This window comes from Oncorhynchus kisutch, linkage group LG27 (genome assembly GCF_002021735.2).
Source record: "Oncorhynchus kisutch isolate 150728-3 linkage group LG27, Okis_V2, whole genome shotgun sequence".
In the NCBI taxonomy this organism is placed as follows: Eukaryota; Metazoa; Chordata; class Actinopteri; order Salmoniformes; family Salmonidae; genus Oncorhynchus; species Oncorhynchus kisutch.
Genome location: NC_034200.2, coordinates 30,551,314 through 30,623,402, shown reverse-complemented (window position 1 = coordinate 30,623,402; position 72,089 = coordinate 30,551,314). Strand labels below are relative to the sequence as shown.

At 42.6% G+C, this 72,089-nt stretch overlaps 3 protein-coding genes and 1 pseudogene across 7 annotated transcripts; all 4 read left to right on the top strand.

Annotated features, from left to right (window-relative positions):
• Positions 1-17,335: 17,335 nt before the first annotated feature.
• On the top strand, positions 17,336-26,901 carry nmnat3 (nicotinamide nucleotide adenylyltransferase 3). Of its 4 annotated transcripts, none has more exons than XM_020462732.2 (5): positions 17,336-17,411; positions 18,756-18,901; positions 19,887-20,070; positions 22,399-22,484; positions 24,711-26,901. In XM_020462732.2, the coding sequence occupies exons 2-5, from the start codon at positions 18,793-18,795 to the stop codon at positions 25,124-25,126; spliced, it is 795 nt and encodes a 264-aa protein (XP_020318321.1). In that variant the 5' UTR covers positions 17,336-17,411; positions 18,756-18,792; the 3' UTR covers positions 25,127-26,901. The 4 variants fall into 4 exon arrangements, with proteins under 4 accessions (XP_020318321.1, XP_031662557.1, XP_020318320.1 ...); XM_031806696.1 differs by lacking the exon at positions 17,336-17,411 and adding an exon at positions 17,645-17,845; XM_031806697.1 differs by having other exon boundaries at positions 17,350-17,411; positions 18,756-20,070.
• A 4,024-nt stretch (positions 26,902-30,925) lies between these two features.
• LOC109871748 (retinol-binding protein 1-like) lies at positions 30,926-34,043 on the top strand (annotated as a pseudogene).
• Positions 33,989-52,218, top strand: LOC109871749 (retinol-binding protein 1-like). Of its 2 annotated transcripts, none has more exons than XM_031806698.1 (4): positions 33,989-34,210; positions 46,179-46,357; positions 48,801-48,902; positions 49,734-52,218. In XM_031806698.1, the coding sequence occupies exons 1-4, from the start codon at positions 34,069-34,071 to the stop codon at positions 49,782-49,784; spliced, it is 474 nt and encodes a 157-aa protein (XP_031662558.1). In that variant the 5' UTR covers positions 33,989-34,068; the 3' UTR covers positions 49,785-52,218. The 2 variants fall into 2 exon arrangements, with proteins under 2 accessions (XP_031662558.1, XP_020318322.1); XM_020462733.2 differs by lacking the exon at positions 33,989-34,210 and adding an exon at positions 41,668-45,677.
• A 5,158-nt stretch (positions 52,219-57,376) lies between these two features.
• On the top strand, positions 57,377-71,725 carry copb2 (COPI coat complex subunit beta 2). Its single transcript, XM_020462724.2, has 21 exons — positions 57,377-57,508; positions 60,563-60,700; positions 60,819-60,905; positions 61,061-61,187; positions 61,316-61,464; positions 61,594-61,740; positions 62,107-62,206; positions 62,374-62,516; positions 62,751-62,950; positions 63,273-63,383; positions 63,554-63,642; positions 63,860-63,966; positions 64,189-64,332; positions 64,452-64,582; positions 66,698-66,905; positions 67,143-67,253; positions 67,597-67,811; positions 70,158-70,434; positions 70,627-70,710; positions 70,987-71,151; positions 71,310-71,725. Exons 1-21 carry the CDS (start codon positions 57,506-57,508, stop codon positions 71,403-71,405), a joined length of 2,832 nt encoding a protein of 943 aa, XP_020318313.1. The 5' UTR covers positions 57,377-57,505; the 3' UTR covers positions 71,406-71,725.
• The last annotated feature ends 364 nt before the right edge of the window (positions 71,726-72,089 follow it).

The window sequence follows — 72,089 nt, the reverse complement described above, 5'->3', positions numbered from 1 at the left end:
GAAAACCTGGGGAATAAAGCCTCTTCCTCACAGCTGTCCATGTCCCTTAGTGTTGATGATGTGGTTGTTACTGACAAGGAGCACATGGCTGAGCTCTTTAATCACCACTTCATTAAGTCAGGATTCCTATTTGACTCTGCCATGACTCCTTGCCCGTCCAACATTTCCTCATCTCCCAGCCCTTCTAATGCGACTATCCCCGATGATCCTCCCTCTATTTCCCATGCGGTTCCCATTGCTTGGAAGGCAGCCACGGTACATCCTTTATTTAAAGGGGGAGATCAAGCTGATCCTAACTGGTATAGGCCAATTCCTATTTTGCCCTGTTTATCAAAAGTTTTGGAAAAACTTGTCAATAATCAACTGACTGGCTTTCTTGATGCCTATAGTATTCTCTCGGGTGTGCGATCTGGTTTCCATTCAGGTTATGGATGCGTCACTTTAACCTTAAAGGTTTTAAATAAAGTCACCATTGCCCTTGATTCTAAGCAATGTTGTGCTGCTATTTTTATTGACTAAAGCTTTTGATACGGTAGACTATTACATTTTTGTGGGCCAGCTAAGGAGTATTGGTGTCTCTGATGGATCTTTGGCCTGGTTTGCCAACTACCTCTCTCAAAGAGTGCAGTGAATTAAGTCAGAACATCTGTGGTCTCAGCCACTGCCTGTCACCAAGGGAGTATCCCAAGGCTCGATCATAGGCCCCACACTTCTCAATTTACATAAACAACATAGCTCAAGCAATAGGAAGCTCTCGCATCCATTTATATGCAGATGATACAGTCTTATACTCAGCTGGCCCCTCCCTGTATTTTGTGTTAAACGCTCTACAACAAAGCTTTCTTAGTGTCCTGTTGTTAGCTTTCTCTGCCTTAACCTTCTTCTGAACACCTCCAAAATTAAGGTCATGTGGTTTGGTAAGAAGAATCACCCTCACCCTACCTCTGAGGGTTTAGAGCTTGAGGTAGTCACCTCATACAAGTACTTGGGAGTATGGCTAGATGGTACACTGTCCTTCTCTCAGCACATATCAAAGCTACAGGCTAAGGTTAAATCTAGACTTGGGTTTCTCTATCATAATCGCTCCTCTTTCACCCACACTGCCAAACTAACCCTGATTCAGATGACAATCCTACCCAGGCTAGATTACGAAGATGTCATTTATAGATCGGCAGGTACGGTTGCTCTCGAGCAGCTAGATGTTCTTTACCATTCGGCCATCATATTTTCCACAAATTATCCTTATAGGACACGTCACCGCACACTATACTATTCTGTAAACTGGTCATCTCTGTATACCCGTCGCAAAACCCACTGGTTGATGCTTATTCATAAAACCCTCTTAGTATCATGGCTGGCTGAAGGACTGGACCAAGGTGCAGCACGGTAAAAGTACATTTTCTCTTTATTAAAAATGACGCCGACAAAACAAAGAACAAAACCAAACCGTGAAGCTTTGGGCTATGTGCCCTGAAAAAAGTCCAAGTTAACTTCCCACAAAACAGGTGGGAGAAAAGTGTACCTAAGTATGGTTCTCAATCAGAGACAACGATAGACAGCTGCCTCTGATTGAGAACCACACCCGGCCAAACACATAGAAATAGAAAATCATAGAACATAGACTGCACACCCAAATCACACCCTGACCAAACCAAAATAGAGACATAAAATGCTCTCTACGGTCAGGGCGTGACACTTAGGCCTCACTCCCCCCTATCTGAGAAACCTACTGCAGCCTTCATCCTCCACATACAACACCCATTCTGCCAGTCACATTCTGTTAAAAGTCCCCAGAGCACACACATCCCTGGGTCGCTCCTCTTTTTCTTATGCTGCAGCTAGCGACTGGAACGAGCTGCAACAAACACTCAAACTGGACAGTTTTATCTCAGTCTCTTCATTCAAAGACTCAATCATGGACAAGCTTACTGACAGTTATAGCTGCTTCGCATGATGTATTGTTGTCTCTACCTACTTGCCCTTTGTGCTGTTATCTGTGCCTAGTAATGTTTGTACTGTGTTTTGTGCTGCTACCATGTTGTGCTGCTACCATGTTGTGCTGCTACCATGTTGTGTTGCTACCATACTGTGTTTTCATGTGTTTCTGCCATGCTATGTTGTTGTCTTAGGTCTCTCTTTATGTAGTGTTGTGTTATCTCTCTTGTCAGGATGTGTGTTTTGTCCTATAATTGTAATTTTTTATTTATCACCCATCCCTGCAGGAGGCCTTTTGCCTTTTGGTAGGCGTCATTGAAAATAAGAATTTGTTCTTAATTGACTTGCTTAGTTAAATAAAGGTTAAATATTTCTTGTTTTTTAAAACCCACCTGGACAAAATGAATACCTATGTAAGAATGCTGTTCATTGACTACAGCTCAGCATTCAACACCAAGCTCCCTGGGACTGAACACCTCCTTCTGCAACTGGATCCTGGACTTCCTGATGGGGCACACTAGGCGGTGAGAGTAGACAGCAACACATCTCCACGCTGACCAGGGGTGTGTACTTAGTCCCCTCCTGTACCCTAGGCGGTGAAAGTAGACAGCAACACATCTCCACGCTGACCAGGGGTGTGTACTTAGTCCCCTCCTGTACTCCCTGTTCTCCCATGATAGCGTGGCCGTGCACGACTCCAACACCATCATCAAGTTCTCTGACGACCCGACAGTGGTAGGACTGATCACCAATGACGAAGAGGCAGCGTATAGGAAGAAGGTCAGAGACCTGGCAGTGTGTTGCCAGGACAATAACCACTCCCTCAACGTCAACAAAACAAAGGAGCTGATCAAGGACTACAGAAAACGGAGGGGCGAGCACCTCCCCCATCCACATCAATGGGGCTGTAGTGGAGCGGGTCGAGAGCTTCAAGTTCCTCGGTGTCCACATCACTAAGGAATGAATATGGTCCACACAGTTGTGAAGAGGGCACGACAGCGCCTCTTCCCCCTCAGGGGGCTGAAAAGATTTGGCATGGGCCCTCAGATCCTCAAAAAGTTCTACAGCTGCACCACTGAGAGCATCTTGACTGGCTGCATCACTGCCTGGTATGGCAACTGAAAGGCACCCAAGCACATCACTGGGCCCGAGCTCCTTGCCTTCCAGGACCTCTATACCAGGTAGTGTCAGAGGAAGGCCCAAAAAAATAATCAAAGACTCCATCCACCCAAGCCATAGACTGTGCTATGGCAAGAGGTACCAGTGCACCAAGTCTGGAACCAGCAGGACCCTGAACAACTTCTACCCCCAAGCCATAAGACTGATAAACAAAACTGATGAATAGCTAATCCAATGGCTACACAGACTACCTGCATTGACCCTTTTTTTAACTATCTCTCTTGCATTGACTCTACACACACACACACTAGGCTCCACCCACAAACTCACACATACTAATCATTCAATCAATCAAGTGTATTCATCAAGCCCTTCTTACATCAGCTGATGTCACAAAGTGCTGTACAGAAACCCAGCCTAAAACCCCCAAACAGCAAGCAATGCAGGTGTAGAAGCACGGTGGGAAAACTCCCTAGAAAGGCCAGAACCTACAAAGAAACCTAGAGAGGAACCAGGCTATGAGGGGTGGCCAGTCCTCTTCTGGCTGTGTCGGGTGGAGATTATAACAGAACATGGCCAAGATATTCAAATGTTCATAGATGACCAGCAGGGTCAAATAATAATAATCACAGTGAATGTCGAGGGTGCAACAGGTCAGCACCTCAGGAGTAAATGTCAGTTGGCTTTTCATAGCCGATCATTCAGGGTATCTCTACCGCTCCTGCTGTCTCTAGAGAGTTGAAAACAGCATGTCTGGGACAGGTAGCACATCCAGTGAATAGGTCAGGGATCCATAGCTGCAGGCAGAACAGTTGAAACTGGAGCAGCAGCATGACCAGGTGGACTGGGGACAGCAAGGAGTCTTCAGGCCAGGTAGTCCTGAGGCATGGTCCTAGGGCTCAGGTCCTACGAGAGAGAGAAATAAAGAAAGAATGAGAGAAAAAGAGAGAAAAAGTGAAAGAGAATTAGAGAGAGCACACTTAAATTCACACAGGACAACGGATAAGACAATACTCCAGATATAACAGACTGCCCCTAGCCCGAGGGACAAAAAAACTAGCGCAGCATAAATATTGGAGGCTGAGACAGGAGGGGTCGGGAGACACTGTGGCCCAGTCTGACGATACTCCCAGACAGAGCCAAACAGGCAGGATATAACCCCACCCACTTTGCCAAAGCACAGCCCCCACACCACTAGAGGGATATATTCAACCACCAACTTACTATCCTGAGACAAGGCCGAGTATAGCCCACAAAGATCTCCCCCACGGCACAACCCAAGGGGGGGCATCAACCTGGACAGGAAGATCATGTCAGAGACTCAACCCACTCAAGTGACACACCCCTCCTAGGGATGGCATGGAAGAGCACCAGTAAGCCAGTGACTCAGCCCCTGTAATAGGGTTAGAGGCAGAGAATCCCAGTGGAGAGAGGGGAACCGGCCAGGCAGAGACAGCAAGGGCGGGTCGTTGCTCCAGTGCCTTTCCGTTCACCTTCACACTCCTACTGGGAGTACTGGTACTCCCTGTATATAGCCATGTCATCTTCTACTCCCTGTATATAGCCGTGTCTTGTACCTCAGGAGAAAGGACTTAAAGATAGCCGTTTTTAAAGGCCAGCTTTACTAAGCGCTCATACTAGTATGCATCTGTCTTTTTCAGAAGGGAAATTTTAAACGCTCTCCTTAAACTGATTTAACTCCCTCTCTTTTCATTTATTCAAGCCCTTTTTCAGCTACCTTCTGTTTTATTCCCCCTACAGATGCAAATATTGCACTAATGCAAATGCCCATTCTGGTGCACCATGGACAGCTGCCGTTTGGATTCAAATCACAATACTGTACTTTCACCTGTTAATATCAGTAGACATGTATACCTCTTTAAAAGGATTATGTAACTGTAACCTGAACATTTAATACATATAATATGGCAGTAACTGTTTTCCCTGCTTTTTGTTCTTTATCTTTTACTACCATCAAATGCAAAGGCCCTTGTCTTTCATCCCCATAGTCCCATGTGGTTGCCCCATTGGTCATTCTCCAAGGTGGCATAGCAGTTCAGACGTCTTTTGTCCTCGTCTTGTCGTGTCCTGTATATATATATATATTTACAACTTTTTCACATACATTTTATTTTTATTTTCCATCAACTCATCTTCAAAACACTCTCCTGCAACCCGCCTCACCAATGTATATTTATAAAAAAGTATTATTTACCTCAGATCTGTAATCCTCCAAGAAGCTAGCCAGAAACTCCAAGAAGCTAGCCTGAAACTAGCCAGAAGCTAATCCAGAAGCTAGTTCAGAAGCTAGTTGGCTCCTTTACTGGTAAGTCGTTGGTGTTCAGCTAACCACGGTTTGTGGTCATCGGCTATCCTTTGGCTCGAAAGTCTATCGCCAGTTCTGTACGGCGCAGCGCGGCTCGGAGCGGAGCATACCGGACCAATTTTTCTCTCCATGTCCCTGGATTTCGACTGCTCTCTGGACATTCATGCCCGGATCTCACAGCTAGCTAGCTGCTATCCGTGTGACTATCGGCCTTCGTCGATTCCGGAGCAAACATCAATTGTTCCGGAGCTAGCAAGCTCCGTCAATCACTCCTGAGTTCCATCAATCGCACCTGGGCTGCAGTCGCCTATCCGGACCCGTTTTGCTGCCTTCGCGGAGCCCCACCGGGCCTTCACAACTGGACTGCCGACGTTATCTACCCGAAGGGGTTATTCGGCTGGCTCCTCCGTCGCGACGTTACCTGAACGCCCATCTGCGGCCTGCTAACCGTTAGCTGTCTTACCGGCTGCTATCTGAATAGACAATCGGACAATTTTTTTTATTTTTTATTATTATTATTATGTTTTCTTCTTGGGCCTCTATAACTATATCTATTGTTTTTATTTTTGTTGTTGTTGTGTGATTTGGATTGATCCCCTCTACCACACGGAACCCCACTAATCTACTGACGGAGCGCAGGAGGTGGCTAACAACAGACCTCCATCCTATGCTAGCTTGCTACCGATGCCCTGGCTAGCTGTCTAAATCACCAACCAACCTCTTCACTCACCGGACCCTTTTGATCACTCGACTAAGCATGCCTCTCCTTAATGTCAATATGTCTTGTCCATTTCTGTTCTGGTTAGTGTTTATTGGCTTATTTCACTGTAGAGCCTCTAGTCCTGCTCACTATACCTTATCCAACCTATTAGTTCCACCACCCACACATGCAATGACATCTCCTGGTTTCAACGATGTTTCTAGAGACAATATCTCTCTCTTCATCACTCAATACCTAGGTTTACCTCCACTGTATTCACATCCTACCATACATTTGTCTGTACATTATACCTTGATGCTATTTTATCGCCCCCAGAAACCTCCTTTTACTCTATGTTCCAGACGTTCTAGACGACCAATTCTCATAGCTTTTAGCCGTACCCTTATTCTACTCCTCCTATGTTCCTCTGGCGATGTAGAGGTGAATCCAGGCCCTGCAGTGCCTAGCTCCACTCCTATTCCCCAGGCGCTCTCTTTTGACGACTTCTGTAACCGTAATAGCCTTGGTTTCATGCATGTTAACATTAGAAGCCTCCTCCCTAAGTTTGTTCTATTCACTGCTTTAGCACACTCTGCCAACCCGGATGTTCTAGCTGTGTCTGAATCCTGGCTTAGGAAGACCACCAAAAACTCAGACATTTTAATTCCAAACTACAACATTTTCAGACAAGATAGAACTGCCAAAGGGGGCGGTGTTGCAATCTACTGCAAAGATAGCCTGCAGAGTTCTGTCCTACTATCCAGGTCTGTACCCAAACAATTCGAACTTCTACTTTTAAAAATCCACCTCTCTAAAAACAAGTCTCTCACCGTTGCCGCCTGCTATAGACCACCCTCTGCCCCCAGCTGTGCTCTGGACACCATATGTGAACTGATCGCCCCCCATCTATCTTCAGAGTTCGTGCTGCTAGGCGACCTAAACTGGAACATGCTTAACACCCCAGCCATCCTACAATCTAAACTTGATGCCCTCAATCTCACACAAATAATCAATGAACCTACCAGGTACCTCCCCAAAACCTTAAACACGGGCACCCTCATAGATATCATCCTAACCAACTTCCCCTCTAAATACACCTCTGCTGTCTTCAACCAAGATCTCAGCGATCACTGCCTCATTGCCTGCATCCGTAATGGGTCAGCGGTCAAACGACCTCCACTCATCACTGTAAAACGCTCCCTGAAACACTTCTGCGAGCAGGCCTTTCTAATCGACCTGGCCGGGGTATCCTGGAAGGATATTGATCTCATCCCGTCAGTAGAGGATGCCTGGATATTTTTTTTAAATGCCTTCCTAACCATCTTAAATAAACATGCCCCATTTAAGAAATTTAGAACCAGGAACAGATATAGCCCTTGGTTCTCCCCAGACCTGACTGCCCTTAACCAACACAAAAACATCCTATGGCGTTCTGCATTAGCATCGAACAGCCCCCGTGATATGCAGCTGTTCAGGGAAGCTAGAAATCATTATACACAGGCAGTTAGAAAAGCCAAGGCTAGCTTTTTCAAGCAGAAATTTGCTTCCTGCAACACTAACTCAAAAAAGTTCTGGGACACTGTAAAGTCCATGGAGAATAAGAACACCTCCTCCCAGCTGCCCACTGCACTGAAGATAGGAAACACTGTCACCACTGATAAATCCACCATAATTGAGAATTTCAATAAGCATTTTTCTACGGCTGGCCATGCTTTCCACCTGGCTACTCCTACCCCGGACAACAGCACTGCACCCCCAACAGCAACTCGCCCAAGCCTTCCCCATTTCTCCTTCTCCCAAATCCATTCAGCTGATGTTCTGAAAGAGCTGCAAAATCTGGACCCCTACAAATCAGCCGGGCTAGACAATCTGGACCCTTTCTTTCTAAAATTATCTGCCGAAATTGTTGCCACCCCTATTACTAGCCTGTTCAACCTCTCTTTCGTGTCGTCTGAGATTCCCAAAGATTGGAAAGCAGCTGCGGTCATCCCCCTCTTCAAAGGGGGGGACACTCTTGACCCAAACTGCTACAGACCTATATCTATCCTACCGTGCCTTTCTAAGGTCTTCGAAAGCCAAGTCAACAAACAGATTACCGACCATTTCGAATCTCACCATACCTTCTCTGCTATGCAATCCGGTTTCAGAGCTGGTCATGGGTGCACCTCAGCCACGCTCAAGGTCCTAAACGATATCTTAACCGCCATCGATAAGAAACATTACTGTGCAGCCGTATTCATTGATCTGGCCAAGGCTTTCGACTCTGTCAATCACCATATCCTCATCGGCAGACTCGACAGCCTTGGTTTCTCAAATGATTGCCTCGCCTGGTTCACCAACTACTTCTCTGATAGAGTTCAGTGTGTCAAATCGGAGGGTCTGCTGTCCGGACCTCTGGCAGTCTCTATGGGGGTGCCACAGGGTTCAATTCTTGGACCGACTCTCTTCTCTGTATACATCAATGAGGTCGCTCTTGCTGCTGGTGAGTCCCTGATCCACCTCTACGCAGACGACACCATTCTGTATACTTCCGGCCCTTCTTTGGACACTGTGTTAACAACCCTCCAGGCAAGCTTCAATGCCATACAACTCTCCTTCCGTGGCCTCCAATTGCTCTTAAATACAAGTAAAACTAAATGCATGCTCTTCAACCGATCGCTACCTGCACCTACCCGCCTGTCCAACATCACTACTCTGGACGGCTCTGACTTAGAATACGTGGACAACTACAAATACTTAGGTGTCTGGTTAGACTGTAAACTCTCCTTCCAGACCCATATCAAACATCTCCAATCCAAAGTTAAATCTAGAATTGGCTTCCTATTTCGCAACAAAGCATCCTTCACTCATGCTGCCAAACATACCCTTGTAAAACTGACCATCCTACCAATCCTCGACTTTGGCGATGTCATTTACAAAATAGCCTCCAATACCCTACTCAACAAATTGGATGCAGTCTATCACAGTGCAATCCGTTTTATCACCAAAGCCCCATATACTACCCACCATTGCGACCTGTACGCTCTCGTTGGCTGGCCCTCGCTTCATACTCGTCGCCAAACCCACTGGCTCCATGTCATCTACAAGACCCTGCTAGGTAAAGTCCCCCCTTATCTCAGCTCGCTGGTCACCATAGCATCTCCCACCTGTAGCACACGCTCCAGCAGGTATATCTCTCTAGTCACCCCCAAAACCAATTCTTTCTTTGGCCGCCTCTCCTTCCAGTTCTCTGCTGCCAATGACTGGAACGAACTACAAAAATCTCTGAAACTGGAAACACTTATCTCCCTCACTAGCTTTAAGCACCAACTGTCAGAGCAGCTCACAGATTACTGCACCTGTACATAGCCCACCTATAATTTAGCCCAAACAACTACCTCTTTCCCAACTGTATTTAATTTTAATTTATTTATTTATTTAGCTCCTTTGCACCCCATTATTTTTTATTTCTACTTTGCACATTCTTCCATTGCAAAACTACCATTCCAGTATTTTACTTGCTATATTGTATTTACTTTGCCATCATGGCCTTTTTTGCCTTTACCTCCCTTCTCACCTCACATTGTATATAGACTTGTTTATACTGCATTATTGACTGTATGTTTGTTTTTACTCCATGTGTAACTCTGTGTCGTTTTATCTGTCGAACTGCTTTGCTTTATCTTGGCCAGGTCGCAATTGTAAATGAGAACTTGTTCTCAACTTGCCTACCTGGTTAAATAAAGGTAAAATAAATAAAAAAAATAAAATGTATGTTTAGGCGGTTATAGGTTGCAGCTACGCCTGTCTCTGTTATGGAAGTCTATGAATAATTAATTCAAGTTTTTTTATCGTATGAGGGCAATCTGTTCAAGTGAAGGCTTTGGCAGGGAGATCTCTTTGTGTTCCATATGCTGCAGTAAATGTATTCCATTGAATTATTGCTAATCTCCTCTCCTGTGTTTTCTTTTTCTCTCTATGTATTTCATACTGTTTCGTTTGGATATTCAGCACCATGGACAGCGTTCTGAGTTTGGTTGCAATTCATCATATTCTCCACAGGGGGTCAGATCTAAGCCATTTAAAAAAAACTAAATGCTCAATGGCAAATACAAGGGGTTAACCTGTAAAAGGGAAAAACGATTTAATTTGTCCATAATTATTGATGAGAATGTCTCTGTATCTATTTCATTCACAGTGAACATCCAGCTTGTAGTTCAGCAAAAATAATTGTAATAACAACTTCTAAAGGATATTGTTATAACAACTTACATTGCACTAATAATGATATTGCTAGTGTGTGTGTGTGTGTGTGTGTGTGTGTGTGTGTGTGTGTGTGTGTGTGTGTGTGTGTGTGTGTGTGTGTGTGTGTGTGTGTGTGTGTGTGTGTGTGTGTGCGAGTGTGTGTGCGAGAAAGATAATAAGAAACCTTCCATTCTTCCTCTAGGTTGCACAGCTATGTTTGAAAAAAGTTTTTTATAATGCACGAGTAACTGAGATCAGAGGAGACCTGAAGGAGACTGTCGCTATGACGGCTGTAAGTAACCCAGTGTGTGTGTGTGTGTGTGTGTGTGTGTGTGTGTGTGTGTGTGTGTGTGTGTGTGTGTGTGTGTGTGTGTGTGTGTGTGTGTGTGTGCGCGCGAGTGAGAGTACGAGTACACATGAGAAAGAGAGAGAGAGAGAGAGAGAGAGAGAGAGAGAGAGAGAGACAGAGAGAGACAGACCGAGAGAGAGAGAGACAGAAACAAAGGAGAGATGCAGGAAGAGAGAGAGGTCATGATCAGATGAGCTCCCGTATTTTTCAGCATATTCTTAAAAAATATAAAGTTAGAGTTAGATAAACTTGGATTTTTTTTGTCAGGAACATATACAGGATCCCGACAAGTCTCGATACCACAACGGAACAGTCCACACCAGACCCTGACCATAGTGTCGACATCACAGCAGAACAGACAAATGAAGAACCCCAAGCCCAGGGGATGTCACCCCCCTGTCAGCCACCCTGATAGCCCTCCTGACAACCCCCCCACACCCACTGAGGACATACACAAGACACAGATTGTTCTCCTTATGGACTCAAATGGGAAATATAAACAAGAAAAAATACTTTTTCCCAAACACAGTGTGTCTAAACTCTGGTCTCCAAATACCTAGCGCACCCTAGACCTTCTGTCTGAGGACCAACTAGGTTCAGCTAGCGCGCCCTAGACCTTCTGTCTGAGGACCAACTAGGTTCACCTAGCGCGCCCTAGACCTTCTGTCTGAGGACCAACTAGGTTCACCTAGCGCGCCCTAGACCTTCTGTCTGAGGACCAACTAGGTTCACCTAGCGCGCCCTAGACCTTCTGTCTGAGGACCAACTAGGGTCACCCAGCGCGCCCTAGACCTTCTGTCTGAGGACCAACTAGGTTCACCTAGCCACATAATAATGCACAGGCACCAACGACCTGAGAACACAGGAGGAAAGGGTGGCCACAGCACTGAAGAGAGTGATTGAAAATCTTCTTCTACTTTCCCTAATGCACAAGTGGTTATCTTCATCTTGCTACCACAAAAAGACTTCCACCCTGCTACCATACAGCGGGTAAACGCAAGTATTTCCCGTGACTGTGCCTCAAAATCAAATGCTTTCCTGGCCCACCACTCCACCCTGGACTTGAACAGCCTATGACCAGGTCCACGCAGCAGTGCCCACCTTCGCCCGGACTCTAAAGAACATCTCTCTCAAACGCAGCCCCAACACTTTACACAGGAGCAACAGATCAATAGACACCCCGCCCAGACCAACAAGACACTCTCCCAGACCTGCAGGGACCTTAGCCCAAGCCAATGGCATGTACCAGATGCTCAGCAGGCTCTGCTCACACTTACTGGCCTGAGGCCAAACCACCAACTACATTGGACACTTTATGGAACACAAAGCCTTCACTATCTCATCCTGGAATATCCAAGGCCTGGGGTTATCTGCCTTTGGCCTAAAGAGCAGGAACCTGGACTTCATCAAAGAAATCGGAAATACAGACATTGTCATCCTACAAGAAACCTGGTATAGTGGAGACGGACCCACTGGTTGCCCTCTGTTACATAGAGCTGGTAGTCCCATCCACCAAACTACCAGTTGTGAAACAAGGAAGGGACTCAGGGGGTATGCTAATTTGGTATAGAGCAGACCTAACTCACTCCATTAAATTAATCAAAACAGGAACATTTTACATTTGGCTAGAAATTCAAAAGGAAATGATCTTAAAAGAGAAAGATGTCCTCCTGTGTGCTACCTATATCCCCCCCACTAGAATCCCCATACTTTAATGAAGACAGCTTCTCCATCTTGGAGGGGGAAATCAATCATTTCCAAACCCAGGGACATGTACTAGTCTGTGGCGACCTAAATGCCAGAACCGGACAATAAACTGACACTCTCAGCACACAGGGAGACAAACACCTTCCTGTTTGGTATTCCCCAAACACCTTCCTGGAGGTATTCCCTCCCCCATATGCCCCCCTAAGCACAACTATGACAACATAACCAACAAAAACGGGTCACAACTCCTGCAGCTCTGTCGCACGCTGGGTATGTACATAGTCAATGGTAGGCTTCAAGGGGACTCCTATGGTAGGTACACCTATAGCTCATCTCTAAGCAGTAGGACTGTAGACTACATTATCACTGACTTCAACCCAGTGTCTCTCAGAGCGTTCACAGTCAACCCAATGACACCCGTATCAGACCACAGCAAAATCACATTCTACTTGAACAGAGCAATACTCAATCATGAGGCATCAAAGCCAAAGGAACTGGGTAATATTAAGAACGCTATAGATGGAAGGAATGTAGTTTGGAAACCTACCAAAAAACTATTAGGCAACAACAAATTCAGTCCCTTTTAGACAACTTCCTGGACAAAACGTTCCACTGTAATAGTGAAGGTGTAAACTTGGCAGTAGAAAATCTTAACAGTATATTTGACCTCTCAGCTTCCCTATCAAATCTAAAAATCTCAAATAGAAAACCGAAGAAAATGAAAAACAATGACAAATGGTTTGATGAAGAACGCAAAAATCTAAGAAAGAAATTGAGAAACCTGTCCAACCAAAAACATAGAGACCCGGAAAACCTGAGCCTACGCCTTCACTATGGTGAATCACCAAAACAATACAGAAATACACTACGGAAAAAGAAGGAACAACACGTCAGAAATCAGCTCAGTGTAATTGAAGAATCCATAGACTCTAACCACTTCTGGGGAAATTGGAAAGCACTAAACAAACATCAACACAAAGAATTATCTATCCAAAATGGAGATGTATGGGTAAACCACTTCGACAATCTTTTTGGCTCTATAACAAAGAATAAAGAGCAAAAACATATACATGATCAAATACAAATCTTAGAATCAACTATTAAAGACTACCAGAAGCCACTGTATTCTCCAATGACCTTGAATGAGTTACAGGACAAAATAAAAACCCTTCAACCCAAAAAGGCCTGTGGTGTTGATGGTATCCTCAATGAAATGATCAAATATACAGACAACAAATTCCAATTGGCTATACTAAAACTCTTTAACATCATCCTTAGCTCTGGCATCTTCCCAAATATTTGGAACCAAGAACTGATCATCCCAATCCACAAAAGTGGAGACAAATTTGACCCCAACAACTACCGTAGGATATGCATCAACAGGAACCTTGGGAAAATCCTCTGCATTATCATTAACAGCAGACTCGTACATTTCCTCAATGAAAACAATGTACTGAGCAAATGTCAAATTGGCTATTTACCAAATTATCGTACGACAGACCACGTATTCACCCTGCACACCCTAATTGACAAACAAACAAACAAAAACAAAGTCTTCTCATGCTTTGTTGATTTCAAAAAAGCATTTAACTCAATTTGGCTTGAGGGTCTGCTATACAAATTGATAGAAAGTGGTGTTGGGGGAAAAACATATGACATTATGAAATCCATGTACACAAAAAACAAGTGTGCGGTTAAAATAGGCAAAAAACACACATTTCTTCCCACAGGGCCGTGGGGTGAGACATGGATGCAGCTTAAGCTCCACTCTCTTCAACATATATATCAGCGAATTGGCGAGGGCACTAGAAAAGTCTGCAGCACCCGGCCTCAACCTACTAGAATCTGAAGTCAAATGTCTACTGTTTGCTGATGATCTGGTGCTTCTGTCACCAACCAAGGAGGGCCTACAGCAGCAACTAGATCTTCTGCACAGATTCTGACAGACCTGGGCCCTGACAGTAAATCTCAGTAATACTAAAATAATGGTGTTCTAAAAAAGGTCCAGTCGCCAGGACCACAATTACAAATGCCATCTAAACACTGTTGACCTAGAGCACAAAAAAAACTATACATACCTCGGCCTAAACATCAGCGCTACAGGTAACTTCCACAAAGCTGTGAACGATCTGAGAGACAAGGCAAGAAGGGCATTCTATGCCACAAACACACTCCACAGAGCCCCAGGACAGCAACACAATTAGAGCCAACCAAAACATGAGGAAACAAAAAGATAATTACTTGACACATTGGAAAGAATTAACAAAAAAACAGGGAAAACTAGAATGCTATTTGGCCCAAAACAGAGAGTACACAGTGGCAGAATACCTGACCACTGTGACTGATCCAAACTTAAGGAAAGCTTTGACTATGTACAGACAGTGAGCATAGCCTTGCTATTGAGAAAGGCCGCTGTAGGCAGACCTGGCTCTCAAGAGAAGAAAGGCTATGTGCACACTGCCAACAAAATGAGGTGGAAACTGAGCTGCACTTCCTAACCTCCTGCCCAATGTATGACCATATTAGAGACACATATTTCCCTCAGATTACACAGATCCACAAAGAATTCAAAACAAACCCGATTTTGATACACTCCCATACGGGTGAAATAGCAGTGTGTCATCACAGCAGCAAGATGTGTGACCTGTTGCTACAAGAAAAGGTCAACCAGTGAAGAACAAACACCATTGTAAATACAACCCATATTTATGCTTCTTTATTTTCCCTTTTGTACTTTAACCATTTGTACATTGTTACAACACTGTATATACACATAATATGACATTTGACAGACCTGGGCCCTGACAGTAAATCTCAGTAATACTAAAATAATGGTGTTCTAAAAAAGGTCCAGTCGCCAGGACCACAATTGACTATTTTGGAACTTCTGTGAGTGTAATGTTTACTGTTCATTTTTATTGTTTATTTCACTTTTGTATATTATCTACTTTGGCAATGTTAACATATGTTTCCCATGCCAAGAAAGCCCCTTGAATTGAATTGAGACAGAGAGGGAGAGAGAGTGTATTTTTAGAATGTAGTATTTATTCGGATCCCCGTTAGCTGCTGTTAATGCAGCAGCTGCAGTGCCTTCAGAAAGTATTCACACCCCTTGACTTTTCCACATTTTGTTGTATTACAGCCTGAATTTAAATTTGCTTAAATTTTGATTTTGTAGGCCACTGGCCTACACACAAAACCTCATAATGTCAAAGTGGAATTGTGTTTTTCCAAAAATGTCCTAATTAATTAAAAAAGTAACGCTGAAATGTCTTGGGTCTATAAGTATTCAACCCCTTTGATATGTCAAGCCTAAATAAGTTCAGGAGTAAAGATTTGTTTCACAAGTTACATAATAAATTGCATGGACTCTGTGTGTAATAATAGTGTTTAACATGATTTTTGAATAACTACCCCATCTCTGTACCCAACACATACAATTCTCTGTAGGCATCCTTCTTCCTAACTCAGTTGCCAGAGAGGAATGAAACACTCAAGGATTTCACCATGAAGCCAATGGTGACTTTAACATACAGTAGTTACAGAGTTTAAAGGCTGTTGTAGGAGAAAACTGAGGATGGATCAACAACATTGTATTCAGTCCACAATGAAGGACGACTGTACAGAATAAAAATATTCCACAACATGCATACTGTTTGCAACAACTCACTAAAGTAATGTGGCAAAGCAATTAACTTTTCGTCCTGAATACAAACTGTTATGTTTCGGACAAATCCAATACAACACATTACTGAGTACCACTGTCCATATTTTCAAGCATAGTGGTAGCTGCATCATGTTATGGTATGCTTGTAATCATTAAGGAGTGGGGAGTTTTTCAGGATGAAAAATAAACAGAATGTAGCTAAGCTCCGACAAAATCCTAGAGGTATACTTGGATAACAAATCTACACTGGAGTTGCTTACCAAGACAGTGAATGTTCCTGAGTGACTTAAATCTACTTGAAGATCTGAAAATGGTTGTCTAGCAATGATCATAACCAATTTGACAGAACTTGAAGAGTTTTGAAAAGAATAATGGGCAAATGTTGCACAATCCAGGTGTGCAAAGCTCTTGGAGACTTACCCAGAACGAAACAGAGCTGTAATTGCTGCCAAAGGTGATTCTAACATGTATTGACTCATGGGTGTGAATAATTATGTAAATTTGGTATTTCTGTATTTAATTTTCAATAAATGTGCAAATATTTCTAAAATCACATTTTCACTTTGTCATTATGGGAATAGTTTGTAGATGAGGGAGAAAAAAATTAATGTAATCCATTTTGAATTCAGGCTGTAACACAACAAAATGTGGAATAAATCAAGGGGTATGAATACTTTCTGAAGGCACTGTACTCTTCCTGGGGTCCAAACAGGGTTAAAATAGTTACATCACACCAAAACACAACCAACAGCCTACATCATAAATTAAACAATACATCATACAACACATTATTACTCTAATATTACAAATGTCCTATGTAAAATAATGCAATACCACAACATTTCAATGTGTGTGTAAAAGTGTGTGTGCGTATGTGAGTGTGTTTGTGTGTCTGTGTATCTTTACGGTCCGCGTTGTGCCTTGAGGTGTTGTTTTATCTGTTTTTACTAATCTGATTTTAGTGCTCGCTTAAGTTACTTGATGTGGAAGACAGTTCCTTGCATGGCTCTATGTAGTACTACATGTTTCCCAGTCTGTTCTGGACTTGGGGACTGTGAAGAGACCCCTGGTGCCATGTCTTGTGGGGTATGTATGGGTGTCTGAGCTTTGTGTAAGCTGTTTGAACAGAAACAAACACATTTTTACTTCCTTGATGTGTAGAACTTTGGCATTCAGTTTCATGTGAAGAACGCAGACCTCAAACACCTTGTGTTCTTTCGGCATGAAAAAAAATAACATAACTTCAGTTCTCTATTTTTGCCACTAGTTGTCACTATCGTACCATACCACTACAGAACCTTTATACAACGTTTTTCCAAGCTGGGGAAGACAAAAAGTGTAACACAAGAACCTTACGCAAACAAAGTAGTACAAGTGGGAAAAGGTAACGATGTTATTGGTTGTAGCTACCATTGGCGTTAAAATATTTGAATGAATATGTCATTTCTTTGCATTATATAAGATAGCATAATCATAGTAAGACATTCGATGTGTGTATTATAGCTAGCCTGGTTACTGCTAGCTAGCCCGCTATCAATGTCAAATCACCTGTAGCCGCCTGATACATACCGCCAACTACCCTTTATATAAGGCAGACTGGGTTGAACGGACTAGGTAGCTACTAGTCTCGCGTTGCCATACCTCAAAGGTTCTCAACGAGGCTAGGTAGCAAGAAAAGACTAGCTAGATGTTGAAAATAGTTTTGACTGTTATTGTAGCTGAATAACCAGTCGTGTTTTCCGGCATGTGCAGTTTAAATTAGAACTATCATAGAAGTTGTACGTGAGGGGTCTCCGGTGGAGCCTTGCGAGACTACCTGTAAGTGCCTCGTCAATGTTTTTTGACGCGTTCCGTAGTATTCGTTGGAAAATGTACCTTGTAGCTATGTCGCACTCAGTGGTGTAAAGTACTTAAGTACAAATACTTTAAAGTACTAAAGTAATTTTGGGGGGTAACTGTACTTTACTATTTATTTTTTTGACTATTTATACTTCACTACATTCCTGATGAAAATATTGTACTTTTTACTCCACACATTTTTCTTAAGACCCAAAAAGTAGGACAGGAAAATAGTCATTCCCGCACTTATCAAGAGCACATTCCTGGTCATCCCTTCTCCCTTTGATCTGGCACACTCACTAAACAAACACAAATGCTTCATTTGTAAATTATGTCTGTTGGAGTGTGCCCCTGGCTATCTGTAAAAAAAGATAATGGTAGTGTCTGGTTTTGCTTAATATAAGTAAATGGAAATTAGTTATACTTTTGCTTTTGATACTTAAGTATATTTTATCAATTACATTTACTTTTGATACTTAAGTATATTTAAAACCAAATACTTTTTACTCAAGTAGTATTTTACAAGGTGACTTTTACTTGAGTTATTTTCTATTAAGGTATCTTTTACTTTTACCCAAGTATGACCATCATGTACTTTTTCCACCACTGGTCACACTCCAATTCAATATAGCTAAATGCTATATAGCTACTACCTCAATAAGCCAAATATCACATCATAGTTACCATGATTCATACCTCAAATTTTGACCACGCTGGTAAACCTCCTTAATGTCAATTTAAGCCCTTCAGTACTTTGACCACCTATGAGAGATAATCTGCATCAAGTATTCAGTTTATTCAGGCATTGCTACAGTATATTATCAGCATTGCTGGTGTTATTGAATACATTTCCCATTCATCTCTAATTCTGTGTTCTGCTGCTTTTCAGTGTTCTGTGGGGGTGACCATGGTTTGAGACAGCAAAGATGTCTGCCCGCATTCCGCTGGTCCTCCTGGCCTGCGGCTCCTTCAACCCAATCACCAACCAGCACATGCGGCTGTTCGAGCTGGCCAGGGATCACCTGCACCAGACAGGTCATGCACCATAGAGACCCTATATTAATTTGTTATGTTCGTGTTGCCTCCTAGACTTGTATTATGCACCTGTCTGTTTATTTCGTCAGTGTGATTACAGGACAGTGGAAGGTAGAAGTCCCCCAAAGGGTTTCTGTGAAGCTTTCACAAGCATTTACATTGTGGTTAAGTATCAATTGTCATCTGTACAGATAGAGCTGTGCCTTCCTTGCACACTACTTTACACCTTGTGCCTTGACATGAGCCTACACATTTAGTCTATTTATATAGACCAAATAAACAGTACTGCACTTCAGTTGGAATAAATAATGTTCTTATTTTCCCATGGACCCTGGGGGCATAAGATGTCAGCTGACCTGTGAGAATGTAAACATTGTACAGAATAAGCTGTATAGTATTAAATTGCGTGGTGACTAAAGCTTTGTTATATTTTCCCATGTTGTAGACTTGGGAAAATGGTGCAATAAGGAAGACAATATAGCATTGAGGGGATTCAATTAGGTGTGTTTTGCCCCGGGTGAAAGTTCATTGCATTCATTCTGGAACTGGGCTGCGTCCTGGGCTTGAGCCAGGTGCCCCGTTCAAAACCCACGGTGAAGTCGGCTCAAAACAAAAGTGACGTAAATTAAGCACGTCGAGTAATGAGTAGGATTCTGTGTTTTCACATGCAAAAGTGATTGCTTTAGATAAAGACGCTTTAGCTGCCTTCTCAATGAAAACAATTTTAACATTTTCAAACATATTTTTATGGAAAAGATATGTTGTATGTTTCTGGATGATGCACCGTGCTTCCTTGTTGACAACCTGACCGAGCGGCGCAGATTACTGTTAGATTTGAGGAGGGTGCTCCTCAGTCACTGCTTTTGCCCGATCACGTCACGGGCCATAGACCGGTGCCCCGTGACTCAGTATAATCCAATCTGCCCAATGTCAGAGAGTGGGGAGGATCAAGAGTGTCATCAACCAATGATTTACCCCATTTCAGGTCAGTTCCAGGTGGTGGGCGGGATTGTGTCTCCGGTGAGTGACGGCTATGGCAAGCAGGGCCTGGTGTTGGCCAAGCACCGAATCGCTATGGCGAGGCTGGCACTGCAGAGTTCAGACTGGGTCTCCGTTGACGATTGGGAGAGCCAGCAGCCCGACTGGACAGAGACAGTGGTCACAATGAGGTGTGGAGTCACACATTTTCACAGTTTCAACCTTTAAACTAATTGATTAAGTAACTACTAGTAAATCACAGCCCCAAAATGGCTTCTCTCTGAAGAAACATTTTGAGAAGTTTATTACTGCTTTGATGAGCAGTGAACTACAGTACACTAAAAAAATTATGTTATTAGAGATTTTGTGGAATCAGCATTGCCTTGTGATGCCACTGGTCATGTGCACCACAGTCGTCACTATGCAAGTTAGCCGCTGAGTGTAACCCTTTCATAACTTTAAGTGTTTTTGTTAAAAATAACACAATAGGATTCAGAGCTTTTATCTAAGATCTGATAGGTCAGGATTCCACCTCAAACATTAGTGTTTACAAGTGGTCAATACCTTAAACTAACCATGGTATCTTTTACTGGATGTTTTTTTATTTCCAATAATAGGGTTTTACTTACAAAATCCTTCAATTCAGCTCTACTTTATTCATGAAATAATCACGTTGTAAAAATGTCTAATTCCCTTTGTAAAGCATCTCAGCATGCAGAAAGACTTAATTGAATTGCCAGTCAGAGCTTCATCCTCCTTTTCAGCCAGACAGATCCCGTCTAGACCTGACATTAAAAATAACTTTGATAATCCTATCACAAATTATTTAGACAATCTCATTAAGGGCTTAGTTTGCATCCACACCCTGTATTAAAATGTCTCCCAACATGTCACATCATGCCTCAACTGTCCACGTTCATGATCAGAATTTCCCACTTCATCTGAAGACCGTTACAACTACATTTACATGACTGTTGTGGTCCATCAGATCCGATCACAATGCATGTACTCTATTCTACACGTCTCCATAAACATCCAATTCTACTGAATATGAACAACATCCAATAACATTGTAATACCAGGTGTACACTGGTCCGGAGCCTTGGTTTATGTCCTCCCATGTCGTACTTCCCAGCCCTCATTCTTTAGCTCTTCATTAGCTGTTAGCGCTCCATAGAATCTCCTCTTCCCGCACCACAAGCCTGTTCACAATAGGAAGGCAATAGAGCTCCCTGGGTAAAAATCCCCTCTGTTGCTGCTCCACGCCAAATGTTCTTTGGCGTGGAATCTCCACGCCAAAGGGATATTGCGGCAACATGGGGCCCATACCAGGTCTGGGTCTTTCCTGGGGTCAGACCCCTTGCTGCTGGCTTAGTTTGTTGCTATTGTAACATGTTGCCATAGTGATTAAGTGGATGTGGGACACAGTTGCATTTGATATTGATCAACCAGTTGAAACTATACAGAAAGTTACCTCCACTTTACATGCGTGGGATATTGAGTGTTTATCTCCCACAATGGCACTCACTATTGATTTGATTTGCAAGTCACATAAATGGACCAGCAACCTTTCATTTAGGGTTACACATAAACATGACATGCATTTAGTTATGTACTCAACGACTATGTGCACCCGTGCGAACGTAAACACACACACACACAAACATAAATGCACACGCAGCTGAAGTGCTGTTCCCACTTGTGATGCATTATACAACCCTCTCCTTGTCCCCTCTGCTCTGACAAATTCCCTTGTTGAGCGAGCTGTCTGCTTGTTGAGCGAGCTGTCTGCTTGTTGAGCGAGCTGTCTGCTTGTTGAGCGAGCTGTCTGCTTGTTGAGCGAGCTGTCTGCTTGTTGAGCGAGCTGTCTGCTTGTTGAGCGAGCTGTCTGCTTGTTGAGCGAGCTGTCTGCTTGTTGAGCGAGCTGTCTGCTTGTTGAGCGAGCTGTCTGCTTGTTGAGCGAGCTGTCTGCTTGTTGAGCGAGCTGTCTGCTTGTTGAGCGAGCTGTCTGCTTGTTGAGCGAGCTGTCTGCTTGTTGAGCGAGCTGTCTGCTTGTTGAGCGAGCTGTCTGCTTGTTGAGCGAGCTGTCTGCTTGTTGAGCGAGCTGTCTGCTTGTTGAGCGAGCTGTCTGCTTGTTGAGCGAGCTGTCAGCTTGTTGAGCGAGCTGTCTGCTTGTTGAGCGAGCTGTCAGCTTGTTGAGCGAGCTGTCAGCTTGTTGAGCGAGCTGTCAGCTTGTTGAGCGAGCTGTCTGCTTGTTGAGCGAGCTGTCTGCTTGTTGAGCGAGCTGTCTGCTTGTTGAGCGAGCTGTCTGCTTGTTGAGCGAGCTGTCTGATTAAAGCCATCAAGTGGCCTGTTGTCTACATTGGAGCAGGGCTGTTGAAACCTATGGGATCACGTAACCCAAAACACAAATCTTCTAGAACATCTGTAAGAGGCTTTTGCTCTCAACAGCATATTCCTTTACTGGTTTTCTTTGCATTTGTCATATGTCATCTCCCTTTGCATTGTCCTGCTGGCAGGTACCATTATGGTCGGATACTGAAGCAGTACCAAGAGGGCACAGGGAAGGACAGTGGTCCAACCACAAACCCCCATCATCTCACAAGTAAGACCCTCCTTGACCTTGCACTCTGTAGCATAGGCCCATTCTAGCCCCTTCTCCTTTTATGTTCAAAGATCTAAAAGGATTAGAGAGGTCAGAGGTCTGCAACGTGTGGCTCTGGAGATGCGTGCTGCTCTTTACCTGTCCCTTTGTGGGCCCATGGCAATCCAAGTAGTATTTTGAAGTTATCAATCAACTATAAAAGTAGTTGAAAGAACAAATAAAATTAGCTGTACTCACACTTGAACAACCACATGAGACGTATTTAACAACAGTTGAAATTGGCCTTCAACACTCAACACAATTCTGTTTTATGGGAAGTGGACTGAAATGGAACTGGGCCTCTCTCTCTCTCTCTCTCGGCACCAACGGAGCTGCAAATCAAATCAAATTGTATTAGTCACATGCACCCAATACAACAGGTGTAGTAGTAGACCTTACTGAGAAATGCTTACTTACAAGCCCTTAACCAACAATGCAGTTCAAGAAAAAGAGTTAAGAAAATATTTATAAAATAAAGTAAAAAAATCAAATAAAAAGTAACACAATAAAACAACAATAACGAGGCTCTATTCAGGGAGTACCGGTACCGATTGAAAGTGCGGGGGCACTGGTTAGTGGAGGTAATTTGTACATGTAGGTAGGGGTAAAGTGACTGCATAGATAATAAACAGCAATCATCCTCTTAATTATAAACCTCCACCTTGGCACTGGTGTCCTTTACTCACTCGTTAATAGCCTAGTTTGAATCTTATTTAGGTTGAAATATGTATAGGATCTGTTTTTTCCTCTTAAAGCAACTAAGTAATCCTTTATCCCCTTTACACATTCAGCTCTATGGAAGCAGCATGTTCATTAAAGCTAATGATGTTTAGAGGATGAGGGGGTTGGTGTGGCATGAACAGATCATTATGAAGGTTACAGGGTGGACCAGGGAAGACTGTGTAAATGGAGCCAGTCACACACACGCACACCATTCCTATCAAAGGCTGGTGGATATATCAGAAAGAACTCTTATCAGAATTTCCCTAATCCCAGAGTTCTGTAGCATCTTCTCCCCAAAGATGAGTGTTGGACATTATGTTGAAGTGTAGCAGGGAATAAAACATAAATGGTAAACCAATGCCTATCCCCCCCCCCTTTTAAAAAAAAGTGCAAACGCTGAAGAGGTGCAAGCGCTTCATAAACCTGGACAAAATGGAGGCAGAGCTGTAGAAGTTTAGGTAGTCATGAGCAGCTTTCGGTCTGACCTGGAACTACATAAACCACACATGAAATTCATTAACTAATTGAGATGCCACACATGAAATTCATTAACTAATTGAGATGCCACACATGAAATTCATTAACTAATTGAGATGCCACACATGAAATTCATTAACTAATTGAGATGCCACACATGAAATTCATTAACTAATTGAGATGCCACACATGAAATTCATTAACTAATTGAAATGAGTTACTGAGTTTCATGTGTGGTGTATGTAGTTCCAGGTTAAGACCGAAATCTGTAGTTCTCATGACACGCTAAACTTCTATATTAAACGGTTTATTTCTTTGCTCATTGTCAGTTTAATCAAGAGACTGATCTACTCATGAACTGATCTACTCATGAACTGTCTGTCATTCCAGGGTTTGGTCAACACGCTGTCAATACATACATACATACAGGTTACCATGGTTTATCTGCCCAAATCATGAAATCCCAAAATTCATGTCCTGTCACTTTTTTACAACAAGCTCTTACACAAAGAAGGGTAATGGATTTTCACAATCCCATATAGTGTGCACTGTGTTATTACACTGCAGTGCTAGCGAACGCAGATAAAGAGCATTAGCTTTTGTTCACGCGCGCTTCGGAAGGTTTGTGCCACGGGAAATACAATATTGAATTAAATGGATTTAGGGATGTAATCCGAATGCTCAGTTATGTCGTACTGTGTTGGTGGTCAGCTGGCATGGGGTTACATCTGGTTAACACCTATATTTATGAAGAAAATGGCTCATTCTAGTGAGGGATGGATTACATGGTTTACCGCAGTAGAAAAAAAGAAATCAGCAAAACAAATGAATGAATAACTAACTCTCAGCAAACCAATTAAAACCATGGCTTTCATGTTTACTTCAACATGATGGCCACATCCAAATCTCTTTGGGGTGGAGACCAGGGGAGACATCAGTGTAAAGGCTGCCATTCACCAACGCTTCCTTTTCTTGACCCTCTCTCAGGCTCCTCTCCCAGGCTGAAGCTGCTGTGCGGAGCTGACTTCCTGGATACCTTCAAGGTGCCAGGCCTGTGGCTGGATGACCACGTGGAGGAGGTGGCGGGCCGCTTCGGCCTGGTCTGTGTCAGCCGGGGGGGCCTGGAGCCCGAGCTCGCCGTGCACGAGTCGGAGACACTTTCACGCCATTGGCGAAACATCTTCCTAGTGCGCGAGTGGGTCCGCAACGAGACCAGCGCCACGGAGGTCCGGCGGGCCCTGAGACGAGGCCTCAGCGTCAAGTACCTCCTCCCAGATTCTGTCATCAAGTATATCCACCAGCACAACCTCTATACCGGGGATAGTGAGCTGAAGAATAAGGATGTGCTATTGAGGCCGCTTACCAAGCAGACAGAGATGCCTGTGAAAACTCTGGATGATTAACTGAGAGGCTGCCATTGGCCTTCATTGATGGAAGCAAGCATATAATGTGCCAATAGCAGATACATCTACTGACTGTGCAAGAACAGGCCATGTGGCCCATAACTAGTACACTTTCACTGTCATCTCAGTTGAATATGTGGCACACCACACGCACAATGTTTTTCCATCAGTGGGTGCCTTTTTTATAAGCAGACATGTAATCTGTTTTGGAAGAGATGCAATCATCACCCCCAACAGCCCGTAGATACAGTGCGGGTATGTGCTGGTTGGCTAGTCTACATGATCAGATTATTATGGATAAGAGCGAGAATATTTTTTGGGGCAAAAGGCAGTCAAGCATCGATCATCATGACACCAGAATAAGATCCTCGATATTTATTGGAAATTACCATCAAGCTCATCACCGTGCACTTTCAACACCCTGTGAAGCTCATCATAACTGTAGCCTAATAAACTGTATGCTTTCTCGAGTCGTAGTGGGAGGAACACGCACCACTCCAAGTTTACTTCGATATGATGATGATGATGATATCACTATTTGCACATGAAGGCATTTCCTCCACATTCCTTGCGTAATTCATTTTGCGGATACAAAAAGATCCCACCCACCATGTCGAATGAACAAACTATTTGTCGGTATTCATAAAATAGTACAGAAACGTTCTGTTTCCATCACGGCTGTCATTACTTTTTTTTATACAGTATTACTTACCTGCATAAAAACTGTGGATGGGCCAACACTTAGCACTGTTTTATATGGCCACTGTGCAAATGCATGTCAAGACTGGTTGGTCAGCTTCAAACACGGCTAGGCCTAATCGAATTAGCAGAGTTGTACAATTTATGGTGTCATTTAAAAAAAATGCACCCCCCCGCCCCAACGTAAAAATATTTTCAATAATGTTTATGCCCACAAATAACAAATGTAGCAACCCTGTGTTTATAAACGTGGATATAGACTTTGACACTTCAGCATGCTTTTGTGGCACAGTCGATGCCACGCAGGTCTATGGGCCAGAAGGTTGAGGGTTCACCGAGAGGAACCACAGAGGAGCTCACTCTCCCTGCATGTTTTATCACTGGTAGGCCTGAAACATTCTTCCTCACCTCAAGTTCAACTGTCTGAGTCAGTTGGAGCAACTGCCTTCATATCATAGGCTTGCAGTAGCTAAAGCTTAATAATAACCACACCAAACCTTCACAAAAGTTTGTAAACTTGAGTGTAATATCAAAAGTCAAGCCATTGTTTATAGGGAATATAAAGTAAGAACAGGCCATTCTATTGCAGCAAACACCATAAGTTGGAACTTAATTTGGCCTAAGAAAATGTCTCAACTGAATGAAATACAACAATTGTGAACTGGTTTAAACCTTATTGCCGTAATTACCAACAAAGGCAAGTGCATACTATACACAACAAATTACAGAAATAGAATCATAAATATCATATACAGACCTACATTTAACCTAGCTTAAACTAAATATGGAGCACACAATTAAAAATGATCAAATGTAATTTAGCCAATGAATGTCTCAACAGAATTAAACAAAACAGGTTTTGCGTATTTAAAATAAATAATAAAAAAGTGTTCTATTAATAAATAGGCTTACAATAATTTATATACAATAATAAGGATAAAACAAGTTATTAGAAATACATTTAAGTTTCAAATTGCATCCTACCTGAATAGGGAGTTGCCACAGTAGCCTCTATTTGGCCATGCCAACGTTCTTCTCATCTTCCACTACAATATTAAAACGTATATTAAATTCCCCTTGTAGACTTTTCACTACAGGTGTACTCTTTTTCCTCTAACTTGTGTTTTACTTCAATGAAAAAGCCATCTATCTTCACAGTGGCCGCACACAGTCTACATATCAATACATACACAAACTATCTAGGTCAAATAGGGGAGAGGCGTTGCTTAATCTGTTTTTTTTAAACCAGGTTTGCTGTTCATTTGAGCAATATGAGATGGAACAGAGTTCCATGCAATAATGGCTCTACATAAATCTGAATGCTTTCTTGAATTTGTTCTGGATTTGGGGACTGTAAAAAGACCCCTGGTGGCATGTCTGGTGGGGTAAGTGTGTGTGTGTGTCAGAGCTGTGTGTAAATGGACTATGCAAACAATTTGGGATGTTCAACACGTTCATGTTTTTTTTAATAAAAAGAAGTGATGCAGTCAGTCTCTTCTCAACTCTTAGCCAAGAGAGACTGGCATGCATAGAATTTATATCAGCCCTCTGATTACAATGAAGAGCAAGACATGCAGCTCTGTTCTGGGCCAGCTGCAGCTTAACTAGGTCTTTCCTTGCAGCACTCGACCACACGACTGGACAATAATCGAGATTAGACAAAACTACAGCCTGCAGGACTTGCTTTTTGGAGTGTGGTGTCAAAAAAGCCTTTATTATGGCTAGACCTCTCCCCATCTTTACAACCATTGAATCTGTGTTTTGACCTTGACCGTTTACAATCTAAGGTAACGCCAAGTAATTTAGTCTCCTCAATTTGTTCAACAAAGGCTGCACTGAAATCTAACAGTACAGCTCCCACAATCATCTTATTAACAATTCATTTCAACCGATCATCAGTCATTTGTGTCAGTTCAGTACATGTTGAGTGCCCTTCTCTATAAGCATGCTAAAAGTCTGTTGAAATAGCATTATATTTGATCAAACACAATTTTTCCCAACAGTTTTCTAAGAGCTGGCAGCAAGCTGATAGGTCTGCTGTTAGAACCAGTAAAGTCCTCTTTACCACTGTTGGGTTGCGGAATTACTAACGGCTTCCCCGAAGGCCTGAGGACAAAGACTTTCCTCAAGTTTGCAATGCTTTTCTTTTTTATGCATGAATACAATGGCTCACTGTTTGTTGTTGGCATTTCCTACCTAAGTTTGCCCACTTTGCCAATGAAGTAATCATTAAAATAATTGCTCCTCAGACCCAGCCTTGGTCAGCAGGATCACTGGACAGAGAGTAGCTGTCCCAGAAACTGATGCCATCTGCGTTGCGGGAACCAAACTAAAAAGTTAGCTAGCTACTAAGAAATGTTTCAATACACATTAAAAACAACAAACCAAGCTCTCCCTCGTTTCGCATTCAACAGGAAGTCCCCCTGTCCATGGAATCTTATTTATTATGATCTAATAGGCAAAACGGATCCATAAAAGGTTTGGATGGAAACCTGGTTAATGTCAAGCCATTTTGAGGATGTTGGAATGATATTTTGGATGAACGTGTGCATGCCTATAGGAGACTAATCAGATTAAAATGTTGTGACTGGTTGTATTTATGCCACATATAAAAGGTAATACATTTTTTAAATTAATTGATACATATTTTGGCTATGTTGAAGTGTTCTAGGTGCGCAAGGAATAGCCGCTCGGATTGGAGAGAAGGCAGTGTGGGTGTTAAGCTTTCCTGAATAACTGGGCCTGCTAGGAGCAAATGTGGCCACATTATTTTAGGAGGACTTGGGAGAATGATTATCTGATACAGACAGCGCATTCAGTATCAGAAGTAAAAAAAAACAGCCAGACTGGCCTGCTACTGTGCCTTTCTAGACCTTATAACTGTCGAGAGTAGACCACAACTGATCCAGATGGAATTAAACATTCAAATCACAGGGCTTTTGCATCGTTATTCAAATGACATTTTCACTGCAGCCTAGAGTATAATTTTGTACTCACTTGAAAACAATTATTCATTGCGTTGTGGTGTTGTAAGCTACTATAGTCTAGGAAGGATAATTGTATTGTCCATAAACAAGATCAATAGGGGAGCTTTTTGAGCTGAGTGTTTCATGTCTTCACTTTTCTTTCATGCGCAATGATGCACCTGGCATGTTCACTGCCTATCAGCTATTCCTATCTGTTCTGTCTATTCATATTGAAAATGTATTGTAATGACCTGACTAGGTCATAAAGGAACAATTGTCCAGACAGAGGTTTGAGTTTACGAATTGACTGTTTATTAACCCAACTTCACACAGGCTACTGTTTGGCCGTAGCCCACGCCAAATAAATGAAGGATACCCTGTAATACAACCGTGACCTTCTCTTGTGAAGGCCAGACATAAGAGAGAGAACAATGGCTAAACCTGGTCTTAACTTCCAATGCTCCATCCCCCTGCCCAACCCCCCTCCACGCCACTCCGTCAACCACCAGGATGCCCGGCATCCAAACATTCCAGGCATTCCCGGGATTGGCTGATAGCAGGTTGATTGGCATGTCGGACCCAGCGAACACTGGGTACTGGTAAGTACAACACAACCAACTGATAGCAAACACATAACACACAGTTGTCTGTGTGTTATGGTCAATATACCACAGCTCTTGAAGAAGAATCTGGCCATGCACCCTTATAACCTCCACCCGGCACAGCCAGAAGAGGACTGGCCACTCCTCAGAGCCTGGTTCCTCTCTAGGTTTGGTTCCTGCCTTTCTAGGGAGTTATTCCTAGACACAGTGCTTCTACATCTGCATTGCTTGCTCATTGGGGTTATAGGCTGGGTTTCTGTATAATCACTTTGTGACGTTCTTAAACACGACACAATGCAGAGTGCCTGGATACAGCCCTTAGCCTTAACCCCCATGGTTACCAACATTATTAGAAGAGTCAAAATAAATGTGTTGTTAAACCAGTGGTATATGGTTTGATATACCCCAGCTTTCAGCCAATCAACATTCTGGGCTCGAACCACCCAGTTTATAATAAAAGTTGGCACATGGAAGTGTAGTGCATAAGGGAAGTACCAAAACACCTTCATATTGGGGAGGCGCATGCAAGCAGCTGAGGAAATGTGGCTAGGATGGAAATTATATTGGAAAACCTGCAACAGAGCCAACGTTAACCAGAAAAAAAATGCGCTACCCTCCCATGTGCCCAATAAAAAAATCACACAACCCTCCCCAAAGCCAAAAAATTAAGTTTGACACCCCTTCCCCCCAGTAAATTGCGACCTGTCCCTTAACACTTGCTTGCTAGATGGCCAGCTAACTACGGCTAACATAGTCACGACCTCAGCCGCCAGAATAACAAGTATCTGTTTTCTATTGACGTTCATTTGGATACATCCATAACAATGCGCTGATAATGCCCGATTTTGCCTGGAAGAGCTAGAAAAGTTTCCCTTATTCTCAGGCCACTCGGGACTGGGGATCGCATTGCATATCAAGCACTAGGCTAGTTAACTAGCTAAATAGTTTGTTGCTAGCAACCTGCCGAATTAAAAAAACAGTTGCTGAAAACAGCTGGTCAACCTAGAAACATGTGGGAGGATTTGACAGCAGAGTGCCTCTTGCGTCATGACTGCAACAGTAGGTACCAGAGAAATGCATGTTGATCACTCACCACGTTAGTTCACCAGATGCTCCAAAACAATATGTCTCTGCAAAAAACAATCAATGCCTAGGTAGCTAGCTTTTTTCGTCGTTGGAGCTGCGTATACAATGTATCCCATTTCAGTTTGTTTAGTTGTTAGTTTAGCTTGTTGTAACTTTGTAGCAAGTACGGTCTGCATCTGTAGGCGCAAATTGAAAGGTGTCCCGTTATCTGGATTTAATGTCCATTCTAGAATGCTCTTCTAACCAATCAGAAACGTGTATTGAACAATACTGTGATATAATTTATATATTATGTCGTTCCCAGCCTGCTCTCATGGGCTTAATTGATAGACTATGTGCCCTTGTCCTGAATGCGCGGTTTGCGCCGGGATGCACGGGGGGGTGAGTAGGCGGTTCAGCAGTGGAGGGAGGCTCAAAATGTTGTAGGAAAAAAATGAATACTAGTAAGTAATCAGATTAAAGGGGTTATGTTTAGGTATGGACAGCGGTGCGGCATTCGATTGCAAGTAAACAGCGATATCGTATCTCCTTTACCCTTTTCACTGGAAGTAAGGACTCTAGAAACACACAGACAATATGCCAGTTGATCTGAATGGGTATTGGAAAATGATCTCTAATGACAACTTCGAAGAGTACTTGAAAGCCCTCGGTGAGTTGTCCCACAAAAGTATTTTATGGGTGGTTTGCGCTTAATGACGGGGATTCAAACTTCAGTCAAAATGGATGATGCGCAAGGATACCTGCCGGACCACTGCGCCATGGGTTCAATATTGAGCTCTACCCATCATTCAAAATCCTAACTATAGACCTAGCGAACATTACTATTCTGAATATTTAGAGACATATATAGGGATATAACATTTAGTAGTTTGAAATTGTTCTTATTGGACCACTGGTGTAGATACTGACCATTGTGTCACTTAAAATAATGGTTTCGAAAGTGCCTCATATTTACAAAGTATGCCAAAAAGATTTCCGGGAGTTGGATCCAGTTAAAGCCTATAGGCTACAGAAATGGGAGGATGAGTGTGACGTTGGGCTATAGATTAGTGTAGCCTTCCTGCTCCTCCTGTGTTGATCTATTTTCTCTCTCTTCTTTCCTTGGGGACCTATCACACAGATGTAAATGTTGCCATTAGGAAAATTGCCACTTTGTTGAAGCCCACAAAGACATCAGTCACGATGGTGACCACGTTGTCATCAAGACCCTCAGTACCTTTAAGAACTACAACATGGATTTCCATGTTGGCAAGGAGTTTGAGGAGGATCTGTCAGGGGTCGATGACAGAAAATGCATGGTGAGTTGACAAAAACATGGTGAGTCTGTTGTACATTCAAACTACATTTTTATTTGGACAAAACATCTTTCTGGATATAGACTGATATAGATAACAGTATCAATATAGATATATAAATACTTATTTTCCACCATAATTTGCAAATTAATTAATAAAAAATCCTACAATGTGATTCTCATTTTGTCTGTCATAGTTGAAGTGTACCTATGATGAAAATTACAGGCCTCTCTCTTCTTTTTAAGTGGGAGAACTTGCACAATTGGTGGCTGATTAAATACTTTTTTGCCCCACTGTACGCAGAGCTAATATTAATAATATGCATGTCAATCTCTCCTGGCTGAAAATAGAGGAGAGACTGACTTCACCACTGCTTTTGTTTTTGAGAGGTGTTGACATGTTGAATGCACCGAGCTGTCTAAACTACTGGTACACAGCTCGGATACCCATGCATACCCCACAAGACATGCCACAAGAGGTCTCTTCACAGTCCCAATATCCAGAACAGACTATGGGAGGCACACAGTACTACATAGAGCCATGACTACATGGAACTCCATTCCACATCAAGTAACTGACGCCAGCAGTAAAATGTTATTTACAAAAACAGATAAAAAAACACCTTATGGAACAGCGGGTGCTGTGAAGCAACACAAACATTGGCACAGACACATACACACACACACACATAGGATAACATACGCACTATACATACACATGGATTTAATTCTGTAGATATGTGGTAGTGGTGGAGTAGGGTCCTGAGGGCACACAGTGTGTTGTGAAATCTGTGAATGTATTGTAATGTTTTAAAATTGTACAAACTGCCTTAATTTTTGCTGGACCCCAGGAAGAGTAGCTGCTGCTTTGGCAGGAACTAATGGGGATCCATAATAAACCCCAGGAAGAGTAGCTGCTGCTTTGGCAGGAACTAATGGGGATCCATAATAAACCCCAGGAAGAGTAGCTGCTGCCTTGACAGGAACTAATGGGGATCCATAATAAACCCCAGGAAGAGTAGCTGCTGCTTTGGCAGGAACTAATGGGGATCCATAATAAACCCCAGGAAGAGTAGCTGCTGCCTTGACAGGAACTAATGGGGATCCATAATAAACCCCAGGAAGAGTAGCTGCTGCTTTGGCAGGAACTAATGGGGATCCATAATAAACCCCAGGAAGAGTAGCTGCTGCTTTGGCAGGAACTAATGGGGATCCATAATAAACCCCAGGAAGAGTAGCTGCTGCCTTGACAGGAACTAATGGGGATCCATAATAAACCCCAGGAAGAGTAGCTGCTGCTTTGGCAGGAACTAATGGGGATCCATAATAAACCCCAGGAAGAGTAGCTGCTGCTTTGGCAGGAACTAATGGGGATCACTAATAAACCCCAGGAAGAGTAGCTGCTGCTTTGGCAGGAACTAATGGGGATCCATAATAAATACAAATACAAAAATCGATGTCAGCCTATCCTCACATTCTGATCTCATTCAAGTCCTTTGGCATATTATTTGCTCCTGTACTCTGAACAATATATGAAAAGTTATTTTACTTTGCTGAGAAGTGTGGTTGCATGTTTCTGTCTGTATACACAATGTACAAAACATTAGGAACACCTTCCTAATATTGAGTTCCACCCCCTTCTGTCCACAGAACAGCCTCAATTCAGCCTCAGAACGGCTCATAATAATGTCTGGAACAGAACGAATGGAATTGCATCGAACACATGGGAACCATGGAAACCAAGTATATGATGTTGTTGACATCTTTCCATTTATTCCGCACTAGCCATTACCACATGCCCGTCCTCCCCAATTAAGGTTCCACCAAAATCCTGTGGTAAAAGGCATCTGACTGCCATATTATTTAGTCAAAGTGATTCTAACAGATGTTCGCAATCATTGGCCATGAAATTATTCATCAGCAGAGTTGCTCACAGGAGTCACTAATCCCCGGAACAATGAACAACAGTGGCCTCTGATGGTTAGAAATAGAACTGCAAGTACAAGTGCTTTGACTATGGTTATTCTCCATAGAGGGTTTTTAAATACATTTTCACAGCTGTTTACCTCAATTAATGGGGGGGTATTTTTTGCCTCCTACACAAACAAATCAATAATTAATTAAAAGGATTTCTAAAAAATCTGTTCTCTCTGCAGGAGCTTAGAGCATGTGGAGCTATGTGCAAACAGCTCTTCAAGAACACTTAAACCAGCCCTGGAACAACAGAACGGTACCCCTTACCTGAGAGTGCAGAGAGACACAGACACAACCCCCAACCTGAGAGTGAAGAGAGACATGGACACGACTGAAGTCTGTGACAGAGAACCACCTATTGCACACATCCGTCTATCAATCCATCCTTTCATCCATCCTTCCTTATTTCATTCCATCAAGACTGTTGCCTTGCCCCACCAAAGTCAAACTATCCACAACAAGGGTGATGTATATGTAGCTTCCTAACCAAATGGAAAACTGTTTATTATTAACCTCCAAACGAGCTTCAATGCCATGCAACACTCCTTCCGTGGTCTCCAACTGCTCTTAAACGCAAGTAAAACCAAATGCATGCTTTTCAACCATTCGCTGCCCACACCCTCCCACCCGACTAGCATCACTACTATGGACAGTTCTAACTTAGAATGTGGACAATTACAAATACCTAGGTGTCTGGCTAGGTAAACTGTAAACTCTCCTTCCAGCCTCATATTAAACATCTCCAATCCAAAGTCAAATCTAGAATCGGCTTCCTATTTCGCAACAAAGCCTCCTTCACTCACGCCGCCAAACATACCTTCATAAAACTGACTATCCTACCGATCCTCGACTTCGGCGATGTCATTTACAAAATAGCTTCCAGTACTCTACTCAGCAAACTGGATGCAGTCTATAACAGTGCCTTCCGTTTTGTTACCAAAGCCCCTTATAACACCCACCACTGCGACCTGTATGCTCTAGTCGGCTGGCCCTCACTACATATTCGTCGCCAGACCCACTGGCTCCAGGTCATCTATAAGTTGATGCTAGGTAAAGCTCTGCCTTTTTCTCAGCTCACTGGTCACGATAACAACACTCAACTGTAGCACGCGCTCCAGCAGGTATATTTCACTGGTCATCCCCTAAAGCCAACATGTCCTTTGACCGCATTTCCTTCCAGTTCTCTGCTGCCAATGACTGGAACGAATTGCAAAAATCGCTGAAGCTGGAGACTTATATTTCCCTCACTAACTTTAAACATCAGCTATCTGAGCAGCTAACCGATCTTTGCAGCTGTACATAACCCATCTGAAAATAGCCCACCCAATCTACCTACCTCATCCCCATATTGTTTTTATTTCATTTTCTGCTTTTGCACACCAGTATTTCTACTTGCACATCATCATCTGCTCATCTATCACTCCAGTGTTAATTTGCTAAATTGTAACTACTTTGCTGCTATGGCCTATTTATTGCTAACCTCACGCCATTTGCACACACTGTATATAGACTTTTTTTTTCTATTGTGTTATTGACTGTATGCTTGTTTATTCCATGTGTAACTCTGTGTTGTTGTTTGTGTCGCACTGCTTTGCTTTATCTTGACTAGGTCGCAGTTGTAAATGATGATAATGATTCATAATGACAGACGTGAGTGCTACGGAGCGATGGTCATTTAATTCAGTTACCTTTCATTTCTTGGGTACAGGAACAATGGGGAAAGTCTTGAAGCATGTGGGGACAGCAGACTGGGATAGGGAGAGATTGAATATGTACATAAACACTCCAGCCAGCTGGTCTGCGCATGCTCTGAGTACGACGCTAGGGATGCTGCTTTGGACGCCAGTCTTGCAAGGGTTAACATGCTTAAATATCTTACACACGTCGGCCACGGAGAAGGAGAGCCCACAGTCCTTGGTAGCCGGCCGCATGGGGGCACTGTGTTATCCTCAAAGCGGGTGAAGGTGTTTAGCTTATCCGGAAGCAAGACATCGGTGTCCGCGACGTAGCTGGTTTCCCCTTTGTAGTCCGTGATTGTCTGTAGACCCTGCCACATATGTCTCGTGTCTGAGCCGTTGAATTGCGACTCCACTTTGTCTCTCTACTGATGTTTTTCCTGTTTGATTGCCTTACAGAGGGAATAACTACACTGTTTGTATTCGGCCATATTCCCAGTCACCTTGCCAAGGTTAAATGCGGTGGTTAGCGCTTTTAATTTTGTGTGAATGATGCCATCTATCCACGGTTTCTGGTTAGGGTAAGGTTTTAATAGTCACAGTTGGTACAACTTCTATCAACTTCCTGATAAACTCAGTCACCATATCAGTGCATTCATCAATGTTATTCTCGGAGCCTACCCGGAACATATCCCAGTCCGCGTGATCAAAACAATCTTGAAGCGTGGATTCCGATTGGTCAGACCTTAGCACGGGTACTTACGGTTTGAGTTTCTGCCTATAGGAAGGGAGGAGCAAAATGGAGTCATGATCAGATTTGCCGAAGAAAGGGGGTGGACTTGTAGGCATCCCAGAAGTTGGAGTAGCAGTGGTCGAGTGTTTTAGCAACAAAAGGACTTGAGTTCATGTATGTTATCACAAACACACGAGTGGTTAATCATGAAACATACACCCCCGCCCTTCTTCTTCCCAAGATATATATATTCCTGTCTGCGCGATGAACTGAGAACCCAACTGGCTGTACAGACAGACAGTATATCCCTAGAGAACCATGTTTCTGTGAAACAAAGTATGTTACAATCCCTGATGGTTCACTGGAAATCCTCGCCTTGAGCTCGTCAACTTCATTATTCAGAGACTGGGCTAATAACATAAGAAATAACACATTAAAAAATGAAATACTGCAAAGTCGATTTGGAGCTAGAAGCACGGCCGCCCTTATCTGTGTGCAACATTTTCATATACAGTGGGGAGAACAAGTATTACAAAGCATGTAGAGGTCTGTAATTTTTATCATAGGTACACTTCAACTGTGAGAGATGGAATCTAAAACAAAATTTTGATACATCAGAAAAGCAGAACATAATATTTGGTACAGAAACCTTTGCAATTACAGAGTCATACGTTTCCTGTAGTTCTTGACCAGGTTTGCACACACTGCAGCAGGGATTTGGGCCCACTCCTCCATACAGACCTTCTCCAGATCCTTCAGGTTTTGGGGCTGTCGCTGGGCAATACGGACGTTCAGCTCCCTCCAAAGATTTTCTATTGGGTTCAGGTCTGGAGACTGGCTAGGCCACTCCAGGACCTTGATGCTTCTTACGGAGCCACTCCTTAGTTGCCCTGGCTGTGTGTTTCGGGTTGTTGTCATGCTGGAAGACCCAGCCACGACCCATCTTCAATGCTCTTACTGAGGGAAGGAGGTTTTTGGCCAAGATCTCGCGATACATGGCCCCATCCATGTAATGACATTTTAATGGCATCGGACCGAGGCTCTGCATCTGTCCTCGTGCTCCTAGACCTTAGTGCTGCTTTTGATACCATCGATCACCACATTCTTTTGGAGAGATTGGAAACCCAAATTGGTCTACACGGACATGTTCTGGCCTGGTTTAGATCTTATCTGTCGGAAAGATATCAGTTTGTCTCTGTGAATGGTTTGTCCTCTGACAAATCAACTGTAAATTTCGGTGTTCCTCAAGGTTCCGTTTTAGGACCAGTATTGTTTTCACTATATATTTTACCTCTTGGGGATGTTATTCGAAAACATAATGTAAACTTTCACTGCTATGCGGATGACACACAGCTGTACATTTCAATGAAACATGGTGAAGCCCCAAAATTGCCCTCGCTAGAAGCATGTGTTTCAGACATAAGGGAGTGGATGGCTGCAAACTTTCTACTATTAAACTCGGACAAAACAGAGATGCTTGTTCTAGGTCCCAAGAAACAAAGAGATCTTCTGTTGAATCTGACAATTAATCTTAATGGTTGTACAGTCGTCTCAAATAAAACTGTGAAGGACCTCGGCGTTACTCTGGACCCTGATCTCTCTTTTGAAGAACATATCAAGACCATTTCGAGGACAGCTTTTTTCCATCTACGTAACATTGCAAAAATCAGAAACTTTCTGTCCAAAAATGATGCAGAAAAATTAATCCATGCTTTTGTCACTTCTAGGTTAGACTACTGCAATGCTCTATTTTCCGGCTACCCGGATAAAGCACTAAATAAACTTCAGTTAGTGCTAAATACGGCTGCTAGAATCCTGACTAGAACCAAAAAATTTGATCATATTACTCCAGTGCTAGCCTCTCTACACTGGCTTCCTGTCAAAGCAAGGGCTGATTTCAAGGTTTTACTGCTAACCTACAAAGCATTACATGGGCTTGCTCCTACCTACAAAGCATTACATGGGCTTGCTCCTACCTATCTCTCTGATTTGGTCCTGCCGTACATACCTACACGTACGCTACGGTCACAAGACGCAGGCCTCCTAATTGTCCGTAGAATTTCTAAGCAAACAGCTGGAGGCAGGGCTTTCTCCTATAGAGCTCCATTTTTATGGAACGGTCTGCCTACCCATGTCAGAGACGCAAACTCGGTCTCAACCTTTAAGTCTTTACTGAAGACTCATCTCTTCAGTGGGTCATATGATTGAGTGTAGTCTGGCCCAGGAGTGGGAAGGTGAACGGAAAGGCTCTGGAGCAACGAACCGCCCTTGCTGTCTCTGCCTGGCCGGTTCCCCTCTTTCCACTGGGATTCTCTGCCTCTAACCCTATTACAGGGGCTGAGTCACTGGCTTGCTGGGGCTCTCTCATGCCGTCCCTGGAGGGGGTGCGTCACCTGAGTGGGTTGATTCACTGTTGTGGTCATCCTGTCTGGGTTGGCGCCCCCCCCCTTGGGTTGTGCCGTGGCGGAGATCTTTGTGGGCTATACTCAGCCTTGTCTCAGGATGGTAAGTTGGTGGTTGAAGATATCCCTCTAGTGGTGTGGGGTCTGTGCTTTGGCAAAGTGGGTGGGGTTATATCCTTCCTGTTTGGCCCTGTCCGGGGGTGTCCTCGGATGGGGCCACAGTGTCTCCTGACCCCTCCTGTCTCAGCCTCCAGTATTTATGCTGCAGTAGTTTATGAGTCGGGGGGCTGGAGTACTTCTCCTGTCCTATTCGGTGTCCTGTGTGAATCTAAGTGTGCGTTCTCTAATTCTCTCCTTCTCTCTTTCTCTCTCTCGGAGGACCTGAGCCCTAGGACCATGCCCCAGGACTACCTGACATGATGACTCCTTGCTGTCCCCAGTCCACCTGGCCATGCTGCTGTTCCAGTTTCAACTGACCTGAGCCCTAGGACCATGCCAAGGACTACCTGACATGATGACTCCTTGCTGTCCCCAGTCCACCTGGCCATGCTGCTGCTCCAGTTTCAACTTCCACCTGACTGTGCTGCTGCTCCAGTTTCAACTGTTCTGCCTTATTATTATTCGACCATGCTGGTCATTTATGAACATTTGAACATCTTGGCCATGTTCTGTTATAATCTCCACCCGGCACAGCCAGAAGAGGACTGGCCACCCCACATAGCCTGGTTCCTCTCTAGGTTTCTTCCTAGGTATTGGCCTTTCTAGGGAGTTTTTCCTAGCCACCGTGCTTCTACACCTGCATTGCTTGCTGTTTGGGGTTTTAGGCTGGGTTTCTGTACAGCACTTTGAGATATCAGCTGATGTACGAAGGGCTATATAAATACATTTGATTTGATTTGATCCATCCTCCCCTCAATACGGTGCAGTCGTCCTGTCCCCTTTGCAGAAAAGCATCCCCAAAGAATGATGTTTCCACCTCCATGCTTCACGGTTGGGATGGTATTCTTGGGGTTGTACTTATCCTTCTTCTTCCTCCAAACACGGCGAGTGGAGTTTAGACCAAAAAGCTCTATTTCTGTCTCATCAGACCACATGACCTTCTCCCATTCCTCCTCTGGATCTTCCAGATGGTCATTGGCAAACTTCAGACGGGCCTTGTGTGCGCTGCAGGATATTAATCCGTGACGGCATAGTGTGCTACTAATGGTTTTCTCTGAGACTGTGGTCCCAGCTCTCTTCAGGTCATTAACCAGGTCCTGCCGTGTAGTTCTGGGCTGATCCCTCACCTTCCTCATGATCATTGATGCCCCACGAGGTGAGATCTTGCATGGAGCCCCAGACCGAGGGTGATTGACTGTCATCTTGAACTTCTTCCATTTTCTAATAATTGCACCAACAGTTGTTGCCTTCTCACCAAGCTGCTTGCCTATTGTCCTGTAGCCCATCCCAGCCTTGTGCAGGTCTACAATTCTAGCCCTGATGTCCTTACACAGCTCTCTGGTCTTGGCCATTGTGGAGAGGTTGGAGTCTGTTTGATTGAGTGTGTGGACAGGTGTCTTTTATACAGGTAACGAGTTCAAACAGGTGCAGTTAATACAGGTAATGAGTGGAGAACAGGAGGACATCTTAATGAAAAACTAACAGGTCTGTGAAAGCCAGAATTCTTACTGGTTGGTAGGTGATCAAATACTTATGTCATGCAATAAAATGCTAATTAATTACTTAAAAATCATACAATGTGATTTTCTCTCACAGTTGAAGTGTACCTATGATAAAAATTACAGACCTCTACATGCTTTGTAAGTAGGAAAACCTGCAAAATCGGCAGTGTATCAAATACTTGTTCTCCCCACTGTATATGACAATCAGATGCAGGCCATCAGTCCACAAGTAATACAACAGATGATCCATTACCAGTGTCATCATACACCTACAATTTTGAAAAATTATTTCAAAATGGTCTGAGAAGTACAACATTGGCAAGGCAATTCATGCATAGCCAATATGCAGTGATCATCTATTGGTTCTATAGCCTACTGCACAAACCTCATCGCTACAGAACAGTTTTTATTTGGTTAATGTTTTATAGGCTTATATTTAAGTCATGTTTAAAAAGGAAATCTGAGCGGTAGATCTCAGCATGCATTTTGCCTCAGAAAGGGTTCTTGGTGACTGATCTAGAGTATAGACTTTTTGCACATACCCTTTTCCTTTTTTGTACATAGTATAGAGCACATAAATGAGGAGAAATTTCGTTTTAAGGTCATTTAAAGCATATGGCTAATAAGTGTTGATCGTGTATTAGGTGCTATTGGTTTTATAGCTATCCTATAGCTGACTGTTTAGGCATTAGGCTTGCATATCTGTCATATCTTTTTTAATTTTCTTCATATTTTCCTCTTTACCCACCCTTACTCATCAAGTCTGCTAACTTAATTGTACAGATCTGATTTGGTTACTTATTTTGTTTTAGTTTATTATAATTAATACAATTATTATTTTATACCTTAAGACCAAAAATGTGCTGCTTAAGACACTCCATATGAGCGTCTTCTGGGTGGGGAGCGACCAATGTGTGCGTTTCCCTGTGCGTCCTACTTTTTTGTGGAATTTTAAAGGTCTTAATAGTCCTATCAAACATTCCAGCTGTCTTGATATTCTAGAAAGAAACTATTGTGAACGGATCAGCTTGTCCGAAGCACCCTAACACAGGCGGGAGACATAAAATGAACAGACCAGAAGCAGTGGTTCCTCTTCTTTTGTATCGTTTACTAAACAGGTCTTCTTTCGCACAACAAAATAACTCCAGTACAGGGAACGTCCAACACTGAAACACCAACGTAACAAACCAAATAAACAAACTAAGCCGTTGACCAAAAGGCTGTGGCCAAAAAGAGAAAGCAAAACAACAAACGGCTACTCCCGTTTTAGACTATAGCCTAAATGTAACAGTTACAGGAGGAACGCTTCTCTCTGCCTAAAGCCTGCCTTGGTTAACAGAGAGACAAGGTGCCCAGTCACAGAAGCTTCCTCTGAGGTAGGAAAAACCATCGTCCTCACAGGTCCCTGGCTCTACTCCCAATCCTCCTCCAGCTCCTCTCCTGGTACACCTATATAGGAGGAAGACACAAAGCAATTAGTGGGCCCAGCTGTGTACTAATTGAGTACCTATCCCCTGAGGAGGGTGTTGTCGTGTCGTCTTCCTCCGGCTGGTCATTGAACTCTCCGATTTTTCATAATCACCAAACAAAACTAAGTGTGTAATAATAATGATACATAAGAAACTCAATATCACCACCCTTGATAAAGGCGAAAAACCAAGAAGGCTAAATCAATTTCCTTAAATGTGTCCATAATGGAAAGAAAATTGCCTTATTAATGTGTATGCTTTAAGTTCATATGATCCTAAGTGTTTTGATTCTCTGAACCGCATATTGTTAGAATTAACCAAATTCGAAATGGTTATTGTGATGACATGAACGCCGTTCTGGACATGCGGGACAAATATAATAAGACCAACTACAATTCACAGGTAATCAAGCCTCTCCAACATATACTCTCTGATTACCACCTCATTGATGCCTGGCAAGCTCAAAACCCTAAAGAAAAATAATGCACTTTCTATTCAACCAGACACAAAACATTCTACCGAATCGATTTTGTACTATTATCTACCCCTCTATTTTCTTTCATCAAGAAATTAGAAATTCAGTATCTGATCATCATGCTTACTACTGCCAGATACACATTCCAGAATCTCCTGAAAGAGCCACAAGATGTCACTTTAATGTATTCTTACTACAAAATCCTATTTTCTGTGAACAATTTGAAATTGAATTGAATGAATTCATAATGATTAACCAAAAATTCAGTTGATGATCCTCTGATTTTATGGGACACCATCAAAGTTTTTATAAAAAACTATGCAATTGCATTTGTATCTGGGCTGAATAAATCACAATTAAAAGAAGATACTCAGGCCCAGAAGCTAGGATATGCATACAATTGGTAGTATTGGATAGAAAACACTCAAGTTTCTAAAAAGTTTTTAAAATAATGTATGTAAGTATAACAGCGCTGATATAGCAGGCGAAAGCCCGAGGAGAATCCATCCGTATTTTTTTTTAGGTGTCTTCCCATTCAAATGCTTGTTTATGGGAAAATCAAAGAAATACCTCCCAGATTGCAGTTCCTAGGGCTTCCACTAGATGTCAAGTCTTTAGAAAGCGTTTCAGGCTTGTTTTTTGAAAAATTAGCTAGTTTTTCTGGGTGGCTCTCATTTTGACTGTAGTCTTGTGGCGCTCGTGGATGAGGGTGCGCACTTCGTTATTTATCTCTGGTAATGAACATACTATTCTCTGTCTGGGGCCATGCATTATCATGCTGAAACATGAGGTGATGGTCCAAACACACCAAGAAAGTTGTGAATAGGGCACGGCAATAGCTTTTCCCCCTCGGGAGACAAAGGATTTGGCATGGGTCCCCATATTCTCAAAAAGTTCTACAGCTGCACCGGTTGCATCACTGCCTGGTATGGCCACTGCTCGGCCTCCAACCATGAGGCACTACAGAGGGGAGTGCGTGCGTACAGCCCAGTACATCACTTTGATTTGATTTGTCACGTACAGTTTACAGGATGTATAAAAGGTGCAGTGAAATGCTTGCGTGCTAGCTCCCTCAACATTGCAGTACAATAATCAGTATCAATAATAAAAAGTCCAATAGAAAATATCAAATCATTAGAAGGTAGTATTGAATGACAAGTAATAAACAGATATGTACAGTATAGATGATGAATGTGCTATGTCAAGTATAACTGTATTTACAAATATAAAGTGGGTAGTGTATTGGTCACGCAGTTAAATAAATAGTATATAATAGAACAGCGGTGTTGTGTGAGTTGGTGTAAATAGTCTCCAATGTTCCGATACCATCTGGCAAGGGGTAACGGAGTGAACAATCCGTGGCTTGGGTGACTGGAGTCCTTGACGATCATCCAGGCCTTCCTCATACACCGCCTGGTGTAAATGTCCTGAAGGGCCGTCCGCACAACCCTCTGTAGAGCCTTGCGGTTGAGGGCGGTGCAGTTGCCATACCAGGCGGTGATACAGCTGGTCAAGATGCTTTCAATGGTGCAGTCGTAGAACTTCTTGAGGATCTGAGGGCCCATGCCAAATTTCTTCAGTGGCCTGAGGTTGAAGAGCCGCTGTAGCGCCTTCTTTGTGTGATTGGTCCATGTCAGATCCTCTATGATGTGCATGAAAAGGAACTTGAAACATTTGACCCTCTCCACTATAGCCCGTCTATGCAGATGGGAGCATGCACATGGCCCTTATTTCCTGTAGTCCACGATCAGCTCCTTGGTTTTGAGGGATGTTGAGGGAGCGGCTGTTTTCCTGGTAACCCCTCTGCCAGGGCTCTAACCTCCTTCCTGTAGGCTGTTGGCGTCGGCAATCAGGCCCACCAGCGTTGTATCATCGGCAAACTTAATGATGGTGTTGGAGTCGTGAGTACAGTAGGTGCTGAGCACACAACCCTGGGGGGCCACCGTGTTGAGAGTCAGCGTGGCGGAGGTGTTGTTGCCTACCCTCCTCACCTGGGGTCTGCCTGTCAGGAGGTCCAGGATCCAGGACCCTGAGCTTAATGATGAGCTTGGAGGGGACTATGCTATTGTAAGCTAAGCGCAGGTCAATAAACAGCATTCTCACGTAGGTATTCCTCATCCAGGTGGGATAGGGCAGGGCAGTGGCGATTGCATCGTCCGTGGATCTGTTGGATTGGTATGCAAATTGTAATGGGTCCAGAGTATCAGGTAAGGTGGAGCTGATATGGTCCTTAACCAGCCTCTCAAAGCACTTCATGTTGACAGAGATGAGGGCTGCAGAGCGATAATCATTTAGGCAGGTTACCTTTGTTTGCTTGTGTACAGGGACAATGGTAGACACCTTGAAGCATGTGGGGAAACTATTACATTTTCTCTCCGCCCCATGGCAAAATGAATAGAATTGCATGAAATTAGTTTTAAAACTGCAACGTTTTGAATTGCAGAAAATGTACTTTACCACTACAAAAAAACACACTGGCAGTCGTTAATTCATTGTATATTCTGTTGGTTCAACGTAATTTCATTGAAATGATGTGGAAACAACATGTATTCAACTAGTGTGCGCCCAGTAGGAAAAGTATCCATTGCCAAGAGTGGGTGGCACCAACCAAATATCACTTAGGGCCCCCATATATTTTACCTTTATTTAACTAGGCAAGTCAGTTAAGAACAAATTCTTATTTTCAATGACTGCCTAGGAACAGTGGGTTAACTGCCTTGTTCAGGAGCAGAACAACAGATTTTTACCTTGTCAGCTCAGGGATTCAATCTTGCAACCTATGGGTACTAGTCCAATGCTCTAACCAGTAGGCTACCTGCCACCCCATAAGGCTAGGCACCACTCATGGAACAGATGGATTTTCCATTTAATTTACTTTGTCATAAATAATGCCACGTGTGAATAAATAAGTAGCCTAAATATTTGAAGAAATTCTTGTCGTCTTTCTCTGAATATGAGTCAGCAGGAGACAGATTTTGCATCTCTATACTTCCTCTCAATGTAAGCAGGTGCCTCTATTCTGGCAGAACACATTGAGCTCTTCATTACCCATTCTATATCCTTCTCCATTTGATGTCACACTGGGTGACTCAGAGCTGTCAGAGCAGTCGCCCACAACAGCGAGAAGTACTTTCAAGTAAGCACTCTCAAAATAGCTCATGCGTTAATTGTTAATTGGTGTAGGCTCTTCACCTAAATGCACAGTTTGGACAGGGACGCATAGGTTGGATTGGGGGTGAGATGAGGTAGTGGATCAGCGACAGAGGAAGGGAATGAATTAGCGGAGTTCCAATTCTTCAAAAAAGTAATTGGATTAAAGTGGTTCTGGTTAAAATTGGAGGTATGGACAGCTGTCCGACATTCGATCGCAAGTTAACAGCGGTATCAGATCTCCTTTACCCTTTTCACTGGAAATAAGGAAACTAGAAACACACAGCCAATATGCCAGTTGACCTGAATGGGTATTGGAAAATGATCTCCAATGACAACTTTGAGGAGTACATGAAAGCCCTCGGTAAGTTGTTCCAGCATCTTTCATGGAGTTGTGGTGTGCGGGGACTCGAACGTGGATGATTCTTCGAAGATACTGGCACTGCGGCCAATATTTGGGCTCTAGGCATCAATCAAAACCTAAACCAGGCTTATAGCTAACATTACCACACTGAATATACTGACAAATATAGATGGCTATAGCTGAAAATTGGTTTATGAGCACTGGTAGATACATACGGTTACTGACATATTGGTTGTCATTTTGAATCCTCTCCAAAATGTTAGTTTAAAAAATAAAAATAAACATTTCCAAAGGATGACCAAAAAGACAGAATTTACTGAGTTGGATCCAGTTATATGTTGGATCCTACTGAATAGTGCCTACTTCTCACTTAAAGCATTTTTTTTTAAAGGGGTAGGAGAGAATGAGTGTGATGTTTGGGGAGCCTTACTAGTCATTAGTATTAAACTCTCTCTCTCTCTCTCTCTCTCTTCTTTCCTTGGGTACACATCCATCACACAGATGTAAATGTTGCCATTAGGAAAATTGCCAACTTGTTGAAGACTGACAAAGACATCAGTGTTGATGGTGATCACATGGTCATCAAGACCCTCAGTACCTTTAAGAACTACAACATGGATTTCCATGTTGGCAAGGAGTTTGAGGAGGATCTGTCAGGGGTCGATGACAGAAAATGCATGGTGAGTTGACAAAAACATTTCCATCACACATTCAGAAAATGCATGGTGAGTCTGTTGTACATTCAAACTACATTTTTATTTGGACAAAACATCTGTCTGGATATATAGACTGCATGAGAACAAAGAGTAAATGTGATGTCTCAGTATGATTTGATCAACCAAATGCCCTCTCAGATCCAAATGGCAGTCTATGTGCTTTCCCACACATGACTGAATTACAACTGTGAATACAATGGGCCTTGAGTTGACACTGAGGGGGAAACGGTAGATTGCTGCTTCAGAGGGAATCAGTTGAATAAGGCTAAAGAGGGTGGGTGTAATTTGTGGAACGTTCCAACAGGAATCTGTTCCAAAAACTTCGTAAAGTACAAGGTTGCCAACAAAAAGCGCATACAAAGTAGCATGATCACTTCACCTAGCTAACTAGCTGCAGAATAGGCATCAACTCACCACGTAGCTTATTCTTAATGTTTGTCCACAGGGTACCAGAGTGAGGACACATTTTTAGAATAAACGTGGTGAGTGAAAAACTTAAATGAAATGGCCCACTCCCTACCCGGTATCTTATTCTGCCACTATACAACTTTGTATGCGTTGTTTGTTTGCAAACTTTATTTACAACGTTTTTGGAACGGATTCCTGTTGCAACATTCCACAAATTATACCCACTGGAGTGCTGGAGAACACTTATGCCTATAGGGCCAAGCCGAGTTGCACTAAGGTAGCCTGGTTGAGCACCCACCATAGTTGCTGGAGCTGCTTAAAAGGAAACATATCCAAGTCAGTACAGTTAGGGTCGGCCTCAGTGCATCCGGCTATAGAGGACAATGTTAGAATGCTAGTCAGGATCTCTGAGAATTGATTATGATCTGCATATTCTTCCACTCAAAAATAACTGCCCTTGTAAATTTGTAGGCAAATTACTTTCCAAGCCCATTACATGCTGACTAGATCGCATCGTGCGCATGTTGATTTTATCCATCCACACCAGACGCGTTCAGGACAACCAGGTTGAACTCTGAACCAGCTATATTAATTTGGCGACAGGTCAAAACACATGAAACATTCATGGTCATTTAGCTAGCTAGCTTGCTGTTGCTAGCTAATTTGTCCTGGGATATAAACATTGGGTTGTTATTTTACCTGATATTCACAACGTCCTGTTTTTAGAAATTTAACCCATTTAGAGTCACACAAAATGGTGTGTTCTCTACTCCGACAATTCATCCACAGATAAAAGGGGAAATCTTGTTCGTTTCCAGTAATCTCTCCTCCTTCAGTCGTCTTCTTCTTCTGTGGACTTTATATGGCAGTTGGCAACCAACTTTAAGGTTCATTACCACCACCAATTGGACTGGAGTGTGGACCTCAGTTATTTTTCAATCACCCACGTGGGTATATGTTCCTAAAAACCAATCAGGGGGTGTGAGAGTTGGGACTTGCAGCGAGCCAAGCGTCAAAAATAGAACCGAGTTTGGATCAAATGATTGAATAACATGTATGTATACATTTAGTTTGCAACGCTCCCAACACTAACGCCAGCTGTGTGGTCAGCATGTTAGCCATCACCTTGTGCGCTGCTGCGAGTAGGCTACAATCAGGGAATTAAATTACGTCATCTGTTATTGACCACTGGGATAACTATTTAATGTTCTAATTTACCATTTGTGAGTCAAATTCATAAATTCTTTACTAAACCTTTATGACTATTTACAATTAACACCTGACTTGTTTATGTCATGAAAGAGCTGGTGTGTATAATATCTGGTCAGTATTGTGTGTGTGTGTGTGTGTGTGTGTATATATATATATATATATATATATATATATATATTAGTCAGAATGATTTAGCACTGGAATGCTCCTGTTGGTATGAATATGAACTAGCTTGGTGTAGTGTTTTGAAAATGCTGATGTGATGGGTAAAGTGGTCATATCGAAATGGTTGACTCTCTGTGGAGTAGCTGGTTGTGATAACGGTACAGGCACTGCACTGACCTGCATTCTCGTGTTTCTCTTTTTTTCATTTTTATCGGTATTATTACCTTTTATTGTGCATTGTTGGGAAAGAGCTCGCAACTCCTCAACTTAAGCATTTCACTCTTGTTTTACACCTGCTGTATCCTGTGCATGTGACCAAAAAAAACGTGAAACTTGGTGACTTCAACAACATGGGAAGAAGATCTCGTTCAAGACCTTTAGCATATTATTTTCTCCATCTTGTAATGGTAAACTCAACAGAAGTTATTTTTGCTCTGCTGAGAAAAGTGTGTGTTTGTGAAAAGTGTGTGTTTGTTTGAAAGCTTGTGTCTGCATGTGTGTTCCCTGTAAGTTGTTCTACATATGGTCATGCACCCTCTGTGTGTGTTTGTGTGCATGTGGGTGGGTCATGCTCCTAACTGACAGTAGAATGCATAATGGTGTCTCTCCTCTCTTCCCGTAGACAACTATCTCATGGGAAGGGGACAAGCTGGTGTGTGTTCAGAAGGGAGAGAAGGAGGGCCGAGGCTGGACCCATTGGGTGGAGGGAGATAAGCTTTATTTGGTAAGAGAGTCTATTCATTCATGTCATTTGAATGCAAGTCTACTTCCTCAGTTCCCGATTTCACTTTTTGTCACAACGTATCTCAGATCAGGTGATACATTTTTTTAAAATGATATAGATGGATAGGCTATAGAAAAAAATAGCAGAGATGAAAACTTGCATTGTTTTTTGTATGATTCGGTTTTGTTCAAATATAGCTGGTTTCTGGCTTTGGTAACCTCATAAACAAGATTTGAACAAAACATGAACCACCGGGGGAAATACTGCATGATTAAATTCAGAAACTTTGTGGATAGGATTCGAGTCTAAGGACCCTTCAGAGAATTGGCCCTTTTATAGTGCACCCCTGGTCAACCCATACACAAACATTAGTACATTTACTGACCTCTACAATGACTTCATTACCTTGTCATTACCGATTTTCATTGCTATGATTATTATCATTAAAGCTAAATAAAAGGCATTTGACTGCCAATTTATCGAGTCACAGTGATTTCAACAGATGTTCGCAATCTTTGGCCATTAAATTATTCATTAGCAAAGCAGCTCCCTGGAGTCACTAAACCCCGGATCACTGAACAACCGCGGCCTCTGGTGGTTAGAAATATAACTGCAAGTACAAGTGCTTTGCGTATGGTTATTCTCCATAGAGGAGATTGATTTACTGCAACCATTTTTGATGTCTTCACAGCTGTTTACCTCAATTAATGATGATAATGATTTATTTGTCTCTCTCTGCACAAACAAATAAATAATTAATCAAAGGGATTTATTAGAAATCCTGTTCACTCTCTCGGTGGAACATAATTTTACCTTCTGTTCTTTCTGCAGGAGCTGAGAGTTTGTGGAGTTGTGTGCAAGCAGTCTTTCCAGAAAACCTAAACCAGCACTGGAACAACAGAATGGCGCACCCGGCCTGAGAGGGCAAGACAGACATGAACATGACCCGAGCCTGTGACAGAGAACCCCTATTGTAATCATCTGTCTGCCCATCCATCCATTCTTCCTTCCATCCACCCTTTTACATTTAATTCCATCAAGACTGTTACATTGCCCCACTCAAACTATCCACAACAGGGGAGATGTAACAAAAAGGAAAACAACTGTTCATCACTGTACTGTAACTCTGTCTCAGGGCGGGTGCTCAATTGATTAACATGTTATATGTGTGTGTACGCATTTGCACTGCAGTAGGTGTGGTAGGCTTTGTGATTAGTGCCTCAATCTCTGATGATGCACCGAACTGATAACTGGTGGTAAGCTTGACCACTACCAAGGAAGGTTTCAGTGTAAAGTCAACTAATATTTGGGCCATGAGAGAAGCAGTGCAATTAATTCAAACACACAAACTTTGGATGCTACATTTTAGGATACATAAAGAAATGAAAAATCTGTATAGAAAAGAGTGAAGTAAATAATACAAATAAATGTAAGAAGATGCAGTGATCACGTAACCAGGAAAACTGGATCTGAAAAAGACAAGCGGATTATTCGTTGGATTCATGAAATTGAATGTAAAAAATGTAATTTTAAAAATCCACAGTTTGTCTCTTTGTGTCTAAAAAAATCCACTCTTACCTTTGATCATCCCGAGGGATTTTAAAAGTACCTTTTCCCAATCCCAGTGACAGATAGACCTCTGGAGACAGACAGACAGACATACCTACCTCTGGAGACAGACAGACAGACAGACATGGAGAGAGAAGAAAAAAGGTAATCACTCATTTTGGCTAAACCAATCAAATCAATACATTTGAATCTATAAAGCCCAACAGTTTTCACAAAGTGCTTTACATGGTCTATTCCCACAATTCTGGTTTACATAATCAATCATTCAATGAGCAGCCCATTAAGCAATCTATCAAACAGTTATCATCACTAGCCTTCTCATACCTTTTTACTTTGCTTAGTCAGCTGCACTGGCGATTTTAGCGTGTAAATCTTGGTGGGGCAAAAAAAAAGAAGGTGGGATGCATGCCAGCAAAGCCACTATAACTGTGACAAACGGTGCCCACAAAATGTTAGGGCCTACATAAAGCTGTCCCAACAGCAGAGTCCCAACACCTTACCACCGCTACACCTGGCTTTCAGCGGAGCCTTGTCTGGCAGCAAAATAGTAAATTCAGCCTCATTTATTGCCTTTTAAAAAACATAGCTGATATGGCTGACTTGCTTAAACAAATGTGGTTTCTTATGAAAATTGAGATGTACAAACTATGGCATAAGGGGACGACAAATAATATCCAACAAGTAATCAAACAATTCCACAACAACTACCTAATACACACAAAACTAAAGGGATGGAATAAGAATATGTACACATAAATATATGGATGAACGATGGCTGAGCGGCGTAGGCAAGGTACAATAGATGGTATAAGGTGCAGTATATACATACGATATGAGTAATGTAAGATATGTTAACATTATTAAAGTGGCATTGTTTAAAGTGACTAGTGATCCATTTATTAAAGTGACCAGTGATTTGAGTCTCTATGTAGGCAGCAGCCTCTGAGTTAGTGATTGCTGTGTAGCAGTCTGATGGCCTTGATGCGTGGTCAACAGTCAATATAACTATTTGTTCAGCACTTTTGAAATGTACAGAGATAGGATTCCGAACATGGGCCTTTCTTACAGTGTACTCTCTGTACAACAAGTCAGAACCGTAGGGTAAATAAAGGAGGCATATAAACAGACAATGAAAGCTCTTACAATATTCAATGATTACATTTCTCTAAAACAGAATATAGGCTACATGTGCACCACCAATTTAGAACAGTAGGTGAAATTAAGAGGTGAAAATAGACCAAATTATTAGGGTGAGGCACATTGAATGCCGTTCGGTTCATTGCCTGTCAAAAAAATATACACGTCATGTTAAATCATCTTTTAATTTGACTCGTCAAATAACACAATTCTATTATAGAATGTTGTGTGTGCTGAATTTGCACGTGCAAGCCAAGTGCCACCACTACTACCAGTAGCAATGTCAAAGCAGTAGAAAAAAGTTGGCAAACAAGCACACACCAGGCCACGAACGATGTGTTTACAATACTGCGTTGGTGAAAATAGACCAAATTATTATGGTGAAGCACATGGTCTACTAACAGCTTACTACACAACATACACTTAGTATTACTTTCTTAGCTACAGTATACATATATCCCTTGCATATTGCATCGTTTATGCAGCAGCAAACAAGACATTTTTGGACTCACCTTGTGAAGGTAGCGCAGCAGTCCTTTGTGGGCGAATTTTGTCATCAGACTTTGTCATTGAAGTCTGGCATTTTCTGGATTTATGGTGGGAACTCGGGGAAAAAACACACAGTCACTCCATTGAATGGAATAAGGCTAACGTTAGTGGTTGCTTTGCAATGCTTGCAGTTAGCCACTGATTCCTTCCGAACGACTCATTGTTGAATTTGCGATTTGCAACTTGTTGTGTAATCTTTATGTCCAATGGCCGATGAGCACCTATTCGTGTTATCTATAATTTATCTTCATTATTTCTCTTCATATGACAAGAATTAAAAAGGATTTGCCAGTAGATTATTGACTTGATTCAGGGTGTGACAGGGTACTGTCACACCCTGACCATAGTTTGCTTTGTATGTTTATGTTTTGTTTGGTCAGAGTGTGATCTGAGTGGGCATTCTATGTTGTATATCTAGTTTGTCTGTTTGTGTTTGGCCTGATATGGTTCTCAATCAGAGGCAGGTGTTAGTCATTGTCTCTGATTGGGAACCATATTTAGGTAGCCTGTTTTGTCGTTGTGGGTGATTGTCTATGTGTAGTGTTTGTGTCAGCACGATTATTCATTAGCTTCACGGTTGTCACTTTGTTGTTTTGTAGTGTTCCGTTTTCCCATTAAAATGATGAACACTTACCACGCCGCATCTTGGTCCTCCTCTCTATCTCCAGACGACAACCGTGACAATTTCATTTTCAATATATTTCTAAAAACATGTTTTCACTTTGTCATTATGGGGTATTGTGTGTAGATGGGTGAGAAATCTATTTCATCCATTTTGAATTCAGGATGTAACAACAAAATGTGGAGTAAGTCAATGGTCATGAATACTTTCAGAAGGCACTGTAGGTACTGTAGGTACTGTGTAGATAAGTAATTTTGATGGATGGCTTACTGGTGTGGACACTACCAGGGGAGTCAGTGAGGTAGAACATAGAATAATACAAAAAATGTCACCAATATTGTCTTACAATGAGCCACGGCAGTGATTTTGCCATATTTCTTCTGGTCCATTTTTTGCCTAGTGGGCCTGTCTAAAATGATAATTAACTGGCTAATAATGGGGGTCTCAATAAATGGGTCGTCGTGGGAGTCTCATGGGACAAAAATGCGCCGGTGTGTTAGAAATGCCAGAGCTGATTTCTGGTCCCAGTCCGCCCCTGAAGAGGATTATCAGCAAGCAAAAGCTTTTGCTTTGGCTTTTGTCCTGTTATTTAAGCCTGACTGTTTTTTTGTGTGTGTTTGTAGAAGTTTAATCTCAGAACCCAGAACCAAATCTCACATGCCCTGGCCAGCAGTCTGTTACAAGGTGTGTCTAGTAACAGTAGTGTGTATGGTAGATTCAGCACAATTTCAACACGGTTTTCCATTAGCAGATACTTGGTTTGCAAATTTTGAACTTGATCAACCTGCAATCTCAAAGCTCAATAGCCTGATGTTTGAGCAGAATAAATGCAAGGGACAAGAAAGAAAAAGAAAAACTCTCAACGGTGCAGATTCAGTCGATGAGCTGTTTGCCTATCTGTCCTGTGTGTGTGTGTGTGTGTGTGTGTGTGTGTGTGTGTGTGTGTGTGTGTGTGTGTGTGTGTGTGTGTGTGTGCGTGCGTGCGTGTGAGAATTGGCGCTATGTATCTGTTACGAGAATTATGTTCTCAATGTTCATAAACCCAATTCAATTAACTATTCAGCCTGAAACCCAGAATTTTGTAAGAAACTGGTTGAAATGAAACAGACGGAGGCCCAGCTACGATAGTCAGAAAGTTTATTTACGAGAGCGCTGGTCTGTTGAACAAAACGATTCATTTTATACTGGCTTCTCATGCACACACATTCACACTAACATAGGCACACACATTCACACTAACATTAGCACACAATGTCCTGCTACCCGGCCGACAAAGATTAGGGGAATACGTGAGACTTACTCCTCATCCTCCCTCAGGATAGGGAGACCCTGGGAAGTACTCTCAGTGGCCCCAGCCAAGGTCGGCAGTCTGTTTTTAAGATACTATAAGAGACATAAACTATACTCACGGATATATAATTCTACTGACTAAAACCACACACATCATTAGAATAATATCATGATTCTAATCAATTTCATCATGAGTCTAATCAATTTCATCATGAGTCTAATCAATTTCATACAATCATATGGTTTCAGGGTGGAATATTCTAATCATTCATATGAACATATAAATCCCATTATCAGTATCTCCCCATTTGCCCCCTTTAAAAATGAGAGAATAATTTTGATGGATGGCTTACTGGTGTGAACACTACCAGGGCAGTCAGTGAGGTAGAACATAGAATGATACAAAAAATGGCACCAATATCGTCTTACCAGTGATTTTGCCATATATCTTCTCTCATTAAAGCCGAAAGGATCAGGAGCGGACTGGCCATCTGGCGTCTCTTCCCCCCCTATCGCCATAGCATTCGACTATTTTAGCAATAGTACTCTGCCCTCAGCCTTGGCTGATATATAAAGAGACTGGGACACTTTACACATTCACATATGATTCAGCCAAAGGTTAACCATTCAACAGAACCAACACGCCAGCAGACTTCAATGGCAAATCAGAGTTGGAGAGCAGTGATAACTTTGAGGATACATGAAAGCACTGAGGATGATTCTTTTCTCCATTATCTCCATGGATTACCACTATGGTATATACAGTATAATATTCTTCCATCCATCTGCAGAGAAGGATGAGAAAAAATGTCAAATATATTTTATTATCACATACATACTAGTGCCTGTACAGTGTGCACTACCACCGCCAATATGCTGTATTGCAACTGTACAGTGTGTCAATATGCTGTATTGTAACTGTACAGTGTGCCAATGTGCTGTATTGTAACTATTTAGTGTGCCAATGTGCTGTATTGTAACTATTTAGTGTGCCAATATGCTGTATTGTAACTATTTAGTGTGCCAATATGCTGTATTGTAACTATTTAGTGTGCCAATGTGCTGTATTGTAACTATTTAGTGTGCCAATGTGCTGTATTGTAACTATTTAGTGTGCCAATGTGCTGTATTGCAACTATTTAGTGTGCCAATGTGCTGTATTGTAACTATTTAGTGTGCCAATGTGCTGTATTGTAACTATTTAGTGTGCCAATGTGCTGTATTGTAACTATTTAGTGTGCCAATGTGCTGTATTGTAACTATTTAGTGTGCCAATGTGCTGTATTGTAACTATTTAGTGTGCCAATGTGCTGTATTGTAACTATTTAGTGTGCCAATGTGCTGTATTGTAACTATTTAGTGTGCCAATGTGCTGTATTGTAACTATTTAGTGTGCCAATATGCTGTATTGTAACTGTATAGAGTGCCAATATGCAGGTCTACCATATATTACATTTAGATACTATCTTCAGCAGTATTCACTGAAAGATTAATGTAAAATAGATTCATAACATTGTAGTTACTCCACAATACTAACCTAATTGACAGAGTGAAAAGAATGAAGCCTACACAGAATACAATTATTCCAAAACATGCATCCTATAAGGCACTAAAGTAAAACTGCTAAAAATGTGGCAAAGAAATAAAAAGAAATACATAATCTCAGATCATTCCATCTAATCCTCATCTTCCTTTTCTGTTTCTTATTATTATTATTATATTTTCTCTACTTCATTGATTACTTATTTTCCTGTCCTCAGCCCTTGGATAATAGCATTTCCCTTTTGTTTTACAAATGTGTTTTCCTTTATAGAGAGACATTGAAACAATATATTTTTTAAACACTATATATTTTACTGTATCTTAACAGGCTCTTGTGTTGGGGGAGGCGGACAAACTGTGTGCCCAGAAGGGGGAAAATGCCAACCGTGGGTGGAAGCACTGGAACGATCATGTTCATAATAGTTATACTGTATAAGCAATGGGGCAGTATAGCATCTCTATCCTTAACATTGCAGTTAGAAATATTAATGTGGACCTGAAATTATTCCATACTGTGCATGACAGAGAACATGTCACTTCTACTGTATCTGAATGTTATCGAAATGTTGCCCCTTCTTCAGGAACTGATGAACAGCACAGAGATATCGCCACCTGCAGGATATAAGTGGATGTGCAGCTTATTTTACAGACTGACAGGGAGAACGCCATTCCAAGGTAGCATCTCAATGATTCTTTCCTTCATTTGCACTGATCGACCAGGACAAGACCTAGACCTATCCTGTTTCTTCAAAGGGAATGAGATAAGTTGAGGAAGATGACAGCCCAAGCTCCCAATACAAAAATTGATATCTGACCTCAGACACTTTAGATGTATTATCTGAATTCACAGAAACTGACCTGTGAGGACATAGTCTGCTTGTAGGGGTTTAAACATTAAGAAAAAAGAATAAAGGACATCTGGATATAAGTTACTGGATTCACCACTTTCTTTTGTCATACTGTTTCAAACTCATATCATAACACAAGCAAATCTGAATAAAGCATTGTTTATTGTTCCCTCTTTTCAGCCTTATATATGTTGTTTTTGTTGGGGCAAATCTTCCATAACTCTAATACAATGTTGTCAGTCTTTTCATAGAAATGAATCCGTCATGTGTTAGCCTAAAACCTCTCAAAGTTGATCATGGCAACCCACTATTATTGCTAAACGTCCCTCTGGCTGATCATTTATTAGACTCATTTGTATAGCCCAGTGTTTCTTAACCTCTGTGTCATTGGCCAGCGTCTGTCTAAGGGATGTGCTGAGATAGTTAATTTACAACGGAGTCAGTTTTACAGTTCTAGTTTTAATGTGAGAGGTCCCCCAAGCAGGAAAAGCCCTGACACAAGAGGGACCATAGCTTGCTGGTCCCAGCTGGCATAAACAACTTTGAGAAACTACTACCTGGTCAAAGACAATTCCATATGGCCATAGCTGATACACAGTGAAGACTCCTAAACCATATAGGATTAGGAACATAAACTAGTGGGTATGCTTTCTACCCTGGACTGAACACCAGTCTTACAAAGATGAGTTCCAGTTGGGCAAATGCAGCAAGTATACTGGAATTTGGGCCATCACAGTGATTCATTTAGTTCGGGAAATAACCGTCGGAACATGTTTATAAACTGCAGAAACATCTTAATGTGCACAACATGTATATGCTATGTTCGAAATAGTAATTTTAACAAAGTTATAGCTAAACTACAGCAGTGCACCTTGGAAAAAGTGCCACGACCCCAAACCACACGTCATCGATTAGCATCGCACGCAGTTTCAGGAAGTTTCATGGGTTCCACGTCACTACTCGACAGTCCGTCCACAGAAAACGCAGCACCGACTGTAATTATTCGTAATTCATTCACATAAAGAGAGACAATCCAGGGATAAAACATGGTGAGACAAGTTTACATTCGATGTTGAAAGTTATATATTACGTACAGATATGTAGTCTGAATTGTAATGTTTGGTGACATGTGAACAGTTTATGTCAGTAAAGTAGTGATTGAGACATGCTAGCCATGCTAACTAAGGCTAGCTAAGGTAACGATAGCTAGCAAAACAAGCTAGGCCTGTTGCTAGTCAGTCAGCTCACAATTTGTCCACCTACTAACGGTAGTCAATTGTATTTATAAAGCCATTTTTACATCAGCAGATGTCAGAGTGCTATACATAAACCCAGCCTAAAACCCCAAACAGCAAGTAATGCACATGTAGAAGCACGGTGGCTAGGAAAAACTCCCTAGAAAGGCAGGAACCTAGGAAGAAACTTAAGAGAGGAACCAAGCTCTGAGGGGTGGCCTGTCCTCTGGCTGTACCGGGTGGAGATTATAAGAGTATATGGTGTTCATAGATGACCAGCAGTGTCAAATAATAATAATCACATTGGTTGTAGAGGGTGCAACAGGTCAGTAAGTTATATCACGAGTAAATGTCAGTTTGCATTTTCATAGCCGAGAATTCAGAGGTCGAGACAGCAGGTGCGGTAGTACTGTTCGTCCTTGTGTCTAAACTATTCCAATGCATTTATATTTTGGGAATGATGATAGCTAGCCAAACACTTGCTAACTAGCTAGCTAAGTAGCAAGGATAATCAAATCAAATTGTATTTGTCACAGGCTCTGAATACAGAAGATATTTCACCTTACAGTGACATTTGTTGAACAAATCAAAATATATTTTATATTTTGCCTTGATGACAGCTTGGCACACTTGGCATTCTCTCAACCAGCTTCACCTGGAATGGTTTTCCAACAGTCTTGAAGGAGTTCCCACATATGCTGAACACTTGTTGGCTGCTTTTCCTTCACTCTGCGGTCCAAGTCATCCCAAACCATCTCAATTGGGTTGAGGTCGGCTGATTGTGGAGGCCAGGTCATCTGATGCAGCACTCCATTACTCTCCTTGGTCAAATAGCCCTTACACAGCCTGGAGGTGTGTTGGGTCATTGTCCTGTTGAAAAACAATTGTTAGGCCCACTAAGCGCAAACCAGATGGGATGGCACATCGCTGCAGAATGCTGTGGTAGCTATGCTGGATAAGTGTGTCTTGAATTCTAAGTAAATCAACGATACTGTAACCAGCAAAGCACCATCACACCTCCTCCATGAGATCATCCGTTCACCTACTCTGCATCTCACAAAGACACGGCAGTGGGAATCTAAAATCTACAATTTGGACTCATTAGACCAAAGGACAGATTTCCACCGGTCTAATGGCCATTGCTTGTATTTCTTGGCCCAAGCAAGTCTTCTTATTGATGTCCTTTAGTAGTGGTTTCTTTGCAGCAATTCGACCATGAAGGCCTGATTCACGCAGTCTCCTCTGAACAGTTGATGTTGAGATGTGTCTGCTACTTGAACTCTGACACATGTATTTAGGCTGCAATCTGAGGTGCAGTTAACTCTAATGAACTTATCCTCTGCAGCAGAGGTAACTCTGGGTCTTTCTTTCCTGTGGTGGTCCTCATGAGAGACAGTTTCATCATAGCGCTTGATGGTTTTTGCGACTTCACTTGAAGAAACTTTCAAAGTTTCTCTTTGCTTATTTGAGCTGTTCTTGCCATAATATGGACTTGGTCTTTTGCCAAATAGGGCTATCTTCTGTATACCAACCCTACCTTGTCGCAGCACAACTGATTGGCTCAACACAACTGATTGGCTCAAACACATTAAAAGAAGGAAAGAAATTCCACAAATTGACTTTTAACAAGGCACACCTGTTAATTGAAATGCATTCCAGGTGACTATCTCATGAAACTGGTTGAGAGAATGCCTAGAGTGTGCAAAGCTGTCATCAAGGCAAAGGCTGGCTACTTTGAAGAATTTCAAATATAAAATATATTTTGATTTGTTTAACACTTTTTTGGTTACAACTACATGATTCCACATGTGTTATTTCATAGTGTTGACTTCTTCACTATTATTCTACAATGTAGAAAATAGTAAAAATAAAGAAAAACCCTTGAAGGATTAGGTGTGTCCAAACTTTTGACTGGTACTGTACATGTAGGTAGAGGTAAAGTGACTATGCATGAATAATAATCAGAGTAGAAGCAGTGTAAAAATGGGTAGCCATTTGATTAGCTGTTCAGGAGTCTTGTGGCTTAGGGGTAGACAGGGTAGCCTAGTGGTTAGAGCGTTGGACTAGTAACCGAAAGGTTGCAAGTTCAAATCCCTGAGCTGACAAGGTACAAATCTGTCGTTCTGCCCCTGAACAGGCAGTTAACCCACTGTTCCTAGGCCGTCATTGAAAATAAGAATTTGTTCTTAACTGACTTGCCTAGTTAAATAAAGGTTTAAAAAAATATATATATGTTTAGAAGCCTTTTGTCTAGCTATCCTTTGGCAATGATGAGCTTGTCCTCGTAGCTAGTTAATTACGCTAGTTAACGTTAGCTAGCTACAGTACATATCACATTTCCCTACTACCGTTACACGTGAGCAGTTTCAAGTTTAATGTCACATGCATAATTCCAGTGAAATGCCCTTTTTACACGCTCTAAACCCAACAATGCAGTAATCAATATCCAATATTGTAGTCAATATTTATCTAGCTAGCCATCTCTCTACATTTTGCATGTAAAATATTTTTATTTGATGGTACGGTAGCTGCATTGCTAGCTACTGTGCTGTGTTTAAATTTTTGTGGATTTTGGAAGGATTAGTAATTGTGTACTAGCTAGAGTTTTATCACTATTAGCTTGCAAACTAGCTATGATCTGCAATCTGGGGTGTATTCATTAAGCCGATTCTGTTGCAAAACGTTTCTTTAATAGAAGCAAACGGAATGAAACGTGGAGGGGCCTACCTGAATTTGTCCAATATAGACTTTAGTTTTCGTTGCAAATTGCAACTGTTTGGACTAATGATTACACCCCAGATCAGTACACTGTGCACTGCTCTGTCAGTTTATTTGGATTGACTTGACAGCATCTCATCTGTCTCACAGCCTCTCCGGCTGGACATCAAGCGGAAGCTGACAGCCCGGTCAGACCGTGTGAAGAGCGTGGACCTCCACCCGACCGAGCCGTGGATGCTGGCCAGCCTGTACAATGGTAGTGTCTGTGTCTGGAACCACGAAACACAGGTAAACAAACACACACGGTTCCAGTTTGATGTTGAGTACTTGAACCATGGAGTTAAACAACTCAAAGCGAAACGTATATGCAATTAAAATGTACGATTTGTAAATATCTCCAATCCAGACCTTGGTGAAGACCTTCGAAGTGTGTGACCTTCCAGTGAGAGCATCGAAGTTTGTAGCCAGGAAGAACTGGGTCATAACCGGAGCGGTGAGTGATGCTGATTTAAAATTCAGGACAAGCATCTAATGAGAAACGAGAACTACTGATGGTCTATCTTATCTTCCACCACTTTGTGTTGACTTGTAGAATGGAGATTACGTGCTCACTGCATTTGCATTGTCTTTCCTCCTTCCTCTCTGTAGGATGACATGCAGATCCGTGTGTTCAACTACAACACCCTGGAGAGGGTCCACATGTTTGAGGCCCACTCTGACTACATCCGCTGTATCGCCGTGCATCCCACCCAGCCCTACATCCTCACAAGCAGTGGTGCGCAATCAGTAACTCTTCTTTTTCTTTTTTTGACTCCCGTCTTTTTATACTTGTGTCAAATGCACAAACTCATTCTCTGTCACACAAGTATGATATTAAGTGACTTACTTCCTGTGTGTGTCCAGACGACATGCTAATCAAGCTGTGGGACTGGGAGAAGAAGTGGTCTTGCAGTCAGGTGTTTGAGGGCCACACCCACTACGTCATGCAGATCGTCATCAATCCTAAAGACAACAACCAGTTTGCCAGCGCTTCTCTGGACAGAACCATCAAGGTAACACCAGACACTGTGTGTGTGTGTGTGTGATGACTGCTTAACAAAAGTTGTGTGCTTACAACAACCATAGAGTGTCGATGTTTGTGAGTGTTGTTTTTTTCTGACACATGGTCTGTCTTATCCCAGGTGTGGCAGCTGGGCTCCTCCTCTCCTAACTTCACCCTTGAGGGCCATGAGAAAGGAGTCAACTGCATTGACTACTACAGCGGAGGGGACAAGCCATACCTCATATCAGGTGCTGATGACCGTCTGGTCAAGATTTGGGACTACCAGGTAAGACAGAGGTGGGATGAAACAATGTAGCCACTTCCAGATCATAACAAGCAGTGAAATGACATTCTACTGTAGTAGATTCAGATTTATATGTAGATGAGCATGGCCAAATTCTGTGTTACTCAGTAGTAAATGCAGTAAGACACTATGCAAAGCATCCATTCACTACTGCGTTACTAAGGGTGAGTGCTGTCCTGTGCCTCACCTACTCAATGGAGGCGTGGTTAGTGGACTGTGTGTTTGCGCATGACTATTTTAGTCTTGCTGACCGTTCTCATCCCCTTGTCTCTCACCAAGAAAAAATATGTATTGTAGATGTTTGTAGCAGAGTATCACTCTCACTCTCTCTTTATTTCCTCCCATCAGAACAAGACGTGTGTGCAGACCCTGGAGGGCCACGCCCAGAATGTGTCGTGCGTCAGCTTTCACCCAGAGCTGCCTATCATCATCACAGGCTCAGAGGACGGTGAGGAAATTCCTGATACACACTCTATCATATTCCGATCCTCTGAAAGTACTTCTTCTGTTGTTGCTGAGCAGATATTTGCTCCACTCTGGATGATTTTACATATTGAAAAATAAAACCGTTAAATAAAAACATTTTTTTTTTAAATCCATTCTCTGGTTCCTTAGGCACTGTGCGTATCTGGCACTCGAGTACGTACCGTCTGGAGAGCACGCTGAACTATGGCATGGAGCGCGTGTGGTGTGTGTGTGGCCTGAGAGGCTCCAACAACGTGGCGCTGGGCTACGACGAAGGCAGCATCATCATCAAGGTGTTCAATAGAAACGTCAATGACTATATATTTGTGCATAAGAGTCAAACTCAAGAAAAAATTATATATTTTCACACTGATGGGTTTCCACTGAGTTTGATAGAATTTCTGTTTGTACATATTGCACACGTACTCTTTAACTACCTTTCTATGTTGAAACAACTACTCAGTGATATCTCCTCTGCGCTCCTGAAAGCCTTGGTACTTTATTCCATCCTCTCCTGTGATCTGTAGCTGGGGCGTGAGGAGCCAGCCATGTCCATGGACACCAGTGGGAAGATCATCTGGGCCAAGCACTCGGAGGTGCAGCAGGCAAACCTGAAGGCCATGGGCGACACGGAGATCAAGGATGGAGAGAGGCTGCCGCTGGCCGTCAAAGACATGGGCAGCTGTGAGATCTACCCCCAGACCATCCAGCACAACCCCAACGGAAGGTCAGTCCGCACTGCATTGGACTCCCGTGTCAGCTATTCAGGGAATATATTCAAATGTCTTGCACAACAACTGCATATTTGTGTGCCACACCTTTAAAGGCAAAGCTGTTTTCAAATGTTATATCAAAAAAACAAATTTGTTAGAAAACATATGGACCCCCCCCCCCCCCCACACACACACACACACACATACTTTAAGACGTGTTCCACATCTCCAGAAATGGCTATTTCTCCAAACACACCTCAACTTTAGAGTCTGTTGAAAATCTGGAAGTTTTATAGAGCCCCTCTAATCCATATGCATTGTTGTTTGTGTTGTCAGGTTTGTTGTGGTGTGTGGAGACGGAGAGTACATCATCTACACTGCTATGGCCCTGAGGAACAAGAGCTTCGGCTCAGCGCAGGAGTTTGTATGGGCACACGACTCCTCCGAGTGAGTCCATCACACACACCCCTACAATTCATTCACAGCAATTGGGATTTAGCTTTATATAATTGAATTTAATAACCAATCAAAGTATGTCATTTTATTTATTTTCTTCTTCCATCAATGGATGATTACTTTCTGTCACTCACAAATGTCCATGGTCTGTCTTGTCATAGGTATGCCATCAGGGAAAGCAACAGTGTGGTCAAAATCTTCAAGAACTTCAAGGAGAAGAAGTCTTTCAAGCCAGACTTTGGTGCTGAAGGTAAGTGGAAGAAGGCCGGCCCAGGTAGTTAGTAGTGTGAACAAAGATACTGCAAACAAATTGTTATGACAGTTTTGATGGAACCCGCCAGGTAATGAAAACAGAAAATGAAATGAACGTTCTTATTGGACAAATCCAGGTAGTCCATATGTGTTTCTGTATGTTTTCTTCCAACTGGTGCCCAATGAATATGACCCTGATATAAATTTCCCTGCAGGTATCTATGGAGGCTTTTTGCTAGGCGTCAGGTCAGTGAACGGTCTGGCCTTCTATGACTGGGAAAACACAGAGCTGATCCGCCGCGTCGAGATCCAGCCCAAACATGTGAGTACTGTTGAGAAAATAGCATCTTTATCAGAATATAGATATGTACTGGAGCATGTACAAGGGTCTGTTTCGGGGAATGTTTGCCTTTCTACCCAGTATCATATTGATAGAAATGTGCATATGACATTAACGTTTTTATCATCATGACATCAGGACCGTAAGCGAAGCATGAGATAACACTGCATCCTCCTCTCTCTTTCCCTCTCTCTCTGTTTGTAGATCTTCTGGTCAGACTCAGGGGAGTTGGTGTGTATAGCCACAGAGGATTCCTTCTTCATCCTGCGCTACCTGTCAGAGAAAGTAGCCGCCTCCCAAGAGAACAACGAGGGAGTGACCGAAGATGGCATCGAAGACGCCTTTGAGGTGTGTGTGTGTGACAGGCAAATACTCTGGTGCCCTGGACAACATAACACCAGTGAACACCCACCTCCCTTCCTCCTCCCTAATCTGTCGGCCATTTTGTGTCTGTTTTGATCCTCCAGGTCCAGGGGGAGATCCAGGAGGTGGTGAAGACAGGCCTATGGGTGGGAGACTGCTTCATCTACACCAGCTCTGTCAACAGACTCAACTACTTTGTGGGGGGAGAGATTGTCACCATCGCTCACCTGGACAGGTACGGCGAACCAGGGTTATATTTATTAGAGCACAGCGTAGCAATACGTTTTGCAACAGAAAACAAAAACAAATATTTCTTATTGGCCAAATTGAGGTAGGTCCTTCTGTTTGGTTCATAGTGAATACGATCCAGGAGTAAGAGACTGGAGTTGAAGAATACGTGGAGCTTAGTGCTGCTTTGAGTGCGACCCCTGTCTTGCTGGCTGTGTAAGCACTGGTGTTGGGGGTATAAGACCAGAAACAATAACCTGTTTGTGTTATGTCAGCTAATGTAAAGCCAAAAGTCCCCACTAGTGTCCTCTTTAGGGCAACATTTGAATCAGTCAAGTCCTTTTGCGTTGAAAGCAGCATATGTGCTTGGGCTACATTGACATTCATTCTACAACAAGACTATCCAGCAAATAACTGAACTGAATAAACGGGGGGGGGAAGCCCACTAACTTACTCAACAACCTAAGTGTATTTTTTTGTTCTGGACAGAGATTAAAGTGGAACTGACAGCGTTTGAACTACTTTGCAGATATCGAACAGACAGTCACATCAGCCAAAAATATCAAATTCCCAGTTTATGCTACAAAACCAACAAAAACTTCCAAGACGTACAGTAAGACTTAGTTTGCAGAATAGATGGATGTTGTTCAGAACATGATTAATATAATTCACCAATACATTCCTTGGTAGTCCAAACAATATTTCTATCGGGTTATAATTGGAAGCTGGCCTGGTACATTGTTTGCTGCCTGCACCCACTCGATATGCACTGTTTCACTTTAAATTTTTTGGGACAAAAGCGTATGAATGTAACTAAGGCTGGGAATGTCAATATAATCAAACTAGCAAGGGCAATGATCACAAGTCAGTCATAACATGCCTAATAGGCTAGCGTATCTATTTAGGAAGCTAAATATACAGAGACCAATGTTAGTTAGCTAGCTGCTGGGAGGATGTCATGTCATTGGACAAGTGGGTGAGTGACTGACTTTTTCTCCCTCACCGTTTTTCAGTGGCTACAGCTAAAGATGCAGGTGTCATTTGGTTAGCTTTGCTAGCTATGCTGACCTTGAACAAATATTCTCCACAGAATGAATATCTCTTAGTTGTCAATCATGTATTTGGCATTGATCAAATGGGCAGGCAGGCAGTTCCCATTCAATTGGCAAAATGTGGGTTGGGACAAGCATGCATTGGCAGGCAAGCTGCAGAAGGGCAAGCTACTTTTCCCCATCGTTTATCAGTGCAATTTTGACAGCCAACTTTAAGCTGAAGAAGAGGGTTTGTCACTCATCTGGCTCTGGCTAACCTTTGTTGTTGATTTTAGGGAGGAAGAGAGCCTACCTGTTCGTTGTGGTTTGATCAATAGGACCGTAAAGTTCCCAAATATAAGAGGACTCCTGTGGTATTTACATTACTGCAGAAACCCATTCAGGTCTATTTTGTGGCTTGTGCAAATGCTTTTTAATGGTCTAAAGTCGCACTGTTGCTACTGCCTGTAAACACACAGTCCAGTTGAAAGTCAGTGATGGCAGGCCCTACTGCCTGTAAACACACAGTCCAGTTGAAAGTGAGTGAGGGCAGGCCCTACTGCCTGTAAACACACAGTCCAGTTGAAAGTGAATGATGGCAGGCCCATATGGCTTATTTGCATACACGTCTATTGTAGTTCTGATTGTCTATGGCGCACCGGTCTGAGTAGAGTCTGGTCCAGGACAGGGCCGACATCTTTATTAGGTTTTATTTACTGCGGTGTCTATTAATTGTCCAAAACGCACGGACGCTTTCTCACTATATATTGCTGTAGAATGCCTTACTCTACGTCATTCCCAAACATTCTATGAAAGTGCTCAGAAAATGTCCAATAAATAAGGAGGCATCGTTCTTCCCTGGTGTATATAAACAGATTTGACGCTGCTAAAACGCTGTCAGTTACACGTTAAGCCTAGTCCTGGACTAAAAAGATCTTCCTATGAAAAGATCTTCCTTCATTCAGCATGCTTTTTAGTCGACAACTAGGCTTTATCTGTGCATTGGAAACCAGTCCTAGAACGCCATCTCAAAGTGTGATCAGTTTCCTTTTAAATCCCTATTACATATGGTCTATCTGCTCCATCCGTAGAACTATGTACCTCCTGGGCTACATCCCCAAGGACGACCGCCTGTACCTGGGTGACAAGGAGCTGAACATCGTCAGCTACTCCCTACTGGTGTCTGTGCTGGAGTACCAGACAGCTGTGATGCGCCGGGACTTTGGCATGGCCGACAAAGTGCTGCCCACCATTCCCAAGGAGCAGAGGACCCGCGTAGCACACTTCCTGGAGAAACAGGTCAGAAACTTCCTGTTCACAGAGGAAGTGAGGCGAATAGATGAAGTAAAATGTAGTATTTTGAACCTATGGTGGAGCCGGGGTGCAACGGGAATTCTAGCTAGACTATGGGATGCTAGCATTTCTGGGCTCTCCATTTCAAAACAAAAATGTTATGTGGCTGCTGTTGTGTGAACTGACTGTGTCTTTGCATGAAATGTTACAATGTTTACTGATATGTTCTTGTTGGTCATCCAGGGCTTCAAGCAGCAGGCTCTGGCCGTGTCATCAGACTCGGAGCACAGGTTTGAGCTTGCCCTGCAGCTGGGGGAGCTGAAGATCGCCTATCAGCTGGCTGTGGAGGCAGAGGTGAGACCTACAGTACAATAGGCTATGGAGAGACCACTGCACACACACTACAAGAGTTCAAAGACTAAAGATGAATATGTCAGTCATTCTACAATTAGTTATTCAATACTGAAGACTATCTTCTAGGTTTAAATCTATTTAGTCAACATCTGATTTAGATCTGAATGGACTGTGTAGTTAAATTAAATTAATTAACCGTCCTTCAGCTAAGCTGCACTTAACGATGCTTAACTATGTAATTGTTTTAGCTTGAAGTGAGGATTCAACTTCCTACGATATCCGTCTAACTGACAGTACTGTATAACGTGAATGTAAACATTAGAACCGTTTTCTCTGGTGGCAGTCGGAGCAGAAGTGGAAGCAGCTGGCAGAGCTGGCCATCAGTAAGTGCCAGTTTAGCCTGGCCCAGGAGTGCCTTCATCACGCCCAGGACTACGGCGGTCTGCTGCTGCTGGCCACCGCCTCGGGCAACGCCGCCATGGTGGGCAAGCTGGCCGAGGGAGCCGAGCGGGACGGCAAGAACAACGTGGCATTCATGACCTACTTCCTGCAGGGGAAGTGAGTACAGAAGAGGGGAACAGGCAGGTGGATGGAGCACATCATGTGATTTACATTGAACAAAAATATAAACGCAACATGGAACAATTAACGTTTTTACTGAGTTACAGTTCATATAAGGAATTAAGTTAATTGAAATAAATTCATTAGGCCCTAATCTATGGATTTCACATGACTGGGCAGGGGTGCAGCCATTGGAGGGCATAGGCCCACCCACTGTGGAGCCAGGCCCAGCCAATCAGAATGAGTTTTTCCCAACAAAAGGGCTTTATTACAGACATAAATGCTCCTCAGCACCACTCCCCACAGATGATCCTGCAGGTGAAGAAGCCGGATATGGAGGTCCTGGGCTGGCGGGGTAACACCTGGTCTGCGGTTGTGAGGCCGGTTGTCCGTACTGCTAAATTCTCTAAAACAATGTTGTATTTATTTTGGATTCCCATTGCAGCTACTCTTCCTGGGGTCCAGCAAAATTAATGCAGTTTATAAAATGTACAACATTAAATCAAATCAAACGTTATTTGTCACATGCGCCAAATACAAGTGTAGACTTTACCGTGAAATGCCTACTATACAAGCCCTTAACCCACAGTGCAGTTGAAGACGGGTTAAGAAAATACATATTTACCAGGTTGACTAAAATAAAAAGTAACAGGCCCCTGCTCCACCACTACCACAGATCTACAGTACAAAATCCATGTGATCATGTGTGTATGTTATTGTGTGTGTGTGTGCATGTGTCTGTGCCTTTGTTTGTGTTGATTCACAGTCCCTGCTGTTCTATAAGGTGTTTTTTGTATGTTTTTTTAAATATAATTTTACTGCTTGCATCAGTTACTTGATGTGGAATAGAGTTCCATGTAGTCATGGCTCTTTATAGTCTGTTCTGGATTTGGGGACTGAAGAGACCTCTGGTGGCATGTCTTGTGGGGTAATGATGGGTGTCTGCTGTAAGCCAGTAGTTCAAACCGAGCTTAGTGCATTCAACATGTCAATACCTCACATAAATACAAGCAGTGATTAAGTCAATCTCTCATCCACATTGAGCAAGGAGAGATAGAGAGCTAATAATAATAAGCATGTCAAAGTCCTTTTTATGGTATCTGACCACACGACTGAACAGTAGTCCAGGTGCGACAACTTGGGCCTGTAGGACCTGCCTTGTTGATAGTGCTGTTAAGAAGGTAGAGCAGCTCTTTATTATGGACAGACTTCTCCCCATCATAGCTATTGTTTTGACCATGTCAGTTTTACAATCCAGGGTTACTCCAAACAGTTGTGTCCTCAACTTGCACAATTTCCACCTTCTTTATTACAAGATTTAGTTGAGGTTTAGGGTTTAGTGAAGGATTTGTCCCAAATACAATGCTTTTAGTTTTAGTAAAATTTAGGACTAACTTATTACTTGCCACCCACTCAAACTAATTGCAACTCTTTGTTAAGTGTTGCAGTCCTTTGTCGCTCTAGTAGCTGACATGTAGTAAATAGTGTTGAGTCATCCGCATCTATAGACACACTGGCTTTACTCAAAGCCAGTGGCATGTCATTAGTAAAGATTGAAAAAAGTAATGGGCCTAGACAGTTGCCCTGGGGAATTCCTGATTCTACCTAGATTATGTTGGAGAGGCTTGGGCTCCCAAGTGGTACAGCGATCTAAGGCACTGCATCTCGGTACTAGAGGCGTCACTACAGACACCCTAGTTCGATTCTAGGCTGTATCACAACCGGCCGTGATTGGGAGTCCCATAGGGCAGTGCACAATTGGCCCAGAATTGTCTGGGTTTGGCCAGTGTAGGCAGTCATTGTAAATAAGAATTTGTTCTTAACTGACTTGCCTAGTTAAATAAAACTACAACTCCAGCAGCAGACAATTGTCGATAATGTCCAAAGCCGCACTGAAGTCTAACAAAATAGCCTCCACAATTTATCATCAATTTCTCTGAGCCAATCATTAGTCATTTGTGTAAGTACTGTGCTTGTTGAATGTCCTTCCCTATAAGCGTGCTGAAAGATGTAAAAAAAAAAAAATGTGCACAAAAGTTTAGAGAAACAAGCTTTTTGTGTGTATGGAACATTTCTGGGATATTTTATTTCAGCTCATAAAACATGGGAGAACACTTTATATTTGTTTAGTTTTTTTGTTCAGTGTATTACCAATGGAATCTTTCTGTCACCAGCGCTATTCCTTCATCCATGTCAGTGAGACATTCCTTGTTGTAGCTGTTAACAATGAGCAAAAATAAGCTCTTGGAAAGTACATAACTTTACTCTTTATGATAGAACATGTGATTAGTAGGAGTGTATTGGACCTCTCTCTGACACTGGTGTCTGGCTGTCTGTCCTCAGACTGGACCACTGTCTAGAGCTGCTGATCCGGACCAACCGGCTGCCCGAGGCGGCCTTCCTGGCCCGGACCTACCTACCCAGCCAGGTGTCCAGAGTGGTCAAGCTGTGGAGGGAGAGCCTGGCCAAGGTCAACCAGAAGGCGGCTGAGTCACTGGCCGACCCCACTGAGTATGAGAACCTGTTCCCCGGGCTGAAGGAGTCGTTCGTGGCCGAGCAGTTCCTCCGTGAGACCTGCCTGGGCAACTCCCTGCCCGCCACCAACTACCCTCTCATCACGGTGAGTGGTGGGGGTTGGAGGTGGAGCTCTAATAAATGTGAATAATCTGACGTTCACATAATCTGAAAGATAGTTATGGATGCATATTTGCATCACAGAAGTTGTCCACTCTCTCCATCCTTATCTCATCCATTGCTCTCTTTGTTTGATCGTTGACACACAATACCCATTCCTCGTGTCTCTTTTCTCCAGCCCAATGAAGAACGTAATATACTAGAGGAGGCCACGGGCTACGAGCCCAAAGGATCCCCACTCTCCCTCGCTACACCGTTACTGGTCAGTCTTCATTCTTCTCAGAAACCTCCACTACAAAGACTAATTGGTAGCCAACTTGATTAAAGGCTTTTGTAGTTCTAGTTCTACACAGACGATATGTTTTTGATATCACAGACCTAGAAGTGGAAGAGTAGAGTTTCACATCTAGAAAAGCCCTCACATGTTGGCTGGATTAAAGATGGAAACAGGGGAGATGTTAAAAAACAGATCTCACACCCCTGGTGTGTACTGTGTGTGGAGTCCTGCTCATGTCTGTGTGTGTGCGTCCACCAACAGGCTGAAGACAGCGGCGAGGAGACCATGCTGGCCGCAGGCGTGATGGCGTCCGTGTTGGCGGCGGTAGTGGCCCCCGTGGCTGCAGCCGTGATCCCCTCGGAGGCAGAGCCTGAGGTTGCACCTGAGGAGGAAAGCCCCAGCTCATCTGAGTCACAGAAGGACAAGGTAGGCAACAGCCTCCCTAGAAATAGACAAATGTTCAGTAGGTGAGGCGCTTTACCCAGTGAGAAGAAATCGAGATGTATGAACATACTCTGTTGCAATATCAGTACCATTAGCTGTGTTATGGGCCAGGTGTTAACGTTGTGTGTTTACTTCCCCAGGTCCTGGACGAACTTGAAGACGACCTGGACAACATGGAGCTGGACGACATTGATACCTCGGACGTCAACCTGGACGAGGACTTCCTGGATGACTGAGAACCCCCCCTTCTCTCTCATTCATGCTATCAATTTATTTAAGAGACCAAACCCACTTTTGTATTTTTACTTTACCTGTGTTATTTTTGTCCTACAGTGTTTGGAAGACTAAGTAGATTATGATGCTGATTCCCAGGCGAGGGAAAGAGGAGAGTTATACATTTCTTGAATCTTAAAGCAGATTTGTTTTAAACTTCATCCAGGACCTTCACTAATTATCTGTGCATTGAGTTATATATTTTCACCCCTGTATGGTGTTCAATGGCAAATCAGTGTTCATTTACGCCAAATAAATTGCAAATGATGTACATGTCAAACACTGGTGTTGTCAGTTTGACCTTTTTGATCCATCGGGGGTGTAATCATTAGACGCTGGCTTTTAAACTGACCTCTAAAAGGTTTGTGCTGTGTTTATCAGCGTTCTTTCACAGTTCCTCGTGTATAAAACTAGCTGGTTTTGAATGTTACTTCAAATTGTTTTAAAACAACCATTATTATAACTTGCCAGTAAGCCATCATAAAGTATGTTTTCGCTTTGACCAGTAGATACACTGCTTGACTTGACCAGGGGCTTACTGGAACCGAGTACCAGTACCTCACATTTTCTACTGCTTGTTCCTGCACCTCTTAGAATATTAGCTGCACCTAAATATAAGCAGTACCGGCATCTATTTCAGTTCAGCA

Coding starts and splice junctions, on each gene's coding strand:
- LOC109871749 (XM_031806698.1), top strand. CDS start 34,069: ATGGACACGACTGAAGTCTGTGACAGAGAACCACCTATTGCACACATC. Junction 34,211..46,178: donor TCAAACTATCCACAACAAGG/GTGATGTATATG, acceptor TCCATCACACAG/ATGTAAATGTTGCCATTAGG. Junction 48,903..49,733: donor AGGGAGATAAGCTTTATTTG/GTAAGAGAGTCT, acceptor TTCTTTCTGCAG/GAGCTGAGAGTTTGTGGAGT.
- copb2 (XM_020462724.2), top strand. Junction 60,906..61,060: donor ACTGGGTCATAACCGGAGCG/GTGAGTGATGCT, acceptor TCCTCTCTGTAG/GATGACATGCAGATCCGTGT. Junction 62,207..62,373: donor CATCACAGGCTCAGAGGACG/GTGAGGAAATTC, acceptor CTGGTTCCTTAG/GCACTGTGCGTATCTGGCAC.
- nmnat3 (XM_031806697.1), top strand. CDS start 19,649: ATGGAAAAGATATGTTGTATGTTTCTGGATGATGCACCGTGCTTCCTT. Junction 20,071..22,398: donor GAGACAGTGGTCACAATGAG/GTGTGGAGTCAC, acceptor TCCTGCTGGCAG/GTACCATTATGGTCGGATAC. Junction 22,485..24,710: donor AAACCCCCATCATCTCACAA/GTAAGACCCTCC, acceptor ACCCTCTCTCAG/GCTCCTCTCCCAGGCTGAAG.